Below are 72,089 nucleotides of genomic sequence, written 5' to 3'. Positions count from 1 at the left end.
TTGAAGTTGGTGGTAAAAATAATACGGTCTGTTTGGTGGTTGGAAAAGAAGGAAATATAATGGATAAAAAAATAAAGACATAAATAATAGAAAGGTTTATTTTTATCCCTCGAGAAGTATTGAGCATTTTATGTTGATAAGTGGAATAATTTTTTTCTAAATCATTTTTGCAATGAGTAAAAAAATCTTCTATTATTTAACCATTAACTTTGTTGTTTACTATTGACATGGCATGCCTACATGAGGCTTGCGCATAGTGACAGGTAAAAATATAATTATATCCTTTAATATTAATTTATTTTTGAACTCTTTTTCCACATGCATTGGACATTTTGAAGTATTGTTAAAATAAAATTTAATAAATATTTTTAAAATATTAAATATTTTATTATTTAATAATTTAAATATTATTATGAGTAAATTAACTCAATGGTCTCAAAAAATACAGTTTTCATAAATTATGGATAGGATTTTTAAATATTTTAAAATATGATTTATTCACAAAATCAATTAGATGTGATTTTTTTATCTTTAGAATAAATATATTATTAAAACACAATATATATGTTATGATTAATTTTTAACTAATTGAATCGTGCATTCAAAATCGTTCTTTCATTACAGAGGAGGGAATTCTCATATGCCAATGCTGTTTTTCTTTCTTCCTCTCTATTTTTCCCAGGTATATTACGAAGATGAGATATGACATTGGAGACTAAACTTCATTATCAGATTATGCATTTTGCATTGCATAGTTTAGGATTCGAATTGAAGTCGTCCTGTATTCTATTTTTTGAGAGTTGAAGAGTATTATTTATCATCAAATTTTTATTGTCTTCATTTATCTAGGTAATATCTTCATTGAATCAATAAATCATTTGTTTATAATATTTTATTTGTTGTCATTGATCATGAAATTTGTTTGAATTACTAACAAAAAATACATATTGTTCTTTCGTAGTTCATGATTTTTTATTTCATATTTTAGGTATTTGATTTTCTATGAAGCTAAGGTGTCTAGAATTTTTTGTGGACCTAGTTTGATATGTTTTGAGCAAATAATTATATTGTTTTTGTGTTCCTAATTTATGATAGTATATTAGTGATGTACTATTGTATATATTGTATATCATTGATAAACCATATCAGTGATAACTTATAAACACTATTTAATCTTGTAGATATGAGGATGCCTAACCTTATCATTTCTTATAATGGAAAATGAAATCTAAACAATCATTATGTGGATGGTTCATACCTTGAAGTGCCTGTGGAAGATACAACTTCATATCTTAATGTCATGAAAATTGTGTACAAGAAATTGTGGTTGAATGTAAGTCATGACTTATGAGGTCAAATTGATAGTTTCTTTTGATATTAGGACTTCAACATATAGCATTTTAGAGGTCAAGAATAACAATGATTTAATATGGTCTTTTAATTCATTGAGAAATTCTAATTTCTTTAACTTTTCATTGATTGTCTCTATTTCCATGGACCTTTGTTCATACAAGAAGTGTTTGAACCTTGTTATGAAGGAGCTAGTTCCTTAACTTCATGTTCTTCTATGTTTACCAATAGTAAGCATCGTAGTTGAGCTAATGAGCTTTTGCAAATGGACGATATTAAGGAGGGAGATGTGTTTTTTAGCAAATTGAATGTTCAAAAAGTTTTGCAACTCTTAGCTATGAAAAGGAATTTTAAATATAAAATTCTCAAATCAAATGGTCAAAGGCTTGCTGTTGCTTGCAGTGTTAATGATTGTAAATGGTATGTGAGGGCCTCAACGATTTCTTCTACTTAGGTTTAGGTTATTAGATGGGATGTTAGGGATCATAATTATGCCATTAATGTCGTGCATGGTGATGATAGGCAAGCAATAAACCTTATCATTAGTGAATGCGTGAAGCAAAAATTTTCCTCAAGTACTTCAAGGTATGAACCACCCACATAATGATTGTTCGAATCCCATTTTACATCATAAAAAATGATAAGATTAAGCATCTCCATATCTATAAAATAAAATAGTGTTAGTAAGTTTTTATTGATATGGCTTATATATAAGTGATATACAATATATATCACTGATTGTAGTTCAATATAACCAAACAATCAAACATAAACTTATTCATTTATATATCAATGATGTAATATCACAGATTAGTAATATGAAAATCACATAATCATTTGTCCAAAATGGATCAAACATAGTCTGTAAAAAATTTTGTAGCTTTGTTTCCCCGTTGGTGTGCTTCGTTCAGTCGATGTCTCTTGCCATTGTGATTGTGCCTTGCTTACACTACTCTGCTTTCTTTCATCTTCGAGTTTGATCTACTTGTTTCTTTTGTTGTGACTGTAGCTCATGTTTGTCTCTCTCGTTCGTTTGATTTCTCATGTTTTGAGTCTATTTTGGTATTTGTAAAAAGCAGAGTGTTATAATTTTAAAAGGTAATTTTGTAAATTATATATCAACTAAAATATTAAAAAGTTTACTTTTAAAATTTAGGAAATGATAGGCTATTTCTTTTATTTGGTTTTGTGATATGGGCTATGTGTGCACAAGCCTTTATTGTTATTTATAAATATTCATCTAAAATTTATAAATTATTTTTTAAATATTGATCACTCAAACTAGCTTTTCAAAATTTGTAAATGACTTGTAATTTTTATATATCGATAATATTTTTAATATTGATTAAGTTCCTTAAATTTTTTTTAAGTCATTCTTTGTAATTTTTTTTTGTCAACCAATGGTTTTTCTCCAAAATATTGCATAACCAAAATTTAATATTCTTTGTACATGGTAGTGTTAAGGGTGAATAAGAAACATGATAGACCAGGACCAACATGTCAACAAAAATATTTATTTGAAAAATATCACTTATTTTATTAATGAGTTATAAAAAGAGCTACTTAAAAATAGAATAATGGAGAAGTGAGGGAAAAAAATTCCTCCATTAATTTGAAGGTTCATTCCCTCTATTTTTAATACAAAGTTGTAAACTATCAAATTTGGGTAGTGTAATATTTTTATAAATGTTAGTTAACCAAAAAAATTATAGAGAATGATCTAAAAAATTTAAAAAATTTAATCAATATTAAAAATATGATCGATATATAACAAAGAAAAAATTGATCTTTTAGTCCTCCAACTTTTAATTTACTTGTAACTCAGTCCTTCAACTATGACTCGCTGTGACTCAGTCTCTCAATTATGACTCGCCTATGACTTAGTCCCTTAACTTTTGAACCATTTACAAATTAGTTCCTGAACTTTTGTTAATTTTTTTCATGTTAGCTTATATCTAACATCAATAAGCAAGAAGATGGTATTTTAGAATAATATATGAGTATTTTTTTATCCTCCTTATTTGATAAGAAATTTTTTAAAAAAAATTAAAAAATAAGGACCCAATTATAAGTGAATCAAAAATTAAGAGACTAAGTTGCAACGAGTTATAGTTGAAGGATTGAGTCACAGTGAGTCATAGTTGAGAGACTGAGTTACAAGTGAGTTAAAAGTTAAAGGATTAAAAGATTAATTTTTCCTATAAAAAATTACAAGTCATCTATGATTTTTTGGAAAACTAGTTTGAGTTGTTAATATTTAAAAAAATAATTTATAAATTTTGAATGAATATTTATGAATAATAATATTTAAATTATTAAATATTAAAATATTATTTTAACAATATTGATTAAATTTTATTTGAACAAGATTTTATGGTGCCTAGTGCTCTTAGAAGAAGACTTCAGGATGCCCAATGACAAAAGTGTCGCCTCTCTTTCAAAATCAATACTCAATACTAAATTAACCCTAATATAGTCTAGGAAGAAACTTAGGTCATTCTTCCCTAAGAGCTTAACCAAGTTATTAATGAAGTTATTTAGGTGCTTACAAGTTACCAAATGAGTTGATTCAAGTTGCTATCAAGTCTAAAATTGCTAAAACTAATGAAAGCTAGAATAAAGTGTTGCTGCTCCCTTATGAAATGACGAAGACCTACATGATTCTAATGTTGGAGATTTCATTTCCCACTTAATGAGTTTACTAATCAATCCTCCTCAGTAGCCAATTATCTACCTAAATTCAATTAAACCTAAGTGACTAAACTAGCCAACCTTGCCTAGTTTCACTAGATTAAGTCTCCTTTGTGTGTGTCCCTCTTCCCTAACGGCTCAGCCAAGCTAGGTCTTAGACTTAGAATGATTACAAGATTATGCACTAAGTTATAGTCTAGAATCAATCCACAACATTATGTAAGAACTAATTCAACACAATTCAATTCAAGTTAACACAAGATTATGCATCAACTATGAAGAGGACAAATTAAAATATTAGCATTTAACCAAGTCGAATGAAGAAGCGTGAAACAAGCATTCTCATCCAAGTATTGATGAACTCAAATAAATTAGAGATACAAACCAATCAATATTGCAACCTAGATTAAGTATTTAAACAACAAAGAGTAAGAATGAGAAAACTAAGATTAGAAATCTCTTAGCCAATAGAAAATTATGTAGACTCCATCCAGTGGCAGAATCAGGATCCTAGGCCAGGGGACAAATTCATTTATATATTAACAATTATAAAATATTTAATAATTATATATCTTATAAATTTTTTCTATGTGGTTTCACGTTTTGGAATTATTGAACAATTAGCTCATGATCAATGTTTTCAAATAGATTTTTTTCAATACAAGTCACTAGATAGTCATTCTTTCCTAAATTCTCCATTCAATTGCACAATTGATTTTTACAAACTTCATAGCAAAAAAAAAAAAACTCTTTCTACTATTGATGTGGCAATGGGTAATACCCTTGCTAATTTCAGAAGAAAATAAACAAATGGATAAATAATATGTCTTTCTATTTTAACTAATTTTTCTATAAGACTATTGATTTCTTTTGAGGATGCAAAATTCAGCATTGCTTCGCATATCAATGATATAAGTCTTAAGTTGATTGTCAAGCATCACTAAATCAATTGATGAAAGCTCACATGGGTAAAATTTGGCAAATTCAATCAACTTTTCCTTATTACTTAAAATTCAAGATTAAGAGAATGGCTAAAAAACTAAATTTATTACTTAAAATTTAAAAGTGATAAAAAAGACAAACTCATATGAGACAAATATACTAATAATTTTTTATGCCATTCAAATAATGGATTTGCTAATTTTTTTTGGCAAAAAAAAATAATGCACTTGCTTGAAGAAAGGTATTACCTGATACGTATCCTTTCTCGTGTGTGAAGAAAAGGGGGCTTTCACATTTTTTTTTTATCTCTTTCCTTCCTTCACTCCTCTTTCCTTCGTTCTCTTCTCCTCTTCCTTGCTTCAGGTCCTGTCGGATTACTAGAATGACATGAAATGAAAAAATTAAGATAAAAATAAATTAAATTATTCTTTCTCCCATAAAAAATATGATAAAACTTATTAATATATATTATAAATGTGAGAATAATCACACTTTTTAAAAATTTCATGAATCTTAATTCTTAATCTCATGAACTAAATTACCCCTCTCTTATGAATGTGTCCATCTATTTCTTTTGATCATTTCATTTTTAACTTTATTTTTTTTAAGTTATTTCATTTCATTCATTTCTAATAACCAAACATCAGTTCTTCAAAGACAGAGCAAAGTGAAATTGGCCATGTGCTTCAATTCTTCAAAGACTACTGGGCAGTTAGAGACCGACGACAAGTGAGACTGAGCAAAGTGACACTAGGAAACCTAGCAAAGATGGAAAGACATTTTATGTTCTAATTTTTTTAAAGTTGACTGATTGATTATTTTTTATAAAATAATATTAGTGTTGGGTGTTAAATGTTTTGATGGAACATATTCAAGAGGAAATCCTGAAATGTATGCTCTTCGCGGATGATATAGTTCTTATAGCAGAGACAAGAGAAGAGGTTAATTGCAAACTTGAGTTATGGAGGAGGACATTGGAGTCGAAAGGTTTTCGTCTGAGTAGAAGTAAGACGGAATATTTATATTGTAAATTTGATAAAGGACTATTCGACAATAATTTGAAAGTGAAATTGGGAGATCAAATTATACCTCAAGTGAAAAAGTTTAGATATTTGGGAGCCATTATTCAAAATGATGGCGAAATCAGTGGAGATATTTCACATAGAATTTAAGCTGGGTGGTTTAATTGGAAAAAAGCTAAGGGAGTTATTTGTGACCGTAAGGTGCCTAATAAACTTAAAGGAAAGTTTTATCGCACTGCTATCAGACCGGCAATGTTATATAGTAGTGAATGCTAGGCTCTAACGGGACAACAAGAGCATAAAGTTGGAGTAGCAGAGATGAGAATGTTACGATGGATGTGCGGACATTCACGTAAAGATAAAATTCGAAATGAGCACGTACGCGAAAAAGTGAGGGTGGCACCTATTGAGAAAAAAATGGTAGAAAATCGGTTGAGATGGTTTGGACATGTACAAAGAAGACCAAGGGAGGCACCAGTGAGAAGAGTGGAATATATAACTTTGAGTCCGATTAAGAGAGGTAGAGGAAGGCCTAAGAGAATACTCTTGAAAGTTATTGAGCGCGATCTCTTAGTTAATAATATTCCTAAAAGCTTGATAAATGATATAGTACAATGGCGTCTTGCAATCCATGTAGCTGACCCCACCTAGTGAGATAAAGGCTTGTTGTTGTAATATTAGTGTTGGGTGTGGTAAAATTGTGGGCAAAAATTTCTGGGCATTGAGTTCAAAATTAGCTATGGGTTAAAAGTATCAAAAGTTTAAAATTTAAATATTAAAAAAAGAGGGTGCAAAATATAAACACATATATTCCATTTTATGCAATTTTTTCCTCTGCAACCTTAATTATATCGCATGTGGCTCCGCCACTGACTCTATCTCATTCACCAAAGTACCCCTAATGCATGCAAACTCAACACTTAAGCAATTTTGATCTAAGGATGCAATATGAATGCATATAAAAGTATATGAATGTGTAAAATGGCCTTATTTAATTAAGAAAAGTGTGTAAATAATATGTTCTATCACCCAAAGCTCATGACAAAAGAGTTTAGAAGTAAATTAGTATCAAAGGACATGATTAAAGTTCTATTGATTACTATGCATGAGTTTCATGCACATGTCATGTCAGTAAAAAATGACAAAGTTAATGAGTGACAAACGAAAGTAGTTTTTCACTCATCAAAGAATGACTTAAGGAAAAAATTGCCCTACTTATTTGTATAGGGCACCTAACACTTCTTGAAAAAAAAGTTCAGGAATAAAAATGAACTTTAACCTAAAATAAAATGATCAAAATTTGAAGGGGAGATATGTTAATTATGTTTATTAGTGGGGAAGGATAATTTATTTCATGAAATTGAGAATAATAATTAATGAAATATGTAGAGAGCATGGTGATTCCCATATATGCATAGTATGTAATATTAGGTTTTGTCATACTTACTATATAAGTAGAAATATAATTTAGTTTATTTTTATTCTTATATTTTTAATTCATTCCATTCTCATCTTATCTAGCAACCAAACGAGTACGGAGACTTGCATGGCTCCTACACTTTACATGAAGAGAGAAATTAGAAGACTCCAGCTATGTATTTGAATAAAATCATGGTTTTATACCCTGCTGAATCCCATAGTATATACTTTTTTGATGCATTCTTTATTTATGATGATTGTAGATACATATTTTAAGATCATAGCAAGCTTCCGCATGTCACTTTGTTCTAAGCTTATTTAAAATTGGTTTAGTCAAATTAAATGAATAAGGTTATGTCCTATGGGATCATTGAAATCAAGAAGAGATAACTAAATTATTGATTTAATTTAAAAATAAAAAATCAAAATTACCTTCATTAAATACATTATTTTTAAAATATTTTATCTCTCATAAAATTTTTTACTTAGCTTTTTACTCATAAAAATTACAAAAAATAAATGGAATTAGAAAGTAATTAATGACCCACTTTTTTATATGCAACGTGACTTATAAAAAAGAACATAAATTAATTTCTTATAGAATTTAACTTATAGATAAAACGGGAAGGAGCAACTATTAAAAAGCAAGTCCACCACGTCCCTCATACATTCTGTTAAATTAAATTTTGACTTATTGATAATTTTCATAATAATTAGTTACGTGTGTATATACTCCCTCCATCTTATAATATAAGTCATTTTTAAAAAAATTTATTTAGTCCAAAATATAGGGCAGTGAATAAGTATTATATATATATATATATTTCAATTACGCCCTTACCTTATAGAGTAATTAATGAAGGTATTTTGAATAAGTCAAACATTATATTTATTACACTTAAGGGGATGATTGAAAAGATGTTAAAATTTTTAGAATATCAAAATCTTGACCACTTTTTTGTAGAAACATAAATTAATTAACAATGACTTATATTATAATCCAGAGAGAGCATATAAAAAATTTTGATTTAATTTGATGGTTTTTTCCCCTTATTTTCCTTATGTAGATTTCTGGAAAAATAGGTGCATCTTCATACTTTAAATCTCAACCCTAATTAAATTTTTTTTCTCAAATCATGAAAAATCACATCGTTTTTTGCATCAGTGATGCACAGATTGACGACTAATAACCATATTTGGATGGACTTAATTGCAGTTCTTGTAGACTTCGATGAGACTTCATGGAATTTGTATCAGAAATTTCTCACACATTGTTCTATAAAGCTTCTTTTCCTCCATCCCATCAAGTGTTCGTTTTCTAACACACATTGCATGACTTTGTGGAAAATAAAGAAATAAAGGGCCCAAGCTAAATTATTATCGCGCAATAGACCTATAGATCCTATGTCTTTATATCTTGGGATAATATTGATCCAGGTTAAGGCCTCCATAATGTCACTCGTGGACAACACGGCCACTTGAAATGATTTTCACTAGGATCCAACGACCTCAAATGATGTAATTCAATCAATCTTGATGAAATGATTGTATCTTCCAACTTGTAAAAAGAAAGAACAAGTTCATGGACACATGGCTGATTTGGTCACAGTTCACACCTTCTCAATCGCATTACCCCAAGAGGAAAAGTTGCCATGGCCATCTACAAAGCCATGTTTGAGAGCAACATGTGAGTCTCTCTCACTCTCTTTGCACCTCATAGAAGTGTTGCCAACTGCAAAAGCAATTGAAGAAGCATGAGCCAAAAGCACCATGCATGAAAGCAGCAACAAACCTTACATCCATCGTCATCTTTCTGGACTTAAGTGCACTGATCGATGTCAATGTGACAACGCAATGAAATTAGGCTTAGTATTTAATAAGGCATGATAAGGATTCAAGTGTCCTTTTACTCTTAACCGTGTTGCTATTATTATACGTGTGAGAGGCTTCATACAAGCGACTTTGTGTATGTAAAGGAAACTTCCTTGTTGTGTCATTCTAATATTTTACTCTTTCTGTACGCTCTTTTTATGTTTATCCTTATTTAATGGAATATCTTGATTAAAAAATATTATTAATCACACTCTAATTAATGACTTTTTTAAGAAAACCTTATTAATTACCTTTAAAAAATCCAAAATATCTTATATTTTTAAATATAATATTTAAAAAATGGGAAAATGACAATAAAATCTCTTTAAAATGTGTAAATAATAATTTGATTCCTCGAAAAGCAATAATTCCCTTAAATTTTTTGGAGACTTTTTTGTTATTAATGAATTTATATAAATTATCAAATTTTCCTTGTTGAAAAGAAATGATTCACAAGTTTCATTTAAATATTCACAATTATTTTTCTTATATTCGCAACAATGCAACAGTAAATCACAACTTCGCATATTAATTCTTTATTTTGCTATTGCATTGTTGCGAATATGAGAAAAAAAGTTGTGAATATTTAAACAAAACTTATGAATTATTTATTTTTAATAAGGATAATTTGTTAATTTATATAAATTCATTAATGATAGAAAAGTCTTTAGAAATTTTAGGAGAATTATGACATTTTGAGGGACCAATTTGTCATTTATATATTTTAGAGGAATTTTATTATCATTTTTACTTAAAAAAACTTATAATACAAACTCATTCTTTTACCCACACAGCCCCCTCTGTGGAAAAGAAGATATAAAGGGACCAATCTTTGAAAAGTTTATCAGTCCCCTCTGAGGAAAAGAAGATATAAAGGGACCAATCTTTGAAAAGTTTATCTCTTTTTTGTTATCGTGGATAGGAGCATCTAATAGTTAATATTATCACCGGTAAGGTTGCGTCTTTTTTAATTAACAAAAAATAAATAAACAAAAAAAAGGCACCAAGGTTCACTTTTGTTCTTTTATCGTCATCTCACACACACACACACACACACACACACACACACTATGATTATTGATTCACGGTTTTAACATCTCAATGTGAGAAAGCAAGGCCTTTTGTATTCTGGGATCAGAGGGATTTTCGTTTCATCATAGCAATTATTTCAACAAAATAATTTTCACTTCCATCGGTTCCAATGGAAACTAATAACATCATCGGATTAAATCGAATGAGCGACAAGCAAGGTTTCTTTCTTTTATGCCTTATTTAGTTGAAATTTGGAACGTGAAGCAAAAAAATTGATGATTCCTTGGCTTCTCCATTCCATTCCATTCAAGTTGCATAATGATTTCTAGCTTTTCGTATATATGGAGAATATTTTCGAAAGGCATTAATATTTATCCATCATTTTTTGTTAATTTTTTTTAAAAATAAAAATGGAAAATGGAATTTGGTAAACGTAGACTCGTATGGATTCTACACTTTTACACGAAGAGAGAATTAGAAGACTCTAGCTATGTATGTGGATGAAATCATGGTTATATAAGAGTATATCAGTATATCTAGTACATGCCCAGCTGAATCCCAATACTTATTTGATGCATTAATTATTTCAAACTCTAAGTTTCTACATATTCATTATTCAATTATGTTTTTTGGACAATATTTAATTATGTTGATTGTGGATAAAGATCATCAGTTTGTTCTGGTAAGTTTCTTTAATTTTAAATTGGCTTAGTAATATTTTAGCTTATAGCAACCGCAGACCGCTGTCACAAAGTGAAAGGAACAATGTTAATTTCTTTTTTCTTTTTTTTTTTCAGTTTCTTAATAGATATTTTGTTATTAAGGGTAATTTTATTCGAGACATAGTCGAATATTAAATATGTGCACATCTCATATTAAGAATTTGAATCTTAATTTAATATATTATAAGGGACTAACTTTTTTTGCTAAACCCAATTTTTTTAGTAGAACGAGGTTAATTTTAAATGAATAAAGTTAAGCTATCAAATTAAAGTTGGGCTTCAAAGTGTGATTAAGTCTCATAATTAAATTTGGAGCCCATAATACATTAAGCAATAATTAAACAAAAGATTGTTATGTTATGTCCTTCATCCTAATTAATTAAATTAGTATCGTGAATGATTTTTGCTTTAAATATAGAACTGTAATACAAATGTGCTTCAAATGGATGCGCTTGTTTGAATTTCCATCAAATATAAAAATTTTATTTTATTTGATCACTTTCACATATGACAATAACAAGAAGAAACATCAAAGCCCAAAACCAAGCTAGACGTGAAAACAACAACACACACAAGACATTCTAAGACAAGTAAAACAATTAGAAACCTGAGAGGCACGAAAACGAAACAAAGCAAAACACAATTTGGTGATAAAGCAAATATAAATAATAAGCATGAAGTTTAAATTCAGGAAATTACTCTTTGACAAAAAAAAAAGGAAATTAAACCATTACCATTCAAGGATATTTTTCCTCATATTAATGTTCGTTAACAAAAAAACAAAAAGCATAAGTTTATGAGATTTCTATTGTCCGCTCCCAACAATATACGTTCAGCATAAATTTATTTTTCAAAAGTTTTACTTTCTGAAAATAAAAATTACAATAGTCCATTTCAAACAAAGTTGGAAATTAAAATTTAGTTACTGTAAATTAACATTTTTAATGGGGGGGATAATTTTCCTAAGATCATATTTATCCTTCAGTTCAATTGCATAGTGATATAATTAAACACAATAGAGAACAAGGATGTGTTCTAATTACCATCGAGAAGCTCGGTTTGACTTGCGCACTTTGGCCCCATTTACACAACTGCCGCATACATTTGGTCATAAATACCACCCATGAACCTAAAATAGGCATATCTCAATGATTTGTTTAAAAATATTACACTACCACAAAATTTATTAAATAAGACGCTTCATATTTGACAGTTTTATTTAAAAAAAAGATAAAGAATACTTAATGGTTGTTTTAAAAAAATCATAAAGTATTTAAAAATATATTTGACAATTATTTAAAATAACTATCACATATATGTTTTATTTCAATTTCAATTTATGTTATATATATTTAACACTTATTTGATAACAACTTTCAAATATATGCTTGACATTTTTGTCGGTTAATGTGAAAGAAGTATCAAATAAGTACTAATTTTATAATTTTTTAGAAAATATATTTATTGGGCACTTGTTTCATAATAATAGTCAAATATATCAAGTATATATCTGACAGTTATTATAAAATAAGTGTTAAATATATAATATTTAATAGTTATTTTAAAATAATTATCAAGTATTATAATAATTATCAAGTATTATAATTTAAAATGATCTTCTAGGTCAGTTTCATTTTTCATTTCTCTCTCATTGTGTCTCTCTTCAAAACTCTCTAGATATAGTCAAAAACACATTTTCAGCTTTTTGCCTTTGATTTCGCACACTACAAGTGTTGGGCTCGTGAAATCTAGGTGGGATTTTCTCGTGGGTGCTCGCCTTCTTTTCATTCACACACTACAATTTCAGGAACGGTGTTACTTTAATAAATATTAAATTTTAGGGACACTACAACATTTTTTGTAGCAAGTAAAAACTGTTGCCATTGAGTGAAAAATTGCAGCCTATATGTATGGGCAACAATTTTTGGGCATAGTCCAGAATGGCTGTTATCTAACGTCTAAGGTGGCAACGATTTTTTCTTATTTTAGCCCACAAATCATAAAATTGTTTCTCATAGTAATTCAATAGACAATGGTTTTGAGATACAAAAATAAACAATGATTTTAGCCTATTGCTTATCATATAAGTAAAGGCCACACTTAAGAATATTAGTGAAAAATATTAAATAGCTAAAATTTAATATTTCTTTCCTCATATAGAATTCAAACCTTAATCCTCTTAAAAAGATGAGATAACTATAACTACTCTTTTAACATGACTTTTGTTTATTATAATGCAAAATATATATATATATATATATATAGAGAGAGAGAGAGAGAGAGAGAGGGAGAGATAATTTTTGAATTAATTTTTTAAAATTTTATAGTTAATAAATAAAAATAAATAGAATATAAGAATATAGATAAGTTATCAAAAATTGAAAATAATTTTTTATCATTAGAAAAACAATAAGCAATAGTTTTTAGGTGTTGCTAAAAAGAAGACTTATAAGCAACATTTATTTGTCGTTGCCTCTTAAAATAAGGAACAATTTTAAGATGTTGTGATGAGAGTTCTTTATAGCAACAGGTTTTTATGTTGTCTATTTGAACATTTTATTTCAACGCCTGAAAATCATTACCCATTATGTTTTAGGGGACAGCTTTCAAACATAAATAAATATTTGTTGCTTAAAGTAGAGATCAATAGCAACACACAAACAACTATTACTTATACCCATATTAGGCAATATTTTTAGAATTGTTGCAACCAAAACTATTGCTTAAAGCAAAAACTGTTGTAGTGGGATCAAATTAATAATGAAAATAAATTTAAGTAACAAAAAGTTTCATCCAATATCACTTGGAGAATGATTTTCAAGAGAATGGGGAGGATATATGCATGCTCAACATTTTCCAATGTTTGGTACTTCATTAATGGAAATTCACTCTTTTTAATTTGCCATTCCATTTTAGAAATTAGGATCAAAGTATTTGCATTTGGTTTAGCTCTTCTCACTATTCCAATTAAAAGAGTCATACAGCTGAGGGCAATGTGGCTCTCTGAAATCTCTAGGGTTTCTTCCTCCTTTGTGAGAGTCTCTCTATTAGGGGGCATTTTCTCTACTCTTAGCGGCAGCAATCTCCTCTACCCTTCTCCATGGTGACTATCAAGGACTAGTGTCTTGGTAGAGGATGTGCGTGGGTTGGGGTGTTAGATGATGGTAAGGGCACTTTGTTTTAGGAAGGTGATTGTAGGGGTGATAGGTTTGGTGGCTTTGTAGTGGTGGTTGTGCAATTGAGATTAAGGAGTTTGTTTATGCAACCATACTCATGGGAAAAATGATAGATCTGAGGATAATAGGGTCAATGATTAGAGCGACAAAGGTAGAATTGTTGATAGAACTTGAATATGAATTTTTGCTACAAAAGAAGGGGAAAAGATCTGTAACCTCCCTGAGGTTAAACCACAATTGACTCCAAATCATAGTAATCCAGGGTTTAGCCCTCATAGGATTACCAAATTGTAAAGTTTATAAAAGAAATTTCTCAAAATTCTTTCAAAAGAATCCCAATCTCGACAATTCAAATCTCAAACATGATTTAATAAATCCAAATCAGAGTTTTAAAAACAAAGCAATAGCTTGAAAATTAATTAGGACCCAAATAATAAGTTTTAAAACTCAAAAATAGATTTTGTAAAGAAAGTGTCATGTGCACCGCGGCTTACGACATGTGCACCGTGGCATGTCTTCTCTATGCCATATACCACGGCATGAGGCACCGTGCGCTGCGGCGCATTGCATAAAATTTGACAGCACAGGGAGAAAACTTCCAATGCATCCCAAATCTCTGTTCGACGTCTGATTGAGGTGATTTTGATGTCTACATTGAGCTTTCTCCTAACTCTAGCTAATGACACCAATTTCACACTCAAACTCATTTTCTATAAAAATTTGGATACCAAAATCTATTTTGACCACTTTTTCACAAAATCTCTCAAATGGGGTGTCCCAACTCAACCACATGTGCTAATAGCTTACATCAACCATCTGACCATACTCAATGGACTCTTGCGGACACGTGCAATGCACCACACATAATCAAAAACACTTATCTCATAAAATCACCATTCAACCCCATTTTCATAAAACACAAAAGGGGAGAAAATGTTGCACAAAATTAACAATTTCATTCTAAATTTCTCAAAATGCATATGTCTCTACTTGCACAAGTATTTTAACCCTATCCACGGGTTTACAACTAAAACTCACTAACTCAGGGCACAAAATACATTAGTTATACACAAAATCATGTAAGTAATGCATAAATCATGCCAAATAATCCTAGTTGGCAATTACATTAACAAATACACATGTAATAAAAAGAGGCATATGGAGGATTACTACACAAATTCTAAGCCTCTGTATGTTTTTCCCAACTCGGATCTAATGAGCGAGGTCCTGAAAAAATTGAGAATTGAGGGGTGAGTTAGTAACCAAGTTTCACTTAACCCATATAGTTGCATATCAATTGTAAATAAATGACATTAGGCAAACAAGCACAAATAACACATAACACTTGGTCACGATTCACAAAACTAATAACTATGTGATCAGGCTTGCCATAAAATACTTTATCAGGTTATTTAGTAAAAACATACTACAGGGTCGCAAAAATAACAATCATACACCCTTAACACATATCGGATCATAAAACTAACAACCATATAGTCGGACTTACATGCATGATCATATGCCAACCTTATATCCTCCTGTTACCTCCGACATGAAATCGGTGGCTATCACGTGGCTACGTCCTTCACAGACTAACTAGCCTTTCACTTATGAGGAGCTACCGAGCCAGAATTAACTCATTTATGTAATCTGGTTTCTTCTAATACTAATAACTATGGGGTGTTGTACCCCTAATCTAACCTTGTCATGAACTGGTGGAAACTAGTTAAGTTTAAATCCCTCATAAAACAAGTGAGACAGTCTTGAATCAATCATGGGATAAGAGCTACCTCTCGATATCAATGGTAAGTGTCAAGGCTAGTTCCCAATTCTAACGGTTACTGCTAATACCATGTGAATTTTAATTAATCTACTCCTCTCTTAGGCGAACTCTCGCTAATGATCATGCTATACACATTTATCACATAATATGCATTTCAATAATAAATTTATGGCAACCAATCTCACATACTCATTTTAAATCAACATATAATATATATATATATATATATATCATAAATCTCTACTTTTATAACAACATGCCACTAGTAAACTTTTAAATCACAAGTAAGTGGCACAGTCAACCTTTTCTTTCCAAAAATCATTTCACAAACCAAACATTGTCAGCATGCATTATACATTTGAATTACTAATCATATTTCACAAACAATTAATATTCAACCATAAAAGTTAAGCTTTCCATGGTTACCTCAAGCCTTCCAAAACTTTAACAAGCTCAAATGGCACCAAAAATGAACCTCTCTACATCTATACCACAAGAATTTCATCATTATCTAACTCTTGAAGCTTTATCAATATAAAACTCCATACACTCTATTTTTATTAACTTTTAATTACTACCCATTCATACCCAACGGGCTCATAAAATTTCATTAATGCATCTTATCATTAAGAACACTTTAAACCCTCATTAATGTACATAAACCTCTCCTAACTGTCATATTTATGACAATTTTTAGATAATAAATGCTTCAATGGACCAACCACTTCTAACATCATCAATGTGGTGTTCCAATATATTAAACAACTCTCATTATACTTATTTTAACTAATGAAATTGGACCCATATTTTTATAGACTAAAAATTCATCTTCCAAGTCAAACCCTACCATAAATCATCATAAATAAGGGAGAGAAAGGAAGAAGAAGGGACCATAAACTTCCCTTAAGTGTTTGGTAACTTCAAAGTGTCAACAATGGAAGCCAAAGTCATGCCCTAACAGAGCCTAAGTCAAGCTCTTTATTTTCCTCTCCTCCTTTTCTTCTGTTTTTGCACGCAGAACGAATTAGATATATCTAATTTTTTATCATGCATTGTGGCACACGCTACCCTTCGCTGCGGTGCATGGCACAGAATATTTAGATTTGTCTTTGTGCACCATGACGGACCAACCACGCGTCACAGCGTGTGGCACATAGAACAATTCTTTACTTTTTCTTCCTCTTTCCTTACCCGGGTGGCCTGCCATCTATCCGAATCCAGTTCTAAGGCTGAAATCACAACAATTTTGCCAAGTTAAGCCCTCTTGCCATACACCTCATTAACTCACTAATTACCCTCATCAGGTTAATAAACCATGGTTAAATTTTTTCTGAATGTTACAAGATCATTTATCATGGTCAATCAATTTCGGATTCTACTCTTATTTGCAAGGGTGGCATTGGTGACTTATGATGGGTGCCTTGTGGTTCAATGATGTGAATGAAAACTTGGTTTGTGTCATAGAAGGAGTACTTAGCTTCCTCAATGTCTTTAGTAATAAAGATTATGAGCATTTTTGACATCAAGTTGGTCCAGTCATGAAGTATTCTCTCCAAGATATACTCAATTAGAAATAAACAATTTAAGGTTAATGGTCTCTAATTTTGCTTAGATACAGGACTTCTTTGATAGGTTTAATTTAGTTTTTGGCTTTTCTTTATAGTATACTTTTTCCTTGTATACTTTTAGAGAAAAGAAATGTAAAAACAATTTTGACAGTTGTCGCACCTGGAAAAAAAATGCGACGCGGACGGCGCGCGAGCGGAGGTCCCGGCCTTCGCGGCGGGAACCGGATCGAACGAGGAGTCGCCACCAAGATTTTGAGGTAAATCTCGGGAAACCGATTAATGGAAGATAAGGGTGATCTGCGAAATCAGAGAATAGGTTCGAGAGTCGGTTGAGTGTGGGGAAGGTGTTAGGCACCCCACAACACCCGTTCGTGAGAACAGTTACCTGAAGTTTGTTGTGCTCTATTAATATGGTTTTAAAATTATTTTAATTATCCCTTTTATATTCATGTGTTTGATATAAAAATAATGATAATTGAGTGAGAAATGTTTATTTATTTACGAGAGAGGACGGACTTGACTCAGAATCTGACTCTGAGGCCTACGTACCCTGTGATGGGGATCAAAGTCCACGTAGTTCGGGCTTAAAAGTTTGTCGGTAAAAATATTTTTTGAAGAGAAATTAATTAGAAATAACTCACCATTTTGCAAATAAAACAATTTCTGAAATTTTGATATGTGTGTTTTAAATTGCAAAAGGTAATTTAATTTTAATTATTTTCTCAATTTTTGAATTTTGAATAAAGAAATGAAAGGGTTTAAAATTATCTTTCTTTATATTTTATGATTAGAAATTTAATTGCAGTACCTGTAGAACCTTATTGATTCATACGGTAATGCAATTGCTCTAAGTATTTGCGAAGATTCTGAAATCTCACATGATAGAAGAGTTTGGCAATTCAATTTATTTATTTATATTCTTATGTACATTTTAAGTATCAAAAATATATTTTAAGTATGTATATACATGTTTTGAAGAATTTTAATCATCATACCTGCAAAGCCTTATTGACTTATACGGTAATATGATTATCCTAAATATCTACGGAGATTCTAAAATCTCACACGAGACAGGAATTAAATTTAATTAATTGATTTAATTAATTATATAATATATATGTATATATATTTTAAAAACTAAATCGTTATATCCGCAGAGTCTTATTGACTCACACGATAATACAATGATCTTAGAAGCCTACGGAGATTCAAAAATTTCACGTGGCTAAAAGATATAATTGGTAAATATGGTTACAATTTAAATACATTTAATTTGGTTAATTAAGTTTCTTAAATTGTATATTATATGATTATTTGCAAAAATTACTTATTTATTACAAAAATTGAAAATCACTATATCTACGAGGACTTACTGTCCCACATAATAATGTGACTAATTTAAGTTCCTACGAAGATTCTTAAAATCTCACATGGAACTTAAATATTTAGTATAAAGAAAGAGTTAATTTTAATAATGGGCCTTTAGAACCCGTATAAGTATCTGCAAAATTGATCCCCATACTCGTAAAATCTTATTGATCTTTATGGTATGAGATCATTTTAAATTCCTGTAAAAATTCTCAAAATCTCCTGTTTTAAGTTTTAAAAAAATATATATGTGCTTAGCATATGAGCATAAAAATAAATACGTATATTCGAGACTTATTCACCTGGATATAAAATTCATAGAAGCAATTAATAAGGTGTGAACTAACCTTACACACGCTCCCGCGATGCCCGTAACTGAGAAAGGAAAAGGAGATGAAGACACAGAGGAGGACGAAGTGCACCGTCTGTGATGGCAGTAGCCCCTGCAAACTTACACGCTCCCGCGATGCCCGTAACTGAGAAAGGAAGAGGAGATGAAGACACAGAGGAGGACGAAGTGCACCGTCAGTGATGGTAGTAGCCCCTGCAAACTTCCACACTTTCTCTCTCTCTCCAGTTGCTCTGTTATTCTTTTCGTCTCCAGTCTTCGCTCGTCCTCGTGCTCTCTCTCAGTTCTCCTATGCTCTGTTTTTACTTCTGATCTCCTTCTTCCAGTTTTTCTCGCCTCGTTTCTCCATTTTTCCTCTCCTTTTCTGCTGCTTCTTCTCTGCTCTATTTTCTTTCTCTCTTCTCTTCCTCTCCCGGACTCTCTCCTCTGTCTCTATTTTCTGTTTTCAGTCCTCTCGGTCTTTCTTTTTCTGTTTCACCTCCTCCGTCTCCTCCTCTTTTCTCCCAGCCCTGTCACTCCTTATATAGAGGATGAAAGAGCTGAATGATTACTCCCTTTCTCTGCTTCTTCCTTTTCCCTTCTCTTCCGCTGCATTTTCTGCGTGCGCCGAAAGCTCTCTGCTCTGTTTTCATTTCTGCATGGCTCTTCTTTTTCTTTGCGTGTGGGTGCTGCCTTTCTGCTTCCCTTTTTCTTCTGTCGTGTCCATGCCTCTACTTTTTCTGTGTGTGTTTCGTATGTGTTGGTGCTGTGTTTTTCTTTCTGCTTTCTCGTGTACGTGCATGTTTCTATTTCCTTTCATTGTGCGTCTCTGCTTGTTTTTTCTGTGTGTGTTCTCTGTGTAGCTGTGGCTGTGCGTTGACGTGTTCTGGTTTCTCTGCATGGCTGAAAGTTCCTTTTTTCTGCGTCTGCTCGTGCGTTTTTCCGGCGTTCTCTTCGTGCATGCGTGGCTGATTGTTCTCTCTCTCGTTTTCCTTCTTTTTGTCTGTTTCATGTCTGCTGTGTTTTTGTTGCTGAAGCTGGGCAGTTCAAATTGGCATGCACGTGATACTACCTCTTTATTTTATTTTATTTAATTATTCAATTTCATAGTATATTTTTTTTTAATTAATTTTCTTTTAAGAGAAGGGTTATCTAAGGTAAAAGGAGAGAGGATTTTTTTGTTAGATGATGATGATGATTATTATTATTATTATTTTCTTGAAAATATAATCCTAAAAAGGATTAAAATTTTTTGTATTTTTATATATTTTTGGTTATTTATTATTATTTTTAAAAAAAATGCCCGGACAAAATACGGTGTTCACAACAGTGAGTGATGGTAATTGCCTTATCATTTAATGATTGATTACAAATATATAACACACATGAGCACCAACGTGCAGAGCAAAAAGGAAGTGTACAAAAAGTAAAAAGGATATACGTGTCATATACAAAAGATAAGAATAAACAAAATATCTAAGGATGAAGTCTTCTAGTATGTTCTGAGGATATAGGCTTGGTTCTGCTATCTTTATTAGCTTCATCATTTGGGCTTGAGTAGCTATCGTGGGCTTTATTCTTAACTCCCCCCCACAAACGAGAGGGTATGCCCATAACTCCAAGTTTGTGCCTTAGATAAGTAAACTGAGACTGATACAAAGGTTTAGTGAATAGATATGCAATTTTCTCGTGAGAGGGAACATAATTGATTTGAAGATGACCCATAAGAACCTGATCACGGACATAATGAACATCAATCTCTATATGCTTTGTTCTAGCATGATAAACCAGATTCTTTGCCAATACAGCTGCACTAATGTTATCACACCATATAATTGGTGTTTTGAGCTTAGGAACCCATAGTTCTAATAGAAGAGAAGCAATCCAATTAATCTCAGATGTTGTGTTAGCTAATGCTCTATATTCAGATTCGGTGCTTGATCTAGCTATTACATGTTGTTTTTTAAAACACCAAGAGACTAATGATTTCCCAAGATAAACATAGTATCTTGTGACTGACCTTCAATCATTAAGACAAGCTACCCAGTTTGCATCTGAATAGGCAGTAATAAACAGTTAATCAAATCATGTGAGAAAGATACTTGTGTAATTCGAACCTTTAAGATATCTGAAAATGCGTTTAATACCCTTCTAATGTTTAGATGTTAGTTTGCTAAGAAATTGGCTTAGACGATTTACAATAAAAGAGATATATGGCCGAGTGTTAGTGAGATATTGTAATGCTCCAAGTGTACTCTTGTAATTTGTCATATCCTTTATTACTTGTCCACTAGTAGTATGAAGAATTTTTCCACCTGTTATAGGAGTATTACATGGTGCAGCATATAACATTTTATATTTTTTCAATAGATCTTCAATGTATTTGCATTGATTAATAAAAATTTTTGAGCTATCACGAACAATCTCAAAGCCTAAAAATAATGTAAATCACCAAGATCTTTGAGAGTAAACATATCACCCAACCTTTTAATGATATTGTGAACTTCAATTATGTTACTACCTGTTATCAGTATATCATTCATGTAAATGAGAATAATGAGGATATGAGAAGAAGTTCTAAGTACAAATAATGAATTATCACTCTTTGTATTATAGAACCCCTAACAAGTCAAGACACTATGAAGTTTTTCAAACCAAGCTCGTGGTGCTTGCTTTAGCTATACAATGCTTTCTTGAGTTTACATATATGGTAAGGTCGTGCAGGATCAATAAATCTTGTTGGTTTTGCCATAAAGACATCTTCATGTATAACTCCATTGAGGCAAGCATTATTTATGTCCAGTTGTTTCAATGGCCAGTAAAAAGTCATAGCTAGTGAAAGAATAATCTTGATTGTAGTAAGTTTAGCTACTGGACTGAATGTAGCATTAAAGTTGACTCCAACATCTAATTAAAGTCCTTTAGCAACCAATCTGGCTTTATATTTATCAATAGACCCATTAGGAAGAAATTTAGTCTTGTAAATCTATTTGTAAACGATAACATTTTGATTAGAATAAGGCATAAGATCCTATGTTTTGTTGTGAATGAGAGCATCATATTCCTTAACCATAGCTTCTTTCCATTTAAGCACAGAGAGAGCCTCTTTAATACTTACTGGTTCTGATATGATTCTGTTGTCAAGACAAGTAAGACCAATAAATGGATACTTTGGCTTGAAAATATCACTTTTTGATCTTGTGACCATTTGATGCCTATTTGTTATGGAATTATTAGTATCCTTACTTGTATCTTCAGGACAGCCACTTTTGAAGTATCAATTATATCAACAGGTATTGATATAATGTTCTAATCTTCATGATTCAAATCAGCTTCTGCATCACTATTATCGATACCTGAAACAAAAGACTCAATAGGTGTTTTGTTTGCTTATTAATAATCATAAGTTGGTGCAACAGTCTGAGGTGAATTTGTGTAAGGTTGCAAGCATATAGGAAATGAGTCAAATTCACAATCAATAATAGTGGACTCTTGAGATTTATGTAAAAAACCTGTTAAGAAAGGAAATTCATCTTTATTAAAAATAACATGCTGTAAGATAAAAATTCTTCTATTTGAATTAAGACACTTAAATCCCTTATGTCACCCACTATACCCAATGAATACATACTTTGTGGTGTGAAATGCTAGCTTATGTTGATTATAAGCTCTAAGTAAAGGATAGCATGTACATCTAAAGGCCTGTAAGCTCTTGTAATCCGATTAGTAGCTATATAATAATGTGTATGGACATTTATCTATAAGAATATCAGTTGGAAGAAGATTAATGGTATGTACAGCAATTTGAAATCCTTCCTACCAATAACATAATGGCACATGTGCTTAAGCTAACATAGCTAGACCCATTTCAACAATGTGGTGGTATTTTCTTTCTGCTCTCCCATTTTGTACAAATGTATAGGGGCAAGACATCCTATATTGAATACCAAATGTGTTAAAAATATCCATCAATGCTCTATATTCACCACTTTTATCACATTGGAACTTCCTTATCTTACTATCAAACTGATTTTCCCTTAGATTTTTAAACTATATGAACACTTATTTAACTTCAGATTTATATCACAACGGATATATCCAGGTAAAGCGGCTGAAATCATTTATAAAATGAACATAGTACTTAAAGCCATTAGTCAAAATCATGGGAACTGGACCCTAGACATCCGAATATATTGATTTAAGAGGACTGGAAGCTTGTGAATTAGATTTAGAAAGTAGAAGATTATGAACTTTTCCATACTAGCATGCTTCACAAAATAGAGGTTTTTTATTCTTGATATGAACATTACAATCATGTAAGACTTTAGACAAAATTGCTATTGAAAGATGGCCTAAATGTATATGCTACTTCATAAGCTCATTACAAGATTGAATGTTGTTTCTTACATTAGCTAAATGAACTCTAGCAATCCAAGTTCCTCTATCAGTATGCATTCGATAAAGACCCTCATCAATTGTTCCTTGTAACAACATTTGTCTTGTCCTCTTGTCCTTCATATAATAAACTTTAAAGTCAAAAACCACAATCACATCATTGTCAGCCATAAATTTTAATATACTAATCAGATTTTTAGTAATATATAGAGAATATAGAATATCCTTCAGATAAATAGTACTACCATTTAACCCTGTCACATTAGTGCTACCAATGTCTTTAACATGAATAGAATCACCATTACCAACATATAATACTAGTTTACCTAGATATCCACCTTAGGCTCAAGAACAGAGGCATCATTGGTCACATGGTCACTTGCTCCATTATCCATATACCAGGTTTGATTAGCTACTATGTTTGGAGTAGTAATCAAGGCATTATAATAAGGTGGATAGTTAGTTCCACCAGTAGCTCTAATGTTAAAATTTTGAGTACCATTTTGTAAAGAGTAATAGCAATCAGTGGTTATGTGTTTGTAGCATCTACAGATTTGACATTTTACATGGCTACTAGTATTATTATTTCTACTAAATCTGACACGTCCTCAAAAACCTCTCATTCCTCTATTGTGACTTCCTCGTATTTCTAAATGATGGATTATGACTTGAACCTTGAGTAAACTATCCAAAAGAAATATTAATAGTAAGTACATTTATCTGACTAATGACTTAGTTGAGTTGTACTAATCGACTCTCGAAAGAAAGTAATGTTGCTTAAAGAGCTCCCTAGGTGAGATCCTTCTTCTCGAATAGTTGACATACTACAGGATTATAGTTATAGTCAAGACCTACAAGAACTTGAAGCACAAGATCAGAAATGGATACAGGATTTCCAACTAAAAGTAAGTTATCTGCTATGTGTTTCATCTTGGCTAAGTAGTCAACAATTTTGGATGAGCCTTTGTGAGTTTGTTGAAGCTTAGTCTTGAGCAACATTACTTGAGCATCGAGACTTGCAATAGCGAGATCTTATGTAGCTTTCCATAACTCAAATGCATTCTTACAATTAGTAAGTTGAGAAGATATTTCAGGTGTCATAAAGCTGTAGAGCCAGCCCATCAACATATGGTCACTGGCTTACCATTCCTGATATGCCAGATTGATTTTGAGCTCATCATTTTCAAACATATACTCTGAGGGGCTCGACTTTGGCCCTGCTATGTAACCTTCCAAAGAGTAGCCATGAACGATGGGAAGAACTATAGTTTGTTATAAAAGATAGTTATCACGACCTAATTTGATCGAGACAGCTTGTGAGTCGCCAAATGACATAATGGTAGAGTTTGGGTGTGTAAGAGCAGAAACAGTGGTAGCATTTAGGGTAGCTATGGACGTGTTTGAGGTATTGGGAGGAATAGTGGTAAAGGAGGCCATCAGTTTTGATACTAAGAGAAAAGAAATGCAGAAACAGTTTTGACTGTGAGTGATGGTAATTACCTTATCATTCAATAATTAGTAATGTACAAATATATAGCACATATGAACACTAGCGTACAGAGTAAAAAGGAAGTGTACAAAAAGCAAAAAGGATATACGTGTCATATACAAAAGATTAGAATAAACAAAATATCTAAAGATGAAGTCTTTTAGTATGTTATGAGTGTATAGGCTTGGTTTTATTATCTTTATCAGCTTCATCATTTGGACTTGAGTAGCCATCGTGGGCTTTATTCTTAACTCTTTCATAACATTTCTTGAAAATCATTACTAGCAAATTCTCACTGATTTGAGTAGTCTCTCATGGTTTGCTTGGGTACCTTTATTTGAACACTTAAGTCTAGTGGAGATGGATGGGCTAAATATGTTTAATGATTTGAAGCATGGTACTAAGTATGAGTCTTCACTTGAATTGCTTGAAAATTGCATTTTATCTTTTTTAAAGAGTAATTCTTTGCTTAGGATTAAATTCTGTTGGCTTTACCTCTGCTTTGTTATTGTCAATCTGCTTAAATCTTTTGCTGGAAAAGTTATGGATGATTTGAGATTGGCTCCTCTTAGTTATAGGTAGTGCATTTATATTGCTGTGGAACAATTTGAGTTGAATTTGTTTAGAATTGAATTGTTTTGTCTGGGGCATAGTCTCTTTTGCTTGAATTGCTTGAAAGTTATGGATGATTTGAGATGGGTTCCTCCTAGTTACAGGTAGTGCATTTATATTGCTATGGAACAATTTAAGTTGCATTTGTTTAGAAATGAATTGTTTTATCTGGGGCATAGTCTCTTTTGCCCTAGGTATTCTAATCATAGTCATGATAGTAAATGTTTGGATGGTGCAAATGAGAAATTGCCAGTTGATATTGATGGTTTGAACAACAATCACGAGGCTTTTTTTAGAGACTTAGATTATGATCTCCCACTAATTGCAGTGTTTAATGAGAGAAGATATTCAGTCTATTCAACATTTGAAGATCTCTTTGTTAATCTTGGCAAGTCACTAAGCAGCTATCAAGGCTTTCAGTGGATCCCAAGTTCTCTTTTCCAAGCTATTGTATGGATTGCTTGTACTGCAATGACAGAGATATGCTCTTTGGATCAAGCTAATATGCCCCATCCCCAATCTAGTTCCTCTCCTAGATCATATGTTTGATGTATCAATGAATCTAGCTTTCCCTATCCTTTTGTCGCTTGGTTTCCTTTCTTTTGTTTCTTTTGCTAGCTTTTCTTTCTTTTCTTGGCATGGAGTTGTTGCTCATTTTAAGCTTTTTACTTGAGTTTTATGTTTTCCCCTTTCAGCCAAAAAAATAAATTAAATCTGCCATTCCTTCTTAACGAAGAATAGCATGCAAAAGCATTGATTTCCATCATTTGGCTGACGAATGCCATACGGTTCAATTAAGGAATAATTTAATGGATTTTTTTAAATCTTTTTAGTAAAAAAGAATAGAAAATGAAGTTTGGTAATCATGGACTTATATAGATTCTAAACTTTCCATGAAGAGAGAAAGAAAAAGAATATTCTATCTCTATGGTTAATTGAGTTTCTATACTTAGATGGATCCGTAAAATGTTTTGTTTTTCCCATTCTTTTGGATTACACCCTTAATGAATGAATAAGAGAGTAGGCACAATTTTAGTTAAATAATTATTTATTTAATTAGATAATTATGATGGTTGTGATTACCAAAAGAGGGAGCAGTTACGTTATGTAATTGCCTAAAATTTCTATCTTGAAATAATGTGATGGCTGACATCATTAAAAAAATAGATGATTTGAAAACTCTCCTTGGGCCAATCTAATTATGAAAGTTTTAAAGGAATGTTTCCAAACAAGTGGTTTCTTGACAGATCAAGAAAGTCCAGTGACTTCAATTTTCTAATGGCTGCTAGGATTTTCCCTCTAATCATATTTCTTGAAAGGTTTAAGGAAACCAATTCAATAATATCCATCACTTCGCTGGGAATTTCTCTGGTTAGCATGTTGTTAGAGAGATCAATTCTTTTGACCAATCCCAATATGCTTTGGTATATGGACTCCTTTCCTTTCCATACTAATGAGACAATATCCTTTGTTGAATAGTAGTTATAAAAAGGTTCAAGGCCTTTAAGGTTATAATATTCATAGCTTATCATTGCAATGGGATTTGTTTCATTTGCCAAAGCAGAAATATGGTTGAGACATTTTGGTAAACTTCCAGAGATATATTTGATAGAATTTTCTAATATTTGAAGTTGAGAAAGATGACAAATAATATTGGAAGGTACCCTGCCAATGAGCATATTGGATCTCATGATAAGAACATGTAAGTTGTTAAGCCCACTAATCCAAGTAGGTATTTATCCCATAAGTTCATTATGAGCAACATCAAGTGTTCTCAACTCTGCGCATTTATTCAAAGCTAAAGGTATCTCACCTATAAATATGGTGTTATCTAAAGGTAATGCTTGGATTTGTTTTAAGGAACCTATCGATGTTGGAACTTTTTGAGAGATGTTGTTTGCAACATAAAGGAAGATCAATGAATCAAAATACATCCAACAATTTGGAAGCACACTGGATAATTACTATTTGAGAGATTTATAAGACTAATATCTGTGGTATTGTTTGGGCATTTTATTATAGGACAAATCCAAAGCTCTAAGGACATATGACAAAAATGAAGGAATTGAGCAGCCTCGAATCAAATTTGAACTAAGATCCATATAAACATTCCCTTCTCTTGAAAAATATGGAATTTCCCCAATAATCAGGTTGTGTGAAAGGTTCAACATTGTATATGATAAATTCCAAGACCAATTAGGAATGTACCTGACATTCCAACACTTGAAATATCAATTTCTTGACATGATTTTTAGGTTTGAAGCCACATCGAAAACTGGGACCCAATTCACAAGATGCTAATGCAATGTGCTTTGCTTGAAAAGGGGGAGTCCAATGAGGACTAATATTAAAAACCAAATGATTGAAAGAAAAGTCCAAATAATATAGCTGAGAGAGCCTCAAGAAATGAGTTTCAAAAATGACACCTCCCATATAATTATATCGAATGTCTAAAAGTGTTAAGTTCAAAAGAAGTCCAATGTCTCATTCAGAGTTCCATTGAGTTGATTGTGAGACACATCTACATATTGCAGTGATGAGATTTGTGCGAAATTTGGCAGTGGTCCTGAAAGTTGGTTAATAGATAAATCTAATAATACCAATGATTCATTAACACAATTGTTGAATGATGCGGCAAAGTCATCTATTTGGCCACTTAAGGAATTGTTGCTTAGATCCAACTCCTTTAAACTACATTATGCCAAAAACTTGGGTATGCTACCTTTGAGCCGATTCCCATGTAGTTTTAATTGTTGTAGGTGGGACAAATCTTCCAATTTATAATAAATTTTTCCTGCCAAATTTAGGTGAGGGATATCAAGATATTTTAATTTCTTCAGAGAAAAATAATAAAAAATTAGTTTACAAATTCCTATAGTTTTTCTCAATTGAATTAAGTCACCTTAGTTTATTTTATTTTAATCGAGCTTTTGTAATTTGATCTATTTAGATATATTAATACTTGAAGGTCAAAAGTTATTAATGAATGATTAATTTTTCAAAATTAAAAAAACGTTTAAATTTTATAAAAAATTAATTTTATATTTTTTCCAAATAAAAGTTTATTCAATGCAATGTTTACATTTTTATTAATTTTTAATGAAAATTCTATGTGTACAAAAATTATTTAGAAAACGCATCCTAATTATATAAATTTTGAATCATAAAATTATGTAATTATAATATAATTAAGAAATATAAAATTTTGTTAATTTCATATTTTTAAAAAAATTAAGGATTTTAATCTTCAAGCGATTAATAAATCTAATCAATCAAATTATCTCGATTACAACAAGCTAAATTATGGAAATTTAATTTAAAATTGAATGAAAAGTATAGGAACTTGCAAATTAATTTTTCTGAGAGAAAAGGAAAGTCCAGAATTGGGTTAGATTGAAATGAATTCCCTCAAGTTCTAACCTTTTTAAAGGCTAAACTCTAAACCCCTTGCACCCTAAGTCAGAACCCTTTTACCATAAGCCAGAATTCTTGTACTCTAAAGTCAAAAGCCTTGTACCTAAGCCAAACCCCTTGTATCCAAGTTAGACTTCTTGCACCCCAAGCTAGACCTCTTGTACCCTAAGCCACAAGCCTTACATATAAGCTAGAAGCCTTGCGCCCAAGCCAGACCACTTGCATCACAAGCCACACCCTTTACACCATAAGCCAAAAGTCTTGCATCCAAGTTAGAAGCTTAGGGTACAAGGGGTCTAGCTTAAGGTGTAAGGGGTTGGGTTAGGGTATAAGGGGCTTAACTTTAGGTGCAAGGGGTCTAGTTTAGGTGCAAGGGTTTTGGCTTGGGGTGCAAGGCTTCTAGCTTGGATGCATGGGATCTAGCTTAGGGTGAAAAGGGTCTGGTCTAGGTGCAAAGCTTCTCGCTTAGGGCACAAGAGTTTTAGCTTAGGATGCAAGGCTTTTGGTAAGGTTTAGCTTGAGTGGAAGGCTTTTCATTTAAGGTGCAAGGAGACTAGCTTAGGTGCAAGGTTTATGTCCTGTGTTATACCAATAGTGATTTACATGCAATTAATAGTAGTTTACATGTAAATTTAGGGCATTAACAGGGGTGTCTTCTTTATGTGATTGATTTACATATAATTCATTAGAGATTACATGTAAATTATTCCTCAGTCATGCTTGCGAGTTTTTACACCTATATATTTACTTGTAAACCATAGCTATTTTCATGTAATTCTAGACCACTCATAGGGGCATATTCTCTGTGTGTTTGATTTACATGTAATCCGTTAAAGATTACATGTAAATCATTCTTTAGGCATGCTCATAAATTTTTCCCCATATCTATTTAAATGCAATCAATGGTAGTTTACATATAAATCCAAGGCAATAATAAAGATGTCCTTTCTATGTGATTAATTTATATGTAATTCGCTAGAGATTACATGTAAATTATTCCTCAAGCATGCTCACAAATTTTATTCCCATATTAATTTACATATAATTAGTTGTTGTTTTCATGTAATTACAAGGACACTAACAGTGGAGGCTCTCTTTGTATTTGATTTACATGTAATCCATAAAATTTTCCATAAAATTATCATACTGACATATGAGGATTCAACAATTTTATATGAAGGACAACTAAATTTTTAATAGAAAACAAGCAAATGTCTAGGGGGATTATGAATAGCAAAAATATGAAAAAAAACAATAATAATTCCATTAGTTTAGGTCTGTTATTGTGCCAAGTACAAACCAAATGATAAATAAAGACCATAAGGCACCCGAAATGAAAAAAATATGTCATGAGGGTAAAAACAACATCAAGACCTTATTAAATTACATCATAGCCTATACAGAAAACAAATAAGGGAACACTCACAATAAGTTCCCTCTTATTTAAGTATCATATATTGCATAGAAAGCCATATTAACCCATAAATGATGTGGATTCAACAATATAACATAGAAGAAGTGTCCTTAAAAAATAAGTAACTGTGAAGAGGGAAAATGAATAACAAAAATTTTAATGAAAAAACAGCAATCCCATTAGATTTAGGTTATCTTTTTGTCAAATACAATTAAAATGATAAATAAAGATTATCGGGCACCCTATATCAAAAATATACAAAGGGGAGTAAGAAAAATATCATGCCCAAGTTAAACTACACCATACCTCATACCAAGGAAAAAAAACAAATAAGGAGATGGCTACTTTGTACTTTACATTGTAGAAGGGAAGGGCAATAAAGACAAGGGTATACAAGTCAACTAGTTATTTAAGCTAACTCTTCTAGGTCTCTTATTTGGCAAAAGATGATCTTCTTATAAATACATTTCAAAATATAATCACATTTTCATTCAATCTTCCAGGGGAATCCCTTGATCAGCATTTTCGTGTAGCTCGCTTGAGTTATGAGATGTACGCAACAGCTTCTTGACTTGAACTTATTTTTTTTTCTCTTTAGACAAAACCTTATGCTTTAATGAGTCTAAAACATTAATGTTTGAAATGAAAATTAGTAGCCATAACAAGTGGGTCATTCAAGCATTAATACACAACAAAAAAAATATTATTTCAAGCACATAGATGAAAAAGATGGATGTAAATCTCATAAACAATATGAGAACATTCATGACAACATAAGATTTAGCAGGCTCATTTTAAAAGTGTAACATGCTCAAAGTTTATAGATACCTCTTACTTGACATGGCTAAAATATCATACATTAATTTAATCACAAGAGAAGAAAAATAGTAGTATAACAACATACCCCTAAAACTATCAACTTGAGTGCCTTATAGAAACCAAAAATCTTTCCTTCACTATCAAATGTAGCCTACAACTTATCTGGCTTAAGCATTCTGTCTATGTTTACTTGCTCCACACAAATTAAATAAGTGATTTTATATGTCAACTAAGAAATGTAATATTAATGATAATAGATGAAGAAGAATATAACTTAGTTTTTATGAAAAACAACAATCCCCTATATCTAGATTAAAAGATGCAGTGAATTCTCCCCTAGATGACCAATGCCTATATACAAAACTAAGAGGAAGCTGCAATCTGTGATGGCATTAATTTATGAAATAGAGTGCAAGAAAGAAGTTAAAACCAGTCCTCAATATCTCAATTTGTAACGCAACTTATTGTTATAACCCCATACACTAAAGCAAGAGCATTTTCAAAAACTAGGAATATGAGATGCTAAAATGCTATTGAACACTTAAAACTTATAAATAGAGATAATAGAGTTGCTCAATCCCTTTACATAGCATGTGCAATACTTCCCCTTTAAAGAAGGCATGTGAAGAGTACCAAATAGAAACCATAAAAATACCTATAGATTTTAAATGTTAGAGGTTTTAAATTTTAAAGCCCAATATATGCATTGAACTAGTATTGTTGGTCATCAACTCTTTCCTAACGCTATTTCACACATAAAGTAAAAAAGTGCAAATCAAGAATAATTAACCAAAGTCAAACTTATTTTTAAACTTGACAATTAAGGGTGGATTCAAGGAGAGGAGACCCAATATTCAAGGAAATTGGAGCAATATGAAAAATATTTGATTTCGACATAATCAAGATGATGCGTACCACTTTTCAATCATTCTTAACCTCGTTCGACCAAGTCCTCACTCACATAGCCGATTACTCCTCCGTCGACACTGTCTATCACGACTAGTCGACCATCGCTTTGTCTCTCTAGTTCTTCCATTATCTAGTTCTCCAATGGGGTTGCCTTTCTCAAAACTTGTCACTCACAACTCGCCCATATCTCATATGGTCGTTGCTGCTCCTTCAAGTCTGTCCTTCACTATCAACCATTGCACAACATTCTAAATTTTTATGTTTCTCTAAATCCTGCGAAGAAAGAAAGATAAAAGGATGGTTTTCTTTTTCAAATTTTTTTATTTAAGACAGAGGCATTTTGGTTAGATGATAATATTGTTAAGTGAATAAAAGATTCAGCTTGATCCTTTAAGTATATTTGGTCCTTTGGATTAATTTTGATTCCAACCAAGTCCTTTTTATCAATTTTTCCATAAAAATAAGCAACATATCATTTCAAAATCTTTTTTAAAATTTATGTCCTTTGGGCCAAGCCCATCTTATCATAGTCCCAACTTGGGCTAAGTTACGTTGCGGGTTAAAAAAAAAGGGACCAGAGTACCCTTTTTTGTCGAAGAGAGGGAGAGATAAAAAACAAAAAACAAAAACAAAAAGGGATTAAGTAAAAGTTCGGTGGGAATGATTTAAATCCTATTGGTTTATTTGCTCCATATATTTCTCACATCGTCATCTTCTTCAGTTCTGAATAAATTCTTTTTTTAAAAAAAAAATTGGACATATCTAGTGACATTTGTTTATTGAGAGAGTGACAGATAAATCCATCTACATAACAAAATGGCAAAGCAAGACTATAAAATGGGGTAATGTTTTTCAAAGTCACTAAAGATTTATCTGACATTAAATTTTTCACGAAATAATTATAATACCCCCAAGATAAATGACAACTTCAAATTAACAACGGCTACGGCAAGTGATTAAAATAGTGTAATAATAACTTTCATTTCTCAACGCTTATAAAATGAAATTGAAAAAGTAAAAGTAATCATTTCCTACATTATTTTAATTATTGCTCAATGAAAATCCTCATCAAGTAAGTACTCATTTCTAACCTTAATTTTATTAGTTTCATTAATAAAAATTGTTGATATTGAAATTTTAAATATTAATAAAACAGTATTATATGTCAATATATTAAGTTTACTTTTTAAAAATAATATTTTTTTCAATTACAAAGCAAGAAAAGATTGGGGAAACAATTTTTTTAAAAAATAACAACAACTGATAAAAAAGCTCATAATTTGAGACCGATGATGATAAAATTAAAAGACGTAGAAGATATTTTTAATTAATTAAGGGACTAAACTAAAATTATATATATAAAGTTAAAAGATACTAGACTGATTTCATAACAAGTTTGATCCTCCATCTATTAAAAGAATTTAAAAAGTAAAAAAATTAAATTAAATCCGGACCATCTAATTTTTAATTTGGATGGCTCAAGTTAAAGACAAGCTATTCCTGTCATTAATTGATAAGCTATTCATATTAATAAATACGAAACAATATTTCTATAAAAATTATAAAATATTGTTTATACTGGTTTGATTGTCTCTAATGTCGAATGTTAATTGAATGAACGCTCGCGAAATCTGACTATATTTTGTGTGTATTGGGGCGAAAGGGTCTATCATGATAAACGAAGTATTAGTCACGCAACAGCACAACGTAAGGTTGCTTTCCTTATTGAGTTTGACAAAATAATAATAATATCCTGCAGAAGCAAAGTCGGTAACGATTTGCCCAAACCAATAAGTATTCGCCACATCTTTACCATTCCCATTGACTCGGAGTCAGCGCAGCCCGAAAAGTCAATTCAAATGTCTTGACTTTTCAAACATGTTTTATTTTTGCATCTGAGCCCCAATTTTGACCAAGTGTATTCTCTTTTGCTTGGATTGACCTCAATCACTATCCTGTGAGAGCCCGCATTGGTTTTGAATTTTGATTCTCGTGTTCATCTCAAATTTTCGAATTGACTTTATAAAATTATTATTTTTATATTTTTATTTTATAAAATTATGTTAACTCACTTATAAATTTAAATTAAATAAAACTCAATTAAATTTATGAGTTAATTTTTTAAATTTATCGTTTTTATGTGTCTAATTTATAAAATCGTGTTAATCTGCTCATAAATTTATTAAGCAAGATAGATATATACTATGTAAAATTTGATTCAATGAAAAATAAAACTTAAAAAGCAAAAAATTAATATTAATAAAAAAGGAAACAAATAAATATCAAAAATAAGTTGTCATATTTTAAAAGTTTTATATTAAGCATAATAATCTATAAATGTAAATAGATTCAATTTCAATGATTTATACATAAAATATATTTACATTAAATTATTATCATATTTTATATTTTAATTATCTAATCATATTCTTTTAAAGAATATTTATTAATAGAGGTAAACTTTGACGAGTTTATAATTTAAGTCTACTTTTCAAGTTTATATCCCTATCATAAATCCTTGCCTAATAAGCATTTGGGATCCATATTTACTAATTTTTTATACTTCAATTTTATATTGATTAAAAAATATAACATTTTAATAAATTTATTTCATCATCATCTAGAAAATGCAGACTTAATTTGGATTATTCAATTTAATATTACTTTTTTTATAATTTTAATAAATTAATTGTTCATATGTATTTTAAATAAGGTAAAATTTATTAAAAGTTTATCATTTTATTTTAATAAATATAAAATGAAAACTGGAAATTTGGATGATATAGATACTTATCTGATGTGTACCATGGTGCCCGGACGCACACTATGGTGGTTGCTCCAGAAAATTCTCATAAATAAGCTTGATTGATCCTTTATGATAAAAAACAGTTTGTTATTTGTTCATTTGTTAATTTCTTTATAAAATTCATATTATTAATTTCAAAAACATTGACTAGGCATTGTTAAAACATAGATTTGACTATGTTTCATACAATATGCATAATATATAAAAATGATAATTTAAAAAACAAGATTATACCTATGTTTCTAATTTTCGAATCTTGTTTCAATGTATAGAAAAATATTAAATGATTAAAAATAAATACATTAATCCACGACCTAATATTGCACCAAACTATATTAATATTAGCATTCGCTTCTCAAACTAATGAAATGATGGTGGCTGTTTGGCCAAAAAACAAAAAATGATTGTGTCTACTTTTCTTATCACGCAAAAAGAAATCAACACGGCCAAGGGAAAATATGTACAAAATACTATGTGGAATCAATTATACTATTTGTAAATAATATTAATTACATAATTTTTCATACATTTAATAGATATTTATTATTTTATTTAATCAAGCATAATATAAACAAAATTTGTTAGTCAAGTGAATTTTTCATATATTTTATGTTTATTTTGTCTAAAATTAAGACCACTAGGAACAAAATTGATTGGTCCATTTTTTATTCATTTCCCATCCCGAAACAACGAAGCCTCAGTCATTGCAACGTTAATATATTTGTGTTCTTTTTTTTTTTTTAATAAGAAAGAGCTGGATTATGATAAAATTCTTTTTGGGAAAAAAAAAAAAAGAAAAAACGAACGAAGCCACAACGTGAGCCCTCATGCTTTAGTACATAATATATGTCTTCGATCCCCGCCGTCCAACGACTTAAAGACAAGTCGAACGGCTCAGCCATCTCGGAACTGTCCAGATGATCTCGTCACCTTCGCAACATTTTCTTCCCTTCTTCAATAATGGAGTTTCCCATCAGATGGCAAATAGAAAATGACTGCGAAAAGAATCATTTCATTGCTTTCTATATATATAGATGTCCGTTGTTTCTGAGCGGCACACGATCAACTAGCAGGTCAACAACAATTCTTCATCATCATCATGAAGCACTTTCTGGTAAAATCTGTGGTGGCTAGAGTTCTGGTCTCCGGCGGCGCCCGGAACTTTAACCGCCAAATTGCAACAGCGTCGGCGGCACCGGATCTGAATCTCCGGCATCTCTGCGGCTACTGGCCAAGGATGTCGTCGACCTTGGCCCCGTCTCCGGCTGAGAAGGAGCAGCAGCATGAGAAAACAGTACCGGAGGAGAAGGAGAACGAGAACGAGAACGGCGTCGTTTCAAGCTACTGGGGGATCTCCAGGCGGAAGATTAAAAGAGAGGATGGGACTGAGTGGCCTTGGAACTGTTTTGCGGTACCAATTAACGATTATTTGAGCGATTTGACTTTGTAAAGTTATTGGTTTTACACCTAAATTAAACCGTGATTAATAATTAATTAACAGTATGCTTAACTATGCTTTTTTCACAGCCGTGGGACACTTATCGTGCAGACGTGTCAATCGATGTAACAAAGCATCATGTACCTACCACTTTCTGGGACAAATTTGCTTTCAGGACAGTGAAATTCCTTAATGTTCTATCACATCTGTATTTTCAGGTTTGTTCTCTCTTTCTTTTTATATATTATATTCTAATCTGAGAAGGTAGTTGATTTGCCGTCTTAATTTGAAAATTTGTGATGGAGAATACATATACGTTCAATCTATAAAAAGCTAATATTACTATATGTTGTAAACATATAAATGCAACTATAATATACCTAGAAATTCTGTTATTGGACCGTGAGGTTTGTTAACTATATGTAACAGATTGTCTATATAATTCACATATATATGTTTCAACTTGTTTTTTTAAACACACGTTGACGTCTTCCAGCAAATTTTGTGTCTATCTATCCTAATTAAATCTCATTTTAATTTAGCCAATCTTTGAGGAAGTAATTTCTGTATAAATGTTAAGGGTATGTTTGAAATTGTTTTATTTTATTGTTTTGAGAATTGATATATTGAAAAACATATTTTAAAAATAAAAAATAATAAAAAAATGTATTTTTTTCACATTTTTTCTTATTCTCCATAACAATAATCTGAAGTTCAAACAACTAAAAAATATTCCAAAACAATATTTGATTTTTTTATTCTTCAAAACATTTTTAAAAATATATTACTAAATAGATTTTTTTGTTTTTTAAAAATAGAAAACTATTTCTAAAATGCTCCAATTCTCTTAACTTTGAGACGTAAGTTTGAAATTACATCAGTAAGAAGACACGATAACATAAACGAAAAGGTTTACTGATAAATTTGTAAATTAATTATTACACACTAGACAAAAAGGAGAAGAGTATATATCCCTCTATATAATATAATTAAGCATCAAAACAAGCATTTACTACTCCCTATAAGAAAGAAAGTAAGAATTGCATCCTTATACAATCTACCCCCATATTATTAGAGCCGAATTCAAATTAACTATATAAAGTCATGTCCAAGCCATGAACTTTGAGGAGTCATAAGCTCGTATGAGTTATGAATGGCTTGACTTAAACAAGTAGCTTAAACCTGTTTTTTTCACGGCTTATAAAAGGGTTGTGCTCAGAAAAAAGGGCTTAACAAATTATCATCCCTAATACTAGAGCCCAATTCAAACTATGGCGATGTTAATACTAGTCCCTAGACATATTTTTCATGTATTACATGCATGCGATCTGAGGAGTTGTGAGATAAAGATGACTTATATGAATAATGCGACTTGTTATAATATTAATAGGAGCGATATGGGTGCCACGCGATGATGCTGGAGACGATCGCGGCGGTGCCGGGGATGGTGGGAGGGATGGTACTGCATCTGAAGTCCCTCCGGAAGTTTCAGCACAGCGGAGGGTGGATCAAGGCACTGCTAGAAGAAGCAGAGAACGAGAGGATGCACCTGATGACGATGGCGGAGCTGGTGAAGCCGAGCTGGCACGAGAGGCTTCTGGTGATAACGGCTCAGGGAGTGTTCTTCAACGCCTTCTTCATGTTCTATCTCATCTCTCCCAAAGTGGCTCACAGGTTCGTAGGCTACTTGGAGGAGGAGGCTGTGATTTCCTACACTGAACACTTGCAGGCCATTGAAAGTGGGAAGGTGGAGAACGTTCCGGCTCCGGCCATCGCCATTGATTACTGGAGGCTTCCTAAGGATGCTACTCTTAAAGATGTTATCGTTGTTATTCGCGCTGATGAGGCTCACCATCGCGACGTCAATCACTTTGCTTCTGTGAGTCTTCTTTCTCCCTCTTTGCTTCCTTATTATTAGTTCTATGTTTCCTTTTGAATGATCCAACATGAATTCTGTGGACTGCGAGTGGTTTAGGGGAGGTTTAAGTTACCTCAACAATGCAAAATACTCCAGTTAAGTACTACGGTAGTTCATAAGACAATTTTAAACGTGTGATTTTCCAAAATATTAATTTGACTAAAATAAATAATATTTATATTAAATATATACTTCTCTAGCATTACTTTTCTCTCCTTATTATATTCTTTCTCTTTAAAATTATTAAATGAATAGCATTTTTGGCACATTTATTTGAAAAAATAAAGTTATAAAGTCTATTTAAAGATTTTTATTAGTATGTATATATTTTTTTTTAAATTGTCTTATAAATTAGGATAGATGAAGGACCAATAAAACATATTAATAATAGTCAGGTCCTTGATAAATTTTTTTAAACCATAAGTTATAAATATTGATTCAAATAATTGTATATAAATTCAAGAGTTTTAATTACAAAGTAAGACATTTAAATTTGAAACCTAAGTTATAGATATTGCATCTTGTTTATAATTATTTGAATCGATATTTATAATTTATATTTTTAGAAAGTTTTGTTAAGGATTTAATTATCATTAATTTAATCTTTTTGAACTTTACTATTATTCTCCCACGCAGATCAATGGAGACACTTCCGCATGCCTATGCCTTCACATTTGATTCTTTAAAAAAAATAAATAACAACAACATATTTTTTCATATTAATTTTTTTCATGTAATTAGATTCTTGTATCTTACATTGACAAGCATAGGTTATGCTGTTTTTAAAAAAACTAACACGCATTTTTTATGAGTACATCTATAACTAATTCATTTATTTATTTTAATATGTGTGAATTAGCTAGCTAACTAATTTACCTATTTTTCTATATTTAAAGGGGTGGATGGATAATTTGCTTGTTGAGAAACAACTATAAATTGTTTGGTTTCATTTTGTCTTAATCCTATCATCTATTTGATGCAGGATATACAATATCAAGGGAAGGAACTGAGGGAGGCACCAGCCCCCATTGGCTATCATTAATTATTTTATTCCCTTTTATTTTTGCCACATTTAATATAATTAAATGTTGTATCATTGTAGAGTTGTTGATTGTTGATGACTGATTTATTAATAAAAATGTACAATAATTTTTTTTAAAAAAATTAAACAATCCAAACGTGTCTTTTGCCAGATTGTGAAGGAATGTTTTGCTCGTTTTTAAGTGAGAGAAGTCGATACTGCTGCAGCTTGTGTCACTAATTAATGGTCTAATAATGCCCAAAGGCATTGAGAAATGAATTTTATAATGAATTCTGTATTTTTTTTTTTCCAAAACAATGTATTAGTGTACATTGAAGTGTCAATCATGGTTGTCATTATTAGGAAAAATTAAATGTTTAAGGGTCCTTCTAAAATATCCATCACAATTAAAAATCTTGAAATTTTAAAAAAGATCAAGTTACTTTGTTGAAATTAAACTTTTCTTAAGTTAGTTTTTTAATACTTATTTTTCATATTTTTGTAACCCACCTTCCATATTTTTACTATATATATATTTAGCATTTTTAATACTCCCTCCATTTAAAAATATAAATTACTTTTAATCTTTTAAAATGTAATCATTATCTTCTTTTTTTTTAAGTTCTCCTATTAAATAAATTACTTTTATTTTTTTAGGGTGTAAATAGGAATAAATATAGAAATATAGAGTTAATTTAAATATAAATAACTACGTTATTAGGGGTAAGATATAATTAAAAATGCCTTATATTTTTTAATAGAAGAAGTAGTAAATTTTTTAAAAAAATTAATATTTATTTTAAATTTTTGCAAAACTCATTTCCCACATTTAATTTCAATACTTAACTAAGATTCTTTTCAATATTAAAAATATATAAAAAAGTCCTAAAAATTGAATTGAATTAAATAATGAATACTATGATCTTTCAGGGGGAAGAGCACAACCTCTAACCTCTTTATAATAAATAAATGAGAGTTTTATGTTTTGGAAGTCTGTATATAATGGACAATTATATATTCTCTTCATTTAAAAATATAAAATATTTTTTAAAAAGTTGGATGTTCAAAATGTAAGTTATTTTTAATCTTTTAAAGTGCAATCATTATTCTTTTTTTTAAAGTACCCTATTGATGAATAATTTTATATTTATTGTAAGGTATTTAATATGTGTAAATATGAAAAGATATAATTAGTTTAAAAATAGGTAGCTATTTTATTGAGTAATGAGATTCGGTTAAAAATGTTTTATATTTTTTAACAAAAAGAGTACCAATTATCCCTTGAATTGCATTTCTTAAAAATTTCTTTTTTCAATTTCATTAAATTAGCAAATTGAAATTGATATTATTAAATGCATAGCGACCAAGTCAAACATTTAACAAGGCTAATTTGTCAAAACAATTAGATATTAAACATAGTATTTATGATCTCGTATAATAAAAAAAAAAAAGCATATATTTAGGGATGACGAAGCTTTTAGCAGTCCTTCAAATTTAATTTTTATTAATTTAATCTTTAAAAATTACATCAATTATTGATTTGGCCTTTAAGTAACACTATTAAATAGTAACATGGATAAAGACATATAGATGACAGCTATGCATATTAATATAAAGAAGTGCAATTAAGTATATACAAAAATGTATTTAGAATTTTTTTTAAAAAAGGAACAAACAAAATGTAAGGAACTAGATTGATAGAAATTAAACTAATATGATATATAATTTATTTTTATTTGTTTAGATTAATTTGAAAGATTGTTTGTGTTTAAAAACTTAAAGGATTGACATGATAATTTAAAAAAATGTAGGGAGTTAAAAATTAAATTTGAAAAACCAAATAGATAATTGAACAAAGAATGAAAATTTTGTTATCATTATTTATTAATCTTAAGCTAAAATATACCGAATTCTCTTAAATTTTGAAATAGTTGATTAGAACCCCCTCACATTTAAAAGTTACCTCCTTAATATTTATGTTATGTTTGGATACATATGAATTTGAATTTAGATTTGAATTTGAATTAAATTCATTGTTTGGGTAATAAAAAATGTATAAATTTAGATTTGACTCAAATCCAAATCTAATTTCTACCTCAATCTCTTTATAATTTAAAATTCTTTCTAAACCCCTATTATTTCAAATCTTAGCACAATCTCTTTTGTAATTTGACCTAAATCCACGAAAGCTTGATCGGCTTGCCTACAGTAATTGGACCGAACCATTGAAGTTGACGGAAATAAGTTGCCAACGTTGATCAAAATTAGATGGTCGGCTTTTATTGGGATCGAACCAACAGTGATGATTGGAACAGGACGACAGACTTCAACTAGGACCTAACTGATAGGGATGATGAAGGGGAACGGACGACAGACTTTGAGCAGAACTGAATCAACGGTGAGGACGAGGACCAAATGACCGACTTCCATCTGGATCAGACCGATGATGATGATGGGGATCGGACGGCTAACTTCTATTGGGATGGGACCGATGTCGACAACGAGTACCAAATGACCAACTTTCATCAGGACCAGACTATTGACGATAACTGCCCTATCTTGATCTTTGCTGTTGGTTTGTTCCAGTGGAAGTTGATTGTCTAATCCTTGTCATCACCGTCAGTTTGGTCTTAGTGAAAGTCAATCGTCCTGTACCCATCATTGTAGTCTATTTGGTCCCTTGTTGTCGTCGTCGTCGTCGTCATCTCGATCTTTTCCTGTCCAAGTTGTCACAATCAATTCGATCTTGGTAGAAGTTGTCGTCCAGTCCCTGTCATTGTGTCAATTTGGTCCGGCTAGAAGTCGACCGTCTCGTCTAGGTTATCGTCGTTAGTTCGTTCCCAATGGAAGTCGTCATCCAGTCATCCAATCCCCATCATCACGTTGATTCAATCCCGTTGGAAGTTGGCTGTCCTGTCTCGATCTTCGCCGATGCTACAATCCTAGTTGCTTTTTACCATCTGATCCTAGAGGAAGTTAGCTATTCAGACCATCAAATTTGACTAGTCATCCAATTTTTTTAAAAAAATTTAAATATAAAATATAAAATATAAAATTTTACTTTTGATCCAAAAAAAAAAATGTAATGTTATAATTTGAAATTTTTTTAAATCATTCAAACAAAGAATTTAAAATCTATAAATTTTAAATATGAGATTTTAAATTTAAATTCTCAACTTAAATTCATCCATCAAAATGCAACCTTTTTTTTTTAACCACAAATTCATTTATTGTTATTTTAAGTTATCTTGCTAACAAAAGTTGTGCTATCATATTTAAAAAAAGATACATAGTAACTTATATTGTATTTGATATAAGCTAATAATTACAGGAAATAATATGAATAAAATTTTTATAAAGCTATTATTAATTGACGACAGATGCCACATAAATTACTATATCTTTTGTTAATATGGATAGCAATTTTTGTTAATAAAATAACTAAAAAACAATTATAGAAGAGTCTTCGAATAAAAAAAGATGAGGGAGATTAATTTTAAATTTTTAAACGTGATTTGTTATACAACTAATTCAAACTTTAAAAAAGTTTTGTATGCTTTATCGTTCATAATCCATTTATCAGAATCAAAATCTCTAATTTTTCTCATAGTAATCGGGTCTGCTATTTCCAAACAGACATGGAGTGAGTTTGGTCGGAGGGTTTGAGAAGGTTTGAATTCCGCGATAAGTCATGTTGCCTTGTGTCGAATGGAATTTTCTCAAAAAAACAGAGTTGCTCAACAAACCTGATTGGAACCATTTTCATTTTGTCTTGTTTTTTGTTTTTAACTTCTATCGTTTTTACTTTTTTTACCAAAACCGCTAAGTCATCGCCCGCCAGAATCAGTAGATGGCCGGCAGATAGATAGAATAGTGGTGGTGTCTAGGTGCTGCAGAACTTTCTGCCACTGCAATGGATTCTGCGCATATGGCTCTCTTCAGAGCTCTGAACCGCCATTTCTGCAGAGCTTCTTCGAGTCAATGCATTCCCACGGTGCTTCTCCATCGTAGGCTAAAATGCCTCTCTCATAACCATGCTACTCGCAAGTCCAGCTCTTTTTCTTCTTCTTCTTCTTCTCCATCGCTCAGGAGCTTGTGTGAGGTGGTCACCCGACTGCCCTGCCGTTTCCGCTGTGTTTCGAGCTCCGCTGCTTCGTTTGCTTCTTCTGGCTCCGGAAATGGCGGCATTGGAGGGGTGGGTGGTGGTGGAAACGGTGGCGACGGTGGTGCCGGTGGCGATTCTGGAGATGCCAATATCAAATTAGTTGGTGATGGCGGTAAAGAGCTTTCGGCACTCTCGCCTGATGTTATTATTCTCGATGTTGCGGTATGAGCTATTCTCGCACTCTATTCCGTGTTCTCAGAGGCGGCCATTACTTCTTCTAATACATACCCTGCTTTTTGCTGATAGGGAATGGTGTGTGGGGGATGTGCGGCTAATGTGAAAAGAATTCTTGAAAGTCGAGTAAGTTGCTCCTATTTTAATTTGACTAATTGCTTTGCATTATTTGAAAGAAAGATGCTGGGAGTATTCACATCCTTTCCACAGGTGTTCTGTTCAGTTTACTCAGCAAACTGATTGGACATTATGATCTTGATGAGCATGCATTATAATGAACAGAATAATGGCGGCGGAATCATGCTGATATATTTCAAAGCAAAACTATATTCTCGGGTCCCAGAATTCATAATTCATAATTTCAATTTGCTTATTTGTTTACGTACTTGCATCTAAGAATATGACTTGGAAATTATGGTAAAAGAAAATATGACTTGGTGATGAGTTGGTGGAGATGGAGTCCAAAGGGGTTGCAGGGGCATTGAGGTGTAACTGCAGAGAACCCATTGACAAAGCGGCAGATCTAACTTATTGTCGAAGAACTGATTGATTTTGTTTTGAATTATTACTTGGGTTACTGAAAACTGAAAGCCATGACGTTGGTCCAGCGTCCATGCAGGGGTGTAACAAGGACCTTGGTGTTATACCTAATAGCCTGGGATTTTGCTGTCTTTGAACTTGATACAAACCCAAAGCTCCTTAATTACTCCTCTAGTCATTGGTTTGTCTTGCATCGGGCATTGATCCTGTGATAAAAAAAAAAAAAAAAGTGGTGCTGTACCATATGGTATGGTGTTGGAAATTGTCAGATCATGGCAATTTTTGATTCTAATGTGTGTGTGTGTGTGTGTGTGTTTCTTCTACCATATGCCTTCAGTTCTATGGCCCTTAACCCCCTGGACTCTGGTGAAACCACTTACATTTTGCCAAAATTATAAATGCCTCTGGAAATATCACCAAGAAGAGTGAAAGTGTGTTGGCACTTGAACTTAGGGGTAGAAAAGGAACAAACAAATAACCTTGGCAAAGAAGTCTGGCTTGTTACGAAATTGAAAATTTGGGTACCTTACTCTTTAGCAGTTACATTCAAATGATTTATCATTATTTTCCCTCTTAGAGTAGCTCTTACATTCCACATTTGTACTGCCAAATGCAGCCTAAGTAGCCCTAAACCTAAGGTGAACTAAGGGGAAGTGTTGAGCAGGTTTTAAGGTTACTTGTCCTTGATACTCTCTTTTACTAAACAAAATGAATAGAAAACAAAGATAAAAAGCAGAAAATGTGTATTGTTCTTAAAATGCTGTGTTTTCTTTCAATTCGCGAATATATGATTCTTTCATGTCTGCATCTAAATTGATGCTCTTTATCTGTTGTTTTAAGGACAGCCTCAAGTGTCATCTGCTACTGTAAATCTAACAACCGAGACAGCAATAGTTTGGCCCGTATCTGAAGCAAAAACTGTACCAAATTGGCAAAAGCAATTAGGAGAGGCACTTGCAGAGCATTTGACTGGCTGTGGTTTCAAGTCTAGCCTTCGGGGTATTGCTTCATGATCACCAATATTTTCAATACGTCATTTAGTTTCTTTACATTTTTTAGTCTTGTTAACATAGGGAAGGCAACAATACAAGGATATTTCTTTATAAACTACATTGTGAAGCAGAAGAAAAGGAATTATGTTGTTCGGGTCTCAGAGATCTTAAAGCATGTGATAATATTATCAGTTTGATTGTGTTTTAAACTATTAAGGAAAGATGTTGAAACGAAGCAATTTAGTAGTTTCATTGGCTCTTAGGTTTACTGTTTTTGGTTTTCCTGTTTTGGAGGATATCTGATCCTTGTCTTTGTTGTATTTTTTTCTCTTCTAAAATCACTTTTCTTGTTTGATAAGAAATTTATGTCCTTATGCCTTACTTTCCATCAAGTTTCCTTCTTGAGATAATCCTTTGAGACATACTAAGGCTCTCCAAGACAACCTCCTCTAGAAAAAATATGGAACCCTCTCCCTCCCCAAGGGTTGCATGAATGTTTTTGAGTTTGTGACCCATTGGTAAATTGCATATGTATAAGGAACGAGAAAGCAAAATTTTCAAAGACAAGAGGATCTTTGTTTTCAAGTTATTGAACCCCTTTGCATGCATAATAAACATTTTTTCACCTGCGGCTTAATGTGCCCCCTTGATCAACATGTAGAAAATTACTAATTACTAATTTCACTAACAACCTATAAATGGAAACCTCCAACATCCTTACTGCACAAGCGCTGCAGCTTTTAGCCTAACCTGATTAAATTGTTAACTTCATAGTTAAAAATTGTATGCTTGCTTGGTTATTTGTGTTTATGATAGTTTGTATCAATTTATCTATTCACATTCCTGCTGATTTCATCTCAGTAATGTCATTGGCGTTTCTGTGAACTCTTAATGTTAGAAGTAATAAAAGTTCTGAAGGCACTTTTAGATGGCTCAATGTTCAAGCCGGATTTTCATTACCACTTGAATTCTTGTTGCTGTTGCTCAATTATTGGTTGCATGCAAGTATTCTTCTTTTACTTTTATGAAATTCTTCACATTTTTGTTCGTAAAGATTTATGCTCCTGGAAGATTATGTTTTAACTTCCGGAAGTGTTTAAACTGGCATTAGAATTTCTTTTACTTGAGAGGTTTGTCAAGATGCTGTGGTTGTCAGCTAGATCTATGTATTACTTGTATAAAATTATTGAAAAATGTTCAGGAAGCAGGAAATAAGTGGGAACCTTTGTAAATGGAATGTCATTCTTCAATTCAATTGCTTTCATTTGTTGGGATATTATTTATAAGTTTAGTTATTTGTAAATTGTGAACTGCCACTCTGAGTTGGGGTTCTAACTTTCTCGGCCAAAAAACAAAGGAGTTGGGGTTCTAACGTTATTTTTCATGTATATAGCATATGCATCTTATTCTTATCCATTTCCTTGTTTTCATTCACCCTTTGTAAAGTCTAATAGCTGTAATTTTTCCTAGTCCTTGCCAATATCTGTGGTAAAGGTTCAGTCATACTCTCAAGGCTGACGTTTTTTATTTTCAGTTAAAAATTCTAAGACTAATGTTTGAGAAATGACCAGCGGTTGAATTTTCTTACAAAACTCAAATTTCAAGCGATATAAAAAAAAAAGATTATCTAAATAATATTTTAAAGTTTAGTGGCATATTTGAATTATCAAATTTGATGTAAAGCATAAATATTGACATTTTTAATCCCCTGGCTCTTCGCTAAGTTTTCATTACTTCAAATAAGTTTGGATGTTACCACTTACCACATGCTTTAGAGTTCATTTAATTTATGTGAAACTTGGTGGGTTAGTGGCAGGTCAGAAAGTAGCAACTGATGCAGTTATTACACCATTTTAGTGCAAAAGAGGTGTTTTCTGTAGTCAATGGTATGTCCTCAATTCAAGAGGTTTTAAGTTTCACCATGATATCTTTTCTATGACTAAGCAGTTTTCAAATCTTATAGCCACCATTTTAGATGCATAGGATAGGTTTAAAAAATCATTATTGATGTTATAATTTCTCCTTCAGTAGGTCAGTCTCTGTGGCTAATGTGCTTGGTATTGGGGAGTCTTGTCTGTGCTTGGGAGGCCGCCCTGCATTTCAAGAAATTGCTGATATTCAAAACTAGAATCCTTTAGTTATCAAGAGTTTATGATCTTTTAACGTAAAGTAGGTTATATGTTAATTAGAAGTGGGGATTTCCAATTGGTTACCCACTTCCAGTTAATGCTGTATACAGTTGGTGCAATGAACATTCAATTCTGTGATCTGTCTGTTATTTATACTATCTTCTGCAATTTATAATCTCCAAATGTAAGCTTAAAATGCTATACTGTGTACTGTGATATTTTTGCTTTCCAATTTTCATGTGTTATTTTCTTTTGTTGAATTAGACTTTGCATACTAATCCATGTACATTCGGAAGCTTTTGCAGTATGAGTCACTCGTATTGGACCCTCTAATTTTTGTGTCATCACTTTTCTGTATCATCAGTTGGAGAATTCTAACTTCCTGTTGCAATTTTAGTCATTAAGGGCAACTCTAGATAAGCACATTAAGTTATACTTTATGTTGCTTGACTTGTTTGATTTATGTTGCAAGTAAGTAGTCATAGATAATACCTATATGAAAAAATTAGTAAAAATATAGGTAGCTGTATCATGAGTGATTATATCAAGCTATCTACTTTCTCCAGCTTATATATTTCTGCCAGATCAGGTTTATAGTTTGTACAAAGCAAAACTGATGGAGACTTGAGTATTATGGGATGCCTAAGGCCCATACCATATAGGATCCCTAATGGGGCGGTTAAGTTTGAGTTAATTCTCCCACTTTAATTGCTAGCTTTTGGGGGGAGGGTTCCCCATCCACATGAGTGCCCATCAAAATCTTCATGCCTGGCTAAGCTAGAACATTGGAGTAAACAATCTGAGTCTTGCCCTAGCTGTTCAAGTGTTCTTGCTATGTTGAAGTTGAACTAGTTACTAGATCAACTATATACATAATTTATAGCAGTATATTTAGTTTATGTGTTTTTATGATCAAGGGTACTATATTTGCATAATACTACATTATATTTTATTTCTCTGCCTAATTTAGTTTTGGATGATCCGATTTCTTGCATTGGAATTGATATTGCCTACAGATATCACGTTCTATATCAATAAAACACCCACAAGCTTGGGATATTGATCTATAATTTTCCCAAGATCACAAACAATGGATTTCAATTACATACAATTGTTCTGCAATTGTTGCCTAGGTATCATCTATTGAGGAATCAGATTTTGATGATAACCGTATCTATATCATTCAGCTTTTAATCACTAAGCCCCAGCCTCTTCATGTATGAAGGAGATGCTGAGGGGTCAGGTGTTTTCTATGGCTTTAAGCAATTGTTTTCTTTTTGTGGTCAAGTTCATGATTTTTTTTTTCAGCCAGTTTCTGTCCTTTTCAGCAATTAAATAGGGAAAAAGAGAACATGTTTATTGCTGCTAGATGTTTATGAACTGAAACCAAATAAATTGCCGGTTGTATACTGGAATTTTCTGGCCCATTGTTCCATTATATGTTGGGAAGAATATATTTTCTTTGAAACTCAGGTGAGTGATGGTTTTCCAGAACTTTCTAATGCTGCAAATTAATCTACTCAATGTTTCTAATGATGCTTTTCATCTTAATTATATCTCTTAATTTTAAGTTAACATTTTGAGTTATCAAATTCTTTAACAAATTGAAGGTTTAGATTTGCATGGAACTGAAATCATGCCACTTTCCACAATTGATGTACATGATTTCTTGACAATTCTGCTTTATTGAAGTGCAGATTCAGCAAGAGACAGTTTCCTCCAAGTTTTTGAAAGGAAGATGCAGGAAAAGCACAGACAGTTGAAAGAAAGTGGTAGACATCTGATGAGCATTTTTAGCTTATATAAAATGATGGAATATGTTGCTGATAATATTTGTGAATCTCTCTCATGATCCATCTATTATCATCATGAGGTTAATGATGCAATTCCTTTCTTTTTCTCTCTTCCTGGTGTTTTAAGGGCGAGAGTTAGCTGTTTCCTGGGCTCTATGTGCTGTCTGCCTTGTTGGCCATCTTTCTCATTTCCTTGGAGCGAAGGCACCATGGATCCATGCATTTCATTCTACTGGGTTTCACCTATCCCTGTCTTTGTTTACATTGGTTGGCCCAGGGCGTCAACTTATTCTTGATGGCATAAGAAGCCTTCTTAAAAACGCACCAAACATGAACACCTTAGTTGGTCTTGGGGCTTTGTCATCATTTGCTGTCAGCTTATTGGCTGCCTTGCTGCCAAAATTGGTAAAATGCCTTGTGATAAAGTTTTTTATTACTCGACTGCAATTTTGAATGCATTTACTAGCCAAATAGCATTTAATAACTCAAATTCTTTTTTTAAAATAACAATGAAGGAATTTAATATCTAACAAGGACCTTGAACAGATTGGTACTTGTTAAAATAATAACTTTACTTGTTAATTTGTTAATGTTTACTTGTTAGAAATTCTTGATAGATATTAAATTCTTTCAGGGACCTTCATTGATAATTTCCCTTTAAAAAATAAATGGGTACATTACAGTTTTACCTCTCTATAATCTGGAGCAGAATCACCAAAATCATTTTTACCCTTGTGATTTGAAGTGGGTAATTTAACACTCTTGAGATTTGTTTAACTATCATTTAGTCACCTGTTGTATTATACATCTGAATTAACAAAAAATAAGCATATGGATGTCAAAAAGATAAATAGGTTCATTGTTAAATGAATGTTTCATAATATTTTAATATTATTGCTGACAAGTCCAACTTCGAAATGTCGGCCTAATCCCATTAATCATAAGGACTGAAACTGTTTATCATTTTAACTTTTGCTTGAATGTTAAGAATAAAAATACCATGAGGTGGTTAAGTGGTAACAAAACTGATAAAACTTGGAAAATTACGAAAAGCAGATATAGAAAACAAGATAGAAGCCTGTATTAGAGAAATGAGTGCAAGAATCTTAGACACTCAAGTAAATCAGTCCATGGTACACCAATTAATTACTTCTTCAATGCCTCTTCCTATTTTATAACTGTTATTTATAATTTTCCAATACCAGAATGTAGGGATAAGAGTCACTAAAAGATATTAAAAGCAAGGAAATAATTCTCCACTAACTTGAATAATTTCTCACCTCATGACAGCCCGCTAATTTCCCACTTAGGCTATGATAGAACCCCACTTCTCTTGCAATGCCATTTCTTCCCACTGTCTACCTGTTGCATTACGGTCTTGTATCAAGCTATCAATGAAATAAAACATTAAGGACCTAAATGAGGTGCTTTTAAGTCCTAAGAGGCAAACTAATTTTGACCTGCACCATGGAGAGAATTGAACTGTAATTTACTCTACCCAGATAGAAATATCAAATTCTTTACGCACACTGTTTAGTTCAGTTGGCTTTTGCATATTTTAACTTGATTCTTTGTCATCTAAATTTGAGCTCTAAAAGTAATATTTTGCATGATCTGCTATGGTAGTTTTTGGGCTCCTTCTTCAGCCACTAATTAACCTCTTTTCTTGTCAGCCACTTTGTTATGACTTGAACATGTCTAATTAGTATTTGTTACAGCGGCTATAGTTCTTCTGATTACGTGTCTAATTCACAGATTAAAATATCTAAACCCTTGGTTTCTTAAATTATGTTGGGTCTCGTAGACGTTCTGAATTCTACTGTATGATATAACAATGCATGGTAATAAAAATCCTATTTGTCTCTGCTAAGATTTACATTGATATTATCAGTTTTTGTCTTGTCACTGGGTTTATTGAATTTAATCAATACATGTCTTTATTTTCTTATGATGTGTCTTATTCACATTATTCTCATAAGGAAAGAGAACCAAATAAGAACTGGTAGATTTCATGGAGCTTCCTCCCATTCTGAAAACAAATTACAAAAGTTGAGCAAAACTTTATTCACTGTCTGCTTTGCGTGCGACATATCAAACAGAAACAAGAAAGTGTATTTGTTCCCTTGAATACATGCAATTTGGCATGCAGTAATAATTGACATGACTATGGATGTGGTAAATGGCATTTCTTTATGCAGGGATGGAAGGCTTTCTTTGAGGAACCAATTATGCTAATCGCATTTGTCTTGTTAGGAAGGAATCTGGAACAGAGAGCTAAAATTAAAGCAACCAGTGATATGACTGGACTTCTTAGTATATTGCCATCAAAAGCTCGTCTTCTGGTTAGCAATGACACCGCGGAGTTTGACTCAAGTGTTGAAGTTCCTTCTGACAGTCTATCTGTTGGAGACCGAATTCTTGTGCTGCCTGGAGTAAGTAATATAGAATCTTCAATTTTCAGGATAAAACTCTGCAGCCCCTTCACCCTTTTGTAGCAGCAGCTTCTATTGTTTATTTTTCCATTATGGCTGGCCAGTAGTAGCCTGTTATGATGTTATGCAATTATTATAAATAAGAAGAGAATTAAGAATTAGTTAGGATTTAAATAGGCTTATATGACATCTTGAAATTGACTAATAAATGCAAAGACATAACAGTGGTACTTGTGTGCTTGTCCTCAAACAGTGGGAAATGGAAAAGGGAGACAAAACGTGGGGAGAGGTGCAGAGATAATTTATCTTTTTAAATTGCATTATTATCCGTCCCAATCTGCCTTGCTTTTAAAAGCTACTGTCATCAGTAGAAGTATTTATTTTATATCCATATAATACTGTGGATGGCAGCAAGGCTAATACAAGTTAGAACTAAATGCAAGTATGATGCTGTTTGTGCAACAAAACTATTGCTAATATTGGTTAGACCACATCGTGCTTGAATTGTAATGAGCAACATTCATAAAATATTTGTTATGGCTCCTTTGGGATATTTTTTAATCCATACAGTCTTACTCTCTAGGATCGTATTCCAGTGGATGGAATTGTCAGAACTGGTAGAAGCACTGTAGATGAGTCAAGTTTTACTGGAGAGCCTCTGCCAGCAACAAAAATACCTGGGGTATTCATTCTTTCTCAACATATTTATTTGAATAAAAAATTATTTGCCTTTTGACTTTACTTGTAGGTCTTGCTTGTTCCTCTATATATGGGTCTATGGTGCAATCAGCGTTTGCAATTTCATCAGGACGATGTATGTTCATAAAAAAAGACAAACCATTGGACTTTCATTTGTCATCTTGTATGGTTGCATATGTACTAGTTAAGGGAACTCTTTAATGATATTCTGGGGTCATTTAAACAATCTATTCCCATTCCTAGAGCTGTGGCAGTACTATAATTAATTTAATTGTGACTGTGTAGGATTTTGTATATGCAGAGTCAGGTTGCTGCTGGGAGCATAAATCTAAATGGCACTCTTACAATTGAAGTGCAGAGACCAGGCAGCGAGACTGCCATGGGAGACATTGTTCGTCTAGTTGAAGAAGCACAGAGTAGGGAAGCTCCAGTTCAACGTTTGGCTGACAAGGTTTTCTTATTGAATCTTTTATCACCTTTATGGCCATCATATTATGTTTCTGCAATAAGGAATCTGGCCAAATCAGGTTCTTCAAATTGTAAATCTTGTTTACAATTTTAGTTATTGATCCCTGCTGGCTTTATCTTGAAAGAAGGTATAGTCTGGCTAAGATGCCTAAAATGGCAAAACCTTGTTAATATTAGACATTATAATGTGGTATATTTTTCCTTTTATCTATCTTGTTTCTTCTATCCATAGTTCATCCTTTTGTGATTCTTTTTCTTCTTGGAAATTTCACTTTTTGAGGAATGTTAATGATTAGATGATGAATTAGAAAGCTCTCTATTTTATGGCATTTACTGCTGTATCTGGTTGGAGTGGAATTTAGGAATTTCTCGAGGTCATTTGTATGCCTTACATGTATTATGAGAATGGGATAGGAATAGGATTGTGTTCATGCCCTCTCCTTGATTTCTATTCACTTAATTTTTGTAACACTATTTTGCAATTAGGTGGCTGGACACTTCACTTATGGAGTAATGGGTGCTCTGCAGCCACATTTACATTCTGGAGTCTGTTTGGCACACGCATTTTACCTGCTTCTCTTTATCAAGGAAGTGCACTTTCTTTGGCATTGCAACTTGCTTGCAGTGTTCTGGTATGATTTTCAAAAGTTGTATATGAGCCTTACATTCCAATGATCTCCTTTGAGGCATGAGGAAGCTTGTGCATAATTGTCTTCCTTCATACCCTGTCAGCAACTTAAAATACTAAATCCCATTTTTGCTCTGATATGATGCCTTTATCTATTAGAAGTTGCTTTTTGACATGGTATTGGACTTATTTTAACCTTTATTGCTCATATTTATGACATTAATTCGATTTCAGCGCATTGTGGTAATAGGCTTTTGCTATATACATGCTGTAAGCCCAACATGTTTTTCTATGGGACAGCATATAGTAACATTGAATTCATTGCTTGGCCCTCCTGTAAGATTGGGTGGTTCAGCATTATGTTATTGAAGTATATTATTTAATTGAAGCTCCGAAGATCTTAATTCATCATTCTATTTTTGGCTATACACATTGGAAATATCACTTATTTGTATTTTGAATGAAATGTTTCATATATTGTTGGAGGCATTCAAAGATAAAGAATTTATAACTGCATTAGAATGAGGAGTAAAACATCAGATCTAGTGGATCAAATGCTATGCCACATGTGAAGACAGGTTTATTAGATTAGCTATGTTTCTGATTTAATTTGGTTGTTTCTTTACTTATCTATTATTTTTATCTGTTTGTTACTTTCTTTATTATTTAATCTTAAGCGTGTGGGATTCGAGCCTTATTCCGCTTTCTCTGGTTTTGAGTTCACAAATCTTCAAAACCGAAAATTCCTTCTAGTCTTGGGTACAAACTACAAAGGGATCTACTTCTATGCCTGTTAATATGGGGTCAAACTCTTTGTTTAAATTGCAATGTTATTTATTTATTTATTTCGAGACACATATCATGTTGCCTCTTTTTTCCCATTTAAAAAGATTAGATGACATAGAAAATAAGCTTTCTTAAGGAATTCATTGTTGGGAATCACGTTTAACTTGTGATTATTTGTTGCAAATCACAATGGACATATGGATGTTCTCAGGCTTTAATGTCTATTTGTTTCCTTATTGTGAGGCTTTAATGCCTTTATTTGTTTCCTTGTTTTCTGGTTGAGTAAACATTTTATTCCTTCCTTATGAGATGATAATCAGACCTTAATTAGTTCTTTAATATACTCTGTTTCTATGGTTTTTCCTTTTTTGGAGGGTGTGGACCTGTCCACACTTCTATATTTTTCCCCTGATCAGAAGAGAATCTGAGCATTTACCATAGGAGATTATTTACCGTAATTTGACACAGGTTGTTGCTTGTCCATGTGCACTCGGGTTGGCCACACCTACGGCTGTACTGGTAACATTTTCAAAGAAACTGCATCTCTTATCCCCATAGTTATTATCACTTGCAGACAAAGGCTTACGGTATCAATTTGCTATGTGTGTTTAACAGGTTGGAACTTCTTTGGGAGCTACAAGAGGATTACTTTTACGGGGTGGAAACATTCTGGAGAAGTTTTCAATGGTAGACACTGTTGTATTTGACAAAACAGGGACCTTGACTATTGGTAGACCTGTTGTGACAAAGATTGTCAATACAAGTGGACAAAACAAAAACTTAAGGTTGAGTGAGACACACATGTTCATATGAAAAGAGATACTGTTACAAAGATATTGACTTTCACTTGATTTTCATCCCATTTTGATAATATAAAGAGGGAGGGGAGTGTGGAGAAGATACAGAATTAATTGTGGAGAGGCTAAGCCTCTCAAATGCTCGAGTATGGTGGTGTATTCTCTGTTTTGCTAGTTTCAATCGTTTGTGTGATTTTGTAGCTGTAATTCCACTGAGCTAAACCTTAATCCTTGCATTGGGCAGGGATGACCTCATTTTATTCCATAAATAATACATATTAGAGCCAAGTTCCATCAGCATATGCATATCTGTGCTTGTGGCATTGAGAACATTTCAAATAGAATTATTTTCCATGTTTGTTTTCTTGTAATCATCTTTTGGAAAACTTGTTTTACTCCAAAACCTGAAAATTTATGTTCAAGTGGCATCAATTTTCTGAAATTATGTAAGTTTTTGGTGGAATAGCTATGCAATTAAAGGTACTGGTATATTACATGGTTAATGTAGGCAAACTGCATACAATGATTGGTCAGATGTTGATATTCTGATGTTAGCTGCTGGAGTAGAATCAAATACGGTACATCCAGTTGGTAAAGCAATTGTAGAAGCTGCTCGAGCAGTTAATTGTCATAATGCAAAGGTGCTCGTCTTATCGCTTGACGTTTTATTTAAGCTTCACTATAACTATTCGCCATAGTTATTTCTTAGAACTTAAGTCTTTCATAACAGCCCAAGCCATTCATGTTTCTTTTTTGTTGATTTCAGACATAAAATTTCCAATAAGCTTTTGATCTGCAACTTGTCTCCCAGTTAGCATGGATGATATATTAGCTGGTCATATTAGTTTTTTTTTTGTTTTATTTTATTTTTGGGTTGGGGGCAGGGATTTACTCTAGAGATCATTGTATCCTGGCTTGTACATGATTTCTTCACAAATATATCACAGTTTTATTTCACTTTTTTCTGAAACAATTTGATAAAGGAGAGTTATAGCCATTCTATTCTCCCTGCTGGTTTTTACTTGAGAAAATTGTATACTTGGAATCTCTAAGAATTTGTTGTTGGAAAAAGATCAAAAGACCATTGGAGCATGTCTAGACAATTGTAGTAAAAGTTATGTTATTCATATTGCAAATATTTTCTGTGGTTTTTATACCTCTCTTGGACTTAGGATATTTGGCCATCCCCTGTTGGCATGAAGATCACTATCTGTCTTGCCTATTCCCCCCCCTCTTTACCAGCATCTGTCTTGGCTATTCAGTTGCCCTTTTTTGGCGGCTGACATGCCAGTTAGTAGCAATAGCATAGAATACATTGTGTTTTTCTCCTTTTCTACAGAGAATATCTTTTTTCTATAAGAGATTTAGGAATAGAATTGATGGTAGAGTACTTCATTGGTAGATATTGTAAAGTAGATTATATTGTTAGTTAGGTGTCATTTTATATTCTGGTTGCTATGCTTGTCTTCCTAAATTGATCAAAAAACATCTGTCAGCTTACATGCAAATTGGGCAGGTAGCAGATGGAACGTTTTTGGAAGAGCCTGGGTCTGGTGCGGTAGCAATTATTAACAGCAATAAGGTTTCAGTTGGGACATTGGAATGGCTCACAAGGTATTCTAAGTTAGGATGTTCCTCTGATTTATACATGTTCTCTCTAACGTTGCTTTATTTAAATGGGAAAACTTCTTTCAATTGGTAGCAGTAAAGCCAGAAAATTTATTTGTATTTAGATTCATTCAATGGTTCATAGGAGCCTTCAATTGTATTTTATGAAAGTACCGAAAAAGTATTTTTTGTTCTTTTTTTTTAATTTTCAAACCACCAATGGGTGATATCCTTTGCGCAGGCAGGGAGTTAACAAAAATATTCATCAAGAAGTTGAGGACTATAGAAATCAGTCTGTTGTTTATGTGGGAGTAAATGATACTGTAGCTGGCCTCATATATTTTGAAGACCAGATAAGGGAAGATGCAAGACTTGTTGTTGAAGCTTTGTCTACACAAGGAATTGGTGTTTATATGCTCTCTGGAGACAAAAGGAGTACAGCTGAGTATGTTGCATCTGCTGTTGGAATTCCTAAAGAGAAGGTGAAAAAATTCTAGGCAAACGTCTACACATTCCTTCACAAATTTGTGCATTTGTAAGGTTGAGATTTTTGGTGACATGCTCAATAACTTTAGATAACTATTGATAAGCTAGAAAAAGGATTACTTGGGAGCATCATTAAGCGCCATATCGTCTGATAGCAAAACTATTTCACTTGGTCAATTGGTTTCATATTAACTAGTTGAAAGAAAAATGAATAGTTTATCAACTTATTGGCCAATTTGAATTGAAGGTGACTGCAGCTATGAATAAGCACCAAACCATACCATGGACTGGATCCTGGTTAGATTATCCTGTCTGGTTATAAGAACTTTGGTTCTACATATCCAAAGCATTTGCCTCACTCGCATTGAATCTTCAATTACTTGATTTGTCATAAATTTTTACTTATTTATCTATAACAGCTAACATTGAGTCCTAATTCAATCCCTATTACTTGGATCTTGACGTACTTGTGATTTTAGGATTCACAAATAACTAGGAACAAACTTTAGGTTGATTAGATTCCTCTGGGCAAAACTATGGGAGTAATGCCCGATATGCATCAAGGCATTTTTTTGCCCCTCTTTAGGTGAGGGGGTTTGCCTTTTTAAGACAGCTCAGGGAAGGGATCAACATCAAGATAATTTAACTATAACAAGCAAAAAAGATAAATAAACAAACAAAACGTTAAGCAGTCAATTGATTCCTATGAATTTATAATCTGGAACCTACCTCCTCACGCAGAAGTCTTCTGGCTTGAAAGTGTGGACAATGCACAAACCAACCATGCCTTGTGCTGAAATTTAATTTTAGGTAATAGGTAACAATAAGGTTCAAACTCTTGATCGATTCATCATAAAAGATTTGATTCCGTGTCATTGACTAGTTCAACTCAAAAGTTTTAACTATCAAGTGTAGGATGATAAGTAGTTTTATTATAATTACTAACACTTTCAAGTGAGTTCTGACAAACATGAAAACTTGAGCCAATTTATTTCTTTATTTCTGCTCCTCGTTTTAGCTATGACGTGAAATCTATCTGCCCAAAAAGCTCTCAACTTGTGAGTTTTATTTACACAGAAGCATTGAGTTGGTAGTTTAGGTTAGTTGTATTAGACTCTAAAGTTCAGCTCCTGTCATACCATAGATAATAAATATTTTCTCCCATTGTTATTTTTTGAGGATTTCTTTTTTGGTTTACTGAATAACTGGATGTCACATATTTTGTCAATTGTAGGTGCTATCTGGAGTGAAACCAAATGACAAAAATAAGTTTATAAATGAACTCCAGAAACATCAGAAAGTTGTTGCTATGGTGGGCGATGGGATCAATGATGCAGCTGCGTTGGCTTCGTCACATGTCGGTATTGCATTGGGTGGAGGTGTTGGAGCTGCTAGTGAGGTGTCTTCTATTGTACTGATGGGCAACAGGCTCTCACAGGTAATTTGTATTTACCTCAGATTCTGTTTGAATAGAAGTTTCTTCCATTTCCTGGAAACTAAGTTAATTTTTATGTATTATTGCAAGGTTATTTTTATTATATTTTTTTGATTTTTATCTGTTAATCATGCAAGTTAAGTTGCTTTAAAGCAGTACTATCTGGCAAAATATTACAGGAAAATGTTTGTGTTGAATATCTGGATGTAATTATGTCCAGATTATTTGTATATCTGTTATATTTTGCTGATTTCTAGGAGACTTGTTGACAGTTTCCTATGTATATATACCTCTGTTCTTGTCGGATTTGGTAAATTTCAGAGAATTCAATCTAAATCTCCTACAGTTTTCTCTTGTGCTGAAAGAAAGCTGTTTATCACATGGGCTGAGTTTGCATTTCCTTTATGTCAAGAAACAAAACAATGCATAAGGCACATAACGCGCGTTTTTTCCTGTTGATATATTTCTTCCAATAACGGAGATGTGTATTGGCTCCTAAATGATTTACATCCATGCAGCTGCTTGATGCATTGGATCTTAGCAGGCTTACCATGAAGACTGTGAAACAAAATCTTGGATGGGCTTTCCTATACAACATTGTAAGTTCTGCAATGGAAACTTGATCATATCAATATAGTTTATCATTTATATATCTAAGAATTTTCCTTGTCATCAAGTGAATGCCGTCTTTGTCACTCAACTTTCCTTTTTTGAGAATATTCAGAAAGAATTTAATTTCAGATTTGTTCTTTTTACAGAAAACAACTTGTTAAAATTTATAAATGATTTGCTTATGCAAGTTGACACTAGTGGTTGTAAGGATCCAGATAAGCCTTGTACCTCCCTATGGGTTCAGATCCTCCTATGAGTATGACCAGTCAATGACCCTTAGTGGTTCGCGACCGGCCGTACCTAGTGCATGGGTGTCAAGGCCCTTTGTAGCAAGCTATTAGGTTGGGCGAAGAGTCCTTCAAGAGAGAATAAGCTTTTCCATCCCAAATGGTGGAAATTGTGTGTCAAATTTGAAGCCTTTTTTTTTTTTTTTTAAAGAAAATTATATCCTCCGTGGCAATTATCATCCATTACCATAAGTTAACTGCTAACCTGAAAGTTATCATCAGTCTCGTGTTAACATGGTTCTTATTTCTTAGTGAGCTAAGAGTGTTAGGTCAGTTGCGACATCTCATTTCTGTCATAGCCATGCCGCATGGGCTGAGTTTCTGACTAGCATTGCCAAAAAGAACTTTGAGGACTTGAATTTCTATCTTTTGGTTTCATTCTGCTTGTTGAATTTAAACATACCTACCACTTGATTTGCCATCATCAACTATTTTGGTGTAATTTAAAATTTAATCGGTATGTAGGTTGGGATTCCAATTGCTGCGGGATTGTTACTTCCAGTTAGTGGGACCATGTTGACTCCGTCAATTGCAGGGGCTCTCATGGGCTTGAGTTCCATTGGAGTAATGACAAACTCGTTACTTCTAAGATACAGATTTTCCACAAAGCAAAAACAAATCCATGGGGTATCCCCAAAGATCGAAACCCATGCAGATAGTGATCTTGCCCAAAAAGAGAAATTGAAATATGGACAGTAAAGTGGTAGAAGGTAGATGGTACAAGATGGAGGCACAAGAACGGAAAACAGGACACAGTTTCCCAATCCTGCTTTTGGGTAGGGACATTCTTATTTATCAGCAAGGATATATAGACTTTCTTCTGCTTTTGCAGTGATTTTTCAGCTTTGGTTCTCTGAAGAATGAAGAAACTTGCAAACTAACAAGTATGATACTTTTTCCGATCCAATAATTAAAGAAATAGAAGCAGTCAGCTGAGATCACTATTGAGATGTGAACTAGAGCATGCTTGCGTATGGGGTCCAAGTTCAGGATGAGGTGTGCAGTGTGCTGATGGGATATGATACTGCAGGCCCCAAACCCAGAATTTTAGATTTCTTTATAGCAATGTTTAAAGAGTATTTGTCAGAAGATTACACATTCATTTTTATAATATTCATAATTCTTTTCTTTCCTTTGCTGGCAATGGCGAAATAGAATTCAGTCATTTTCAAAAACACCATCTTTAAGAGCTATTCTGGCACATTTATTCATAGCTTCTCAAGATTAAACTAACCCCTCTTGAAAAACAAACAGAGAACACAACAACAGAAATAATAGAGGGAGAAATCGAAACTCAGGAAGGAAAATGCAAGAGAGGAAGAGAGATGCTTGAAAACTCCGGCTATGCACTGGATTCATGCGCGCGCGTAGCTATTTATAGGCACAAACAAAACAACACCGATGGCACCATTAATTTGTCGTTTAAGCAAAATTAAACCACCATTAAGTACAAGTTTCTGCATGTTGGCAACTTAAAACAAATTAAGTAAATCAACTTAAGGCAATAATGAAGATAATTTCCTGTTAATGAATGATAAAGCCTCTGCTTATGAGGGTTGAGGAATTCACATTCGAAATATGTAAATTTAAGGATTTTCTAGTTAGCCTTTCAAAATAAATTTTTAAATTTTTTGGCAAAAATATTTTCACAAAAAATGCCCAACACCATATCTATATCACACGCAAGGAAGTGAATTGTCAGTTTTCAATTGAGTTGGCCAACATTGGCTCGTTTTCATGCATGCGAGACCTCTCCTCTACTATCATTTCTTGGTACTCGTATACTAGAAGCTTTTCTCATGTAAACAATTTGGGACTTAATCTTTTGTCGCACCCAAAAAAAACTACAATAGTCACTTGCATTTGTCAAAGGAACATTATCATCTAAGTTATAATTATTTGTAATTGAAGTTAAAGAATCCAAATGGATCACCATATTCTCACATTTGTAATTCAAGTTAAAGGATAAAAAATGGTTAGAATATTTGTAACACCCTCCAGAAATAATAATTCTAATAAAATATAGAAAAAATTAATTTTTTTAATTTTTCAATTTTTAACTCATTTATAACCTAATCCATCAACTATAACTCATTGTAATTTAATTTCTCAATTATGACTCGCTACGACTCAGTTTTTTAACTTTTGATTCACTTATAATTTGATCCTTATTTTCAATTTTCTTTAAAAAATTATCCTTATCAAATAACAAAGATAAAAAAATTCTCATATATTGCTTTAAAATATTTTCCTCTTGCTCTTTGATGTGAAATATAAACTAACATGAAAAAAGAAAAATAACAAAGGTTGAGGGACTAAGTTATAAGTGAATCAAAAGTTGAGAAACTGAGTCATAGGCGAGTCATAATTAAAGGACTAAGTCGAAGTGAGTCATAGTTGAAGGACTAAATTATAAGTAAGTTAAATATTGAAGGATTAAAAGATTAATTTTTTTTAAAATATAAATATACTTAAAAAATAATCACATTTTTATTAGAATTATAAAAAATAATCACATAAATATAATATTTTTTGTCATTAGGGAATTAAAAAATGACTAAATTACCCTCAAATAAAACAAAAACCTCAAGCTTCAATGCAGAGTCATTCTTGCACGTTATTGCCTTTGCTTTGTCATCTTGTTTTCCTCTTCTTCGTGTTCTTCTTCTGGTTCATCTACTTCTCCTTCTCCTTCTCGTCTGCCTTCACCTCCACTTTCTTTCAGGTATTAAACCTATATCCACTTACTTCCCTCCCTTTTCTTCCTCTACTTTCCAACAATACAGTTTAGGAATTCCATTATTATGTTATCATTAGACTATGCACTTACAGTCATGGAGATCGATTCAAGCTTAAATTGATCTTTTGAAATTGGTATGACTGATAGTTAATATTAGGGTTTTGGCCTCAATTCCTTTCTCTCTTTCTTTTTAACACTATGACAACCTTACTGTTAACATCTGTGTTTTTCTTGCTTTTTTAATTCATCACTGTGCTGTTAAAACCAAGACTAAAAATGACTTTTTGAAATAGAAAAAATTAATACGGTATCAAAATTATTTTTTCCCAACATGGTGATAGGCAAAGGCTTTGGTGCTGTAATTTCGTGATTCTATCTTCATGATTGAAGTTTTTATTTTCTCTATTGTATGTGGGTATAGATGTTTACTCATAAATAAATGATATATCATTTTCAATTATGTTATAAATGTATAAACTAAAGTTATGAATGGCCAATACAAAATTATGAATATAAGAAAAATAACTATTATTGGATAAAATATAATAGATATGTGATTATGATGTTTGAGAAATAAACATGTTGATGAATGACTATTTCATTATTTCAAGTTGGCATGATAATGGTTTCTTTTGCTTCTAATTTTGGAAAGGAACTATTTTATTATTTCCACAAAGGGGAACATTTTGTAAAAAAATATTGAAGGTAAAATACAATATGATGGGGAGTGTGAGGATAAAAAGGATAAGAGAAGGGATGACACTAGAAGATTCAACCCTTCATATTTTTTTATCAAAAGTGTTGTAGGGTATTTTGAAACAAGTTATAGATCATGTAACTGACAACAAAACCTTAAATAGTTGTCACTTTTTAAAATTTTTCTATCATTTATATTAATGAAAGTTGTTATTCTTTGAATTAGAGTGGTAATTTATTTTTGCTAATTTAATTAATTTACAAAGGGTACTAATAAATTACAATTCCTTATTACATTGTTGCGAATCTAGGGACAAAAGTTGTTAACATAGGAATAAAAGTTGTGAATTTTTAACACCTAATACATATCAGGACCTGCATATACAGAGTTGCGAATGGCTATCAAATTATTATAAATTTAAAAATAAAAATTCTTAATATAGGAACAAAAATTGTGAATGAAAAGTTGTAAATTTTTAACAACTAATATATATCATGACCTGCATATATAGAGTTGTGAATGACTATTGAATTGTTACGAATTTAAAAACAAAAATTATTAATATAAGAACAAAAGTTGTGAATTTTCAACACTTGATGTATATCAAGACCTGCATATACGGAATTGCGAATAATTATTGAATTATTGTGAATTTAGAAACAAAAATTATTAATATAGAAATAAAAGTTATAAAAACACCTGATATATATCAGAACTTGCATATATAAAATTATGAATAACTATTAAATTGTTATGAATTTAAAAATAAAAGTTAATATAGGAACAAAAATAGTAAATGAAAAGTTGTGAATTTGTTTAATTTAAATAAAATGCAAAAATGTCATTTCCTTTAATTTCTTAATGATAAAAACATCTCATAAACTCTAGGAGGATTATACCATTTTATAAGCCCAATCTATTATTTATATAATTTAAATAAATTTTTTTATATTTTTTCTATTGAGTATTTAGTTTTCATTTTATTTTTGTGATTCCCATTTCTCTAGTTTATAGGTAAATAATAATAATAATAATAAAGACGAAGGTACATAACGTGGATGAAGGGAATGAGATGATGGGATGTGTATATATATCACATGGGAAAGGAAGAAAACATGGGAGTGATTGATGATGATGTGTACAGTTGTAGACTTTGATCTTTCTATTAAAATCGTATTTAGCTCCCCCCCCCCCCAAAAAAAAAAAAAAAACCTAAGGCCAAAGAGACTTAAAGCCTTGAAAAAAAAGTAAAAATAAAAATAAACAAAAGTAATGGATCAGGATGAGTTGGGTAATCCAGATAACATCGCAGTGGAAAAATGACTTTAGAAGCGTCCCGACCACTTGTTCTCAACTTTGTTCTTTATAAATAGCTGGGGGGACCCTTTTGATGAGGAAGGGGAAAAAAGAGAGTGAAAGTAAAACAAACAAATATATCGTTTTTTAAGATCTTTTTTTTAAATATTTTTCATGCCTTTTAAATATATTAAAATAATAGGTTTAGTTTTTCACTAATATTATTATTTAATCTATATTAAAATTTTTTAGATATTTGTTATTGCTGATGCGCTCATATGCATTATATTCACAAAACGGCACACCTTAGATTGAATAAAATATATATTTTTTCCCTATCTACGAGCGAGAAAAGAGGTATAAGAGAAAAGGACAAATTACACACACATCCCACTCACATGTTAGGTGCTTTAGTAGTAATTTATACTTTTTATATTTGTTATGTGTGATTAGCTTTATTCTTTCTATAATTGTTAGGAATAATTATTTATTACTTTATAGTTACTCATTTAGACTAATAATTCATATCTATTTCTTTCTATAAATATTTGTTACATATACAAATTGTTTCAATTAGTGTAATGATTCATTTTTATTCCTTTCTATAATGTTAGTTATATATGTATATATATGCATTATTATTGATAGTTTGTTTTCCGTTTCGCATAATATATATTGTTTGCTTAAATTTATTCATACTATTTATTCTCAATAATATTATTTATTTATTTTTCTATAGTTGTTAGATATTTATATGTGTGTACGCATTAATATTCATGTTTCAATATTAGCTATAATTATTTAAATCATACATTACCTCCTTAAATTTCTTTTACTTACTCAATTAATATTTATTTTCTTTTGTAAATTATTAGTTTATATATATATATATATATATTCATTGTCATTTAATGTTTAGTTATAGTAATAATTGTTTAATTACTATGTCATCTTTATTTTTGGTATTATGACTGTTATGATTAAAATTATTACTATGATATATGTCTGTGTGTGTATTTTCCAAAGGAATTCCTTTTGTGGAAGAAGATACAAAATAAACCTAATGAAATTTTTAATTAAAAAGAAAATTTGAGTGAAAGAAACTCTTTTGTAAATCTATCCTAAGGAATGCTCTAGTACGATTTCTTGTGATAAAATATGATCGAATTGAATTTCCAGTTGTTTAACAATTATTTTAAGGGGGAATCCCATAAAGGGCCCTAAAAAACACATAATTGCACTTTGGGCTTGAAAGTATAATATTGCAAGCCTTGAGGCCCTTATTGCAATTTTTCTTGAGACCAAAAATATATTTTTGTCCTTTGTTTGACTTGAATTTAAAAAACCTGTGCAAAATCATGAAAGGTTTATGCAGTGATAAAAATTTGAGGAGCCATTTGCCTTTTTTAACTAAATTATTATTCATTCACTTGATTATGTTGAACATGGGTTTGACATGGGTTTTTGGTTTACATTGTGTGTTGATGACCTTTAGATGACAAAGGCTGATTTTATTCGAAACAACTGTGGAATAGATGATGGCAAGGATCTGCCAAAAGAATATCTTGGTGCCCTGTATGATCAAATTGTTAAAAGTGAAATCAAGATGAATACGATTCTTCTGTACCTCAGAGCAAACAGGCAAATAGCTTCAATAGATTGGTGGGTTTGGATGGTTTACTCAACCTTATGAACCAGCAGCAAAATGAGGATAAAGTGGTAGGTCTAAATGGCCTTCTCATCTGTCACATTCAGGAGCAGTTTAAGTTGAAGCCTGGAAAATCAGAGTAAGATAAAATATTGACCAACTTTAGGAATGTTTTTGTGGAAATGTGCTCTCTTACAAAGCTAATCATACTAATTTTGTCTTTTTAGAGTTTTTATGCTGTTCTTTAATATATGTGGAATTTCTATTTGATTATGCTACCATGATTGCTTTCAATATGTGTGACATTGAAACAAATATTTTAGCGTGTTAAGGCTCTTCATTTTGTATATGCTACTCATTTGTGGGGATTCTAATTTTACTTGTTGCAGATCTGTTTATCATGCTGTCACAGATGTGGCAATATTGAGTTTTATAGTGGAAGCCTACTGGGGTACTATGCTGGTTGCTTTCAGTGTAACTCTTGACTAGAGTAATGATCGGATAGCCACTTCTAAATGCTTGCAGGGATTTCGACATGCTGTACATGTTATATCCGTGATGGGTATGCAGACTCAGAGGAATGCTTTTGTTACGTATTTTTTTCTTCTTGTTAGAAATCATTATGGATTTATTATGGTTATAAGTATTTTTATTATCTTAATTGAGTTTATTAAGTTGAAATAGATTATTACTTATCATAAAGGAAAAAAGAAAAAAAAAGGCTAAGTGAGTACTGGACTAACATGACCAGTCTCCTAGTCCTATGGACCAAATCCGGTCCTGTTAATCTTCGGATTGTTACGAGACCAGACCAAACTAGGGATTCCCTAACCTAGTCCTTTTCATAAAAAAGACCAGACTTTGGGTTAGGCTGAAGTCCAGTCTCGTCCAGTCCTTTGTGCAGCCCTAATCAGCAGTAAAATCACAACTAAAATTTCAATTTCAACAACATCACAGTATAGTTTGTACAATAAAAATTCCATCTTATATGCACCCTACAAGCTAGAAATCAACCAAGTAGCATCATAATATAAGAAGTTGAATGCCTTAATTGCATATTCTTAATAAAACATCCATTGATCTATCATCATATGACAAAGAAGAGGAAGAAGATGAGTAATGGCTGGCAATGTGCGAAGCAGGGGAAAATGAGGGATAGAACCCATGAGAATTCATAACAAGGGAGGAACAAGGAAGAAGAATGAACAGAGAGGAAGATCCCCACCAACATAATCCTTCTCCGATAGCACCAACGAGCTGTGGTGAGGCTTAAACCCTGAAAGGCGACTTCACTGAACTTTAAAGATGACGTACCTTCTTATTCGAGTGCGGAAACCTTTAAAGACAACTATTCTCACCTTTGAGTGCAATAAGGGTCGCATGGCTTTCTCCACCCCTTTTCTTTTTGTTATTCATCTAAAAATAGCCATTGAAGATGAAATTAGAACATAGAAGGAAGAAGATAGAGAGCTTCAAGGTTTTAAGTAGGTTTTGCTTTCAATCATAAGGGCAAAATTGTAGTTTTGATCTTAAGAAAAATTGCAACAAGAGCCCTTAGGCCTTGTAGTACAATATTAGAATTTTTCAGGACTAAAGTGTAATAATATGTCTATTTAGGGCCCTTGGTACGATTCCCCCTTATTTTAATGCTATTGGCTAATGTAATTAATTAGATAAGTTAAAATTTATTATGCTTTCGATTTATTAGTAGTAACAAAAAAAATATTTTCTAAACTTGACTTAGCTAGCCATTATTAGTTCTTAAATAAGATCTTACTAAGAATTTTAAATGAAAAATTCTCATTTGTTTATTTCCATAATGTGTTCGAATGCTAACAGAGAGGATTGTCATGAAAATAGACTAGATAGCAATCATAGTTTCTAATTACAGATAGGCTTAAATGATAGTGGATACCCACACCCCCTTTGAGATCGTTTGAGATCCTCTGCTGCCACCTACTCTAGACCAAATAGTACCTCCTTCCCCCTTTCATTCATCACATCACACCTTTCATTTTTTCCATCACCATTAGTACCCTCATTAACACTAACCTTAGCCACCTCTCACTTGTCTTGCCACTATCATTACTACTCTTTGTGCACCACCTCTACTTTTATGTAGTCACTGTCACTATTTATATAGATGCCACCTTTGTTTAGCCTCCGCCACAATTGCCTTTTTATATGCAGCCTGCTTTGCTGTAGATGATTATAAATTTTGGATTGTTCTGACTTTTAGATCCTTTAAGTTCAATTATAAATGCAAGAATGCTTTGATTGTTTGGGATCCAAAATTATCAAAACATTCACATATTTGAATCAAATTTAAATGATCCAAAACAATTAGGATATTCCCACATTTGTAATTATATTTTGAAAGATCCAAAATGGTAAGAACATTCCCATGTTTGTATAAGAGCCATCAAAATCTAAAAGTTAAAGAATCCAAAATAGTTAAAAAACTCCCATATTTCTAATCAAATTTAAAGAATTTAAAATAGTCAGAACTTTCCTACATTAAATTAAAGTTAAAGGATTCAACACAGTCAGAACATTTCTACATTGGTAATTGAAATTAAAAGATCTAAAATAATAAAAACATTCTCACATGTATATAAGAGCAATCAAAATCTAAGTTAAAGGATCTAAAACATTCAAAATATTCTCACATTTGTAATTCAAGTAAAAAGATCCAAAGCGATTACAACATTCCCACATTTATATAAGAACAATCAAAATCTAGGATTAAGATCTAATTTTACCCCCTACACTTATTTTTTTAGAAGTGCTGGGCACCCTATACTCTTAAGTAGGATAATTTTACTTAAACTATTTTTTCAAGGAGCAAAAAAACCCTTTCTATTAGTCAACCATTAAGTTTTCTGTTTTCTACTGACATGGCACGTCCGTGGGGCTCATGCACAGTGACATATAAGAGTTTGACTATGTTCTTTAGTACTAATTTGTCCTTAAACTCTTTTTTTAGGAGCGCTAGACATCCTAAATTTTTTAAAATAAAATTTAATAAATATTATTAAAATATTAAGTATTTTATTAAAACATTACACCATCCAATTTAATATTTTAATATTTTACAATTTTATATTAAAAACAAAAGGAATGAATTTCCAAATTAACAAAAGGATTTTTTCTTCTTATCTCTCCATTATTCTCTTGTTAAGTAACTTTTTTTAGCACATTAATGAAATAAGCAATATCTTTCAAATTAATATTTTTGTTCACATATTATTGGTCTTGATTTGTCATATTTTTTAATTTACTCATAACACTACAACATACAGAGAGTATTAAATTTGGATAGTGCAATTTTTTGAAGAAAGATCATTAGTTGACCAAAAAAATTATATAAAATGACCTAAAAATTTAAGGAGCTTAACTAATATTAAAAATATAAATAAGTTCTGACATGCATAAAAGACGTAATGATTTGGGCACTATCTCAAAGAAAAGATAGAAGATCAATATATAAACATAAGAAGTCATCTTTAAATTTATAAAATGCTAGTTTGAGTTGTTAATATTTAAAAATTAATTAATAAATTTTAAATGAATATTTATAAATAATAATGTTTAAATTATTAAATATGAAAATATTTAATATTTTGACAATATTTATTAAATTTTATTTTAATAAGACTTCAAGATATCTAGTGCTCTTAAAAAAAGTCTTTAGGGTAGCCAATGCTATTGAAACAAGAGTTTAAGGGCAAACTAGTATCAAAAGATATGGTCAAAGTCTTACTTGTCATTATGCATGGGCCCCATGCACATTCAAGTTAGCAGAAAATGGAAAACTTAAAGGCCTCCTAATAGAAGGGTGTTTTTGGACCTCAAAAAAAAAAATACTTCAAGAGAAAATTGCTTCACTTAAGAGTATATAATGGTCAATGCTCCTAAAAAATAAGTACAAAGGAAAAATTGAACCTTAACTCCAAAATCTAAGTAAAAGGATCCAAAGCGATCAAAACATTCTCACATTTCTTACCCAAAAAAAATCTTTTTATTTATAATCCAATTTAAAGGATCTAAATTGATTAGTGTAAGCTTTCTTACTTAATCACAATTAAGTACAAAATCCAAGGTAACCATGAGCTAAGCTCCTTAATATTACTAAGTTTATAATTTATAGAAATAGGATCCTAAGTTTTCATAATTTAAAATTACTCAAAAATCATTTAACAAACTTCTATTTAGAGTAAAATATTATTTTGTAAGCATGAAATACCTCATGAGAGTGAAAATATTCAAAATTAGTTAAAAAATATCAATGAATGAAAAACAGAGCAACGTGCCGTGGCATGTGCACATACACCTGGCTATCCTTCTCTACGCCATACGTCGTGGCATAGGCATCATACGTAATGAGGTGATACAGTCGTCTATAGAAAGCTTCTTTCATAAACTATCTAGTGGCATATGTTTTACTTCTAAATTATGTCTCACGAGAAAGATAAACACCCAAACATATTTTCACAACTTTTCACATTTTCCTAACTTAAGGGTGTCCAAAATCTCACACGTTTGCCAAAACTATTTCTAACACCTAAAACACATTTAATAGACTTGGGACTACCTATATCATATACCATAAACACATAATCTCAATTATAATAAATTTTCACTCCTCAAACCCCTTTAGTTCCAAAAATAGCAGGGGGAGGTTTTTAGCATTGTATAATTTCATCATTATCAATCCTAACAATATGATAATAGTTCTCACACTTGCACTAATATTTTAGCCCTATTAACCCTTTAACAACTTACATACAGTATTCCAAGGCCTAAAATACATCTTGAAATTGTAAACAACAATATAGTATAAGTGTGAACAAAATACATCCTAATTGACAATATATTAACTATTACACTAAAAGAAATAGAGTCAAAAGGCTTTATAGTAGGAATGCTAGATTCTTAAGCATTTGGAGCTTTTTCCCTTTCTACACTAGAGCTAGAGCTTGAAAAATATTAAAAGAGAGGGATATGTACAACCACTCAGTAGCCAAGGTATATCTACCCTATGCAGTTGCATATCAATTACTATAAAACACATAAATGGAAGTTGAATACTTGTTTTCATCGAATCATACATAACATGTATATATTACAATTATACCCTTTAACTTATACTCAAATTCTCCACATGTTCACATCACGAGACACATTATTACAATACAAACAACTAGGTGACAACAATCCGATCAACAATCATAATGCACATTGTCACAATACAGACAACCATGTGACAATGGCACCATCTACTATCATGACTTGCTACAAACTTAACAATCATATGATACTTCAGATAAACATATGCATGGTCAATTCCTCCTTATTTCCTCCGATTGAAACCATAAGCTATAATACCAATCAGGGCTCCATCTGTAATATTCCAAAAAAATTTCCCATGATTTATTAATCTAATGAAGGATAATTATGTAAATTTAAATATAATTAGACTTGAGGATAGTTAAAGATGGCCATTGGGTTTGACTTTAGTTTTTGGATTGGATTTGGAAATGAATTGGGTCACCTAGACTCATATTATAGAGAGAAATTAGATTTTTAGCCCACTGTGCATTATGTTGTAACATAAAAATTTATACCTCAATATAATTTCCTGAACTAGTTTTTTAAAATGCAAAATCAGTTCGAAAAATAGTGAGTGAGACCTAAAACAAATAGGGGCCAACCAAAAGAGTATTTTCTCTGCTAGGGCATCAACTTTTGGACAATTTAGATGTATTTAAAGTTTGGTTTCACTACATATGTTCTTTATTTCTTTTTCTTCCCTCTACACATTTTGGAAGTGAGATTTAAGGTTGAAAAATGATAATTTTTAGATTTAAGCCTATAGGTCCGAACCCATTGGTCTAAATAGGACTAATAAGAGTTGTTTAAGTTCTACACATAATTTAGAAATTTTTACAAGGTTGTAAGCTTGGGTCATCCATTTTGAATAAACCCTAGATCTCCAAAGTATGATTTTGAATTGTTAGGTGTTATATTAGTAATTATTTAAGTTAATGAAAGCTAAATAGAGTTAATGGGAGTTAATAAACCTAATAGTTATACTTAAGTGCAAGATATTAAAATTTTGGGTAATTAAAGTGTTGATTAATAGAAGTTAGAAGAGTATTTATAGTGA

At 31.8% G+C, this 72,089-nt stretch overlaps 2 protein-coding genes across 2 annotated transcripts; both read left to right on the top strand.

The window, feature by feature from the left end:
• The first annotated feature begins 36,010 nt into the window (after window positions 1–36,010).
• Window positions 36,011–39,679, top strand: LOC129304988 (alternative oxidase 3, mitochondrial-like). The gene is made up of 4 exons (XM_054944865.1): window positions 36,011–36,542; window positions 36,659–36,787; window positions 37,960–38,448; window positions 39,470–39,679. Exons 1-4 carry the CDS (start codon window positions 36,231–36,233, stop codon window positions 39,527–39,529), a joined length of 990 nt encoding a protein of 329 aa, XP_054800840.1. The 5' UTR covers window positions 36,011–36,230; the 3' UTR covers window positions 39,530–39,679.
• A 3,615-nt stretch (window positions 39,680–43,294) lies between these two features.
• LOC129305728 (copper-transporting ATPase PAA1, chloroplastic-like) lies at window positions 43,295–60,667 on the top strand. Its single transcript, XM_054945760.1, is given in 18 exon segments — window positions 43,295–43,835; window positions 43,920–43,973; window positions 45,233–45,386; window positions 49,206–49,280; window positions 49,429–49,706; window positions 51,500–51,733; window positions 52,317–52,415; window positions 52,734–52,883; window positions 53,387–53,417; window positions 53,420–53,532; window positions 54,783–54,833; window positions 54,930–55,099; window positions 55,620–55,752; window positions 56,628–56,725; window positions 56,961–57,201; window positions 58,440–58,643; window positions 59,159–59,239; window positions 60,005–60,667. Coding segments are annotated over 18 exon segments (2,814 nt in total). The 5' UTR covers window positions 43,295–43,421; the 3' UTR covers window positions 60,239–60,667.
• Window positions 60,668–72,089: the final 11,422 nt, after the last annotated feature.

This window comes from Prosopis cineraria, unplaced genomic scaffold (genome assembly GCF_029017545.1).
Source record: "Prosopis cineraria cultivar Desert tree isolate PC_DT_omini unplaced genomic scaffold, ASM2901754v1 PC3, whole genome shotgun sequence".
NCBI classification, from domain to species: domain Eukaryota; kingdom Viridiplantae; phylum Streptophyta; class Magnoliopsida; order Fabales; family Fabaceae; genus Prosopis; species Prosopis cineraria.
Note: the sequence above shows the minus strand (reverse complement) of the source record. Positions and strands in the feature narration are given on the sequence as shown.

Coding starts and splice junctions, on each gene's coding strand:
- LOC129304988 (XM_054944865.1), top strand. CDS start 36,231: ATGAAGCACTTTCTGGTAAAATCTGTGGTGGCTAGAGTTCTGGTCTCC. Junction 36,543..36,658: donor GGCCTTGGAACTGTTTTGCG/GTACCAATTAAC, acceptor CTTTTTTCACAG/CCGTGGGACACTTATCGTGC. Junction 38,449..39,469: donor ACGTCAATCACTTTGCTTCT/GTGAGTCTTCTT, acceptor TATTTGATGCAG/GATATACAATATCAAGGGAA.